Here is a 72,089-nt window from a genome sequence, read left to right on the forward strand (position 1 = left end):
GCTCACAACGCTGAGTAACACATGGCTATAGAACATAACACATGTTTTCTAGTGCTCACAACGCTGAGTAACACATGGCTATAGAACATAACTCATGTTTCCTCGTGCTCAAAATGCTGAGTAACACAGGGCTATAGAACACAACTCATGTTTCCTCGTGCTCACAACACTGAATAACACATGGCTATAGATGAAAATTCATGATTCCTAGTGCTCACAATGCTGAGTAACACATGGCTTTAGAACACAACTCATGTTTCCTCGTGCTCACAACACGGAGTAAAACATGGCGAGAGAACACAACTCATGTTTCCTCGTGCTCACAACACTGAGTAACACATGGCTATAGATCAAAACTCATGATTCCTAGTGCTCACAATGCTGAGTAACACATGGCTTTAGAACACAACTCATGTTTCCTTGTGCTCACAACACGGAGTAAAACATGGCGAGAGAACACAACTCATGTTTCCTAGTGCTCACAACGCTGAGTAACACATGGCTATAGAACACAACTCACGTTTCCTCGTGCTCATAACGCTGAGTAAAACATGGCTATAGAACACAAATCATGTTTCCTAGTGCTCACAACGCAGAGTAACACATGGCTGTAGAACACAACTCATGTTTCCAAGTGCTCACGACACTGAGTAACACATGGCTATAGAACACAACTCATGTTTTCTCGTGCTCATAACGCTGAGTTACACATGGCGATAGAACACAACTCATGTTTCCTAGTGCTCACAACGCTGAGTAACACATGGCTATAGAAAATAACACATGTTTCCTAGTGCTCACAACGCTGAGTAACACATGGCTATAGAACATAACTCATGTTTCCTCGTGCTCAAAATGCTGAGTAACACAGGGCTATAGAACACAACTCATGTTTCATCGTGCTCACAACACTGAGTAACACATGGCTATAGAACAAAACTCATGATTCCTAGTGCTCACAATGCTGAGTAACACATGGCTATAGAACACAACTCTTGTTTCCTCGTGCTCACAACGCTGAGTAACACATGGCTAAAGATCACAACTCATGTTTCCTCGTGCTCATAACGCTGAGTAACACATGGCTATAGAACACAAGTCTTGTTTCCTAGTGCTCACAACGCAGACTAACACATGGCTATAGAACACAACTCATGTTTCCTCGTGCTCACAACGCTGAGTAACACATGGCTATAGAACACAACTCATGTTTCCTCGTGCTCATAACGCTGAGTAACACATGGCTATAGAATACAACTCATGTTTCCTCGTGCTCACAACGCTGAGTAACACATGGCTATAGAACACAACGCATGTTTCCTAGTGCTCACAATGCTGAGTAAAACATGGCTATAGAACACAACTCGTGTTTCCACGTGCTCAAAATGCTGAGTAACACAGGGCTATAGAACACAACTCATGTTTCCTCGTGCTCACAACACTGAGTAAAACATGGCTATAGAACACAACTCATGTTTCCTAGTGCTCACAATGCTGAGTAACACATGGCTTTAGAACACAACTCATGTTTCCTAGTGCTCACAATACGGAGTACAACATGGCGAGAGAACACAACTCATGTTTCCTAGTGCTCACAACGCTGAGTAACACATGGCTATCGAACATACCTCATGTTTCCTCGTGCTCATGACGCTGAGTAACACATGGCTATAGAACACAAATCATGTTTCCTAGTGCTCACAACGCAGAGCAACACATGGCTGTAGAATACAACTTATGATTCCTAGTATTCACAATTCTGAGTAACACATGGCAATAGAACACAACTCATGTTTTCAAATGCTCACAACGCTGAGTAACACATGGCTATAGAACATAACACATGTTTTCTAGTGCTCACAACGCTGAGTAACACACGGCTATAGAACATAACTCATTTTTCCTCGTGCTCAAAATGCTGAGTAACACAGGGCTATAGAACACAACTCATGTTTCCTCGTGCACACAGCACTGAGTAACACATGGCTATAGAACAAAACTCCTGTTTCCTGGTGCTCACAACGCTGAGTAACACATGGATATAGAACACATCTCATGTTTCCTCGTGCTCACAACGCTGAGTAACACATGGCTATAGAACACAACTCATGTTTCCTCATGATCACAACACTGAGTAACACATGGCTAAATAACACAACTCATGTTTCCTACTGCTCAAAACGCTGAGTAAATCATGGCTATCGAACACAAATCATGTTTCCTAGTGCTCACAGCACTGAGTAACACATGGCTATAGAACACATATCATGTTTCCTCGTGCTCACAACGCTGAGTAACACATGGCTATCGAACACAACTGATGTTTCCTAGTGTTCATAACACTGAGTAACACATGGCTATAGAACACAAATCATGTTTCCTCGTGCTCACAACACTCACACATGGCTATAGAACACAACTCATGTTTCCTCGTGCTCACAACGCTGAGTAACACATGGCTAAAGAACACAAATCATGTTTCCTAGTGCTCACAACACTGAGTAACACATGGCTATAGAACACAACTCATGTTTCCTCGTGCTCATAACGCTGAGTAACACATGTCGATAGAACACAACTCATGTTTCCTAGTGCTCACAACGCTGAGTAACGCATGGCTATAGAACATAACTCATGTTTCCTCGTGCTCAAAATGCTGAGTTACACAGGGCTATAGAACACGACTCATGTTTCCTCATGCTCACATCACTAAGTAACACTTGGCTGTAGAATACAACTCATGATTCCTAGTACTCACAACACTGAATAACACATGGTATCGAACACAATTCATGTTTTCTCGTGCTCATAACGCTGAGTTACACATGGCAATAGAACACAACTCATGTTTTCAAGTGCTCCAACGCTGAGTAACACATGGCTATAGAACATAACTCATGTTTTCTAGTGCTCACATCGCTGAGTAACACATGGCTATAGATCAAAACTCATGATTCCTAGTGCTCACAATGCTGAGTAACACATGGCTTTAGAACACAACTCATGTTTCCGCGTGCTCAAAACACGGAGTAAAACATGACGAGAGAACACAACTCATGTTTCCTAGTGCTCACAACGCTGAGTAACACATGGCTAAAGATCACAACTCATGTTTCCTCGTGCTCATGACGCTGATTCACACATGGCTATAGAACACAAGTCTTGTTTCCTCGTGCTCACAACGCAGACTACCACATGGCTATAGAACACAACTCATGTTTCCTCGTGCTCACAACGCTGAGTAACACATGGCTATAGAACACAACTCATGTTTCCTCGTGCTCATAACGCTGAGTAATACATGGCTATAGAATACAACTCATGTTTCCTAGTGCTCACAACGCTGAGTAACACATGGCTATAGAACACAACGCATGTTTCCTAGTGCTCACAACACTGAGTAAAACATGGCTATAGAACACAACTCGTGTTTCCACGTGCTCAAAATGCTGAGTAACACAGGGCTATAAAACACAACTCGTGTTTCCTCGTGCTCATAACACTGAGTAACACATGGCTATAGAACAAAACTCATGTTTCCTAGTGCTCACAATGCTGAGTAACACATGGCTTTAGAACACAACTCATGTTTCCTCGTGCTCACAACACTGAGGAAAACATGGCTATAGAACACAACTCATGTTTCCTAGTGCTCACAATGCTGAGTAAGACATGGGTATAGAACACAACCCATGTTTCCTAGTGCTCACAATACTGAGTACCACATGGCAATAGAACACAACTCATGGTTCCTAGTGCTCACAATGCTAAGTAACACATGGCTTTAGAACACAACTCATATTTCCTAGTGCTCACAATACGGAGTATAACATGGCGAGAGAACACAACTCATGTTTCCTAGTGCTCACAACGCTGAGTAACACATGGCTATCGTACACACCTCATGTTTCCTCGTGCTCATAACGCTGAGTAACACATGGCTGTAGAACACAAATCATGTTTCCTAGTGCTCACAAAGCTGAGTAACACATGGCTATAGAACACAACTCATGTTTCCTCGTGCTCATAACGCTGAGTAACACATGGCGATAGAACACAACTCATGTTTCCTAGTGTTCACAACGCTGAGTAACACATGGCTATAGAACATAACTCATGTTTCCTCGTGCTCAAAATGCTGAGTAACACAGGGCTATAGAACACAACTCATGTTTCCTTGTGCTCACAACACTGAATAACACGGCTATAGATGAAAATTCATGATTCCTAGTGCTCACAATGCTGAGTAACACATGGCTTTAGAACACAACTCATGTTTCCTCGTGCTCACAACACTGAGTAACACATGGCTATAGAACACAAATCATGTTTCCTAGTGCTCACAACGCAGAGTAACACATGGCTGTAGAACACAACTCATGTTTCCAAGTGCTCACGACACTGAGTAACACATGACTATAGAACACAACTCACGTTTCTTCGTGCTCATAACGCTGAGTTACACATGGCGATAGAACACAACTCATGTTTCCTAGTGCTCACAACGCTGAGTAACACATGGCTATAGAACATAACTCATGTTTCCTCGTGCTCAAAATGCTGAGTAACACATGGCTATAGAACACAACCCATGTTTCCTAGTGCTCACAACACTGAGTAACACATGGCTACAGAACACAACTCATGTTTCCTCGTGCTCAAAACGCTGAGTAACACATGGCGATAGAACACAACTCATGTTTCCTAGTGCTCACAACGCTGAGTAACACATGGCTATAGAACATAACTCATGTTTCCTCGTGCTCAAAATGCTGAGTAACACAGGGCTATAGAACACAACTCATGTTTCCTCGTGCTCACAACACTGAATAACACACGGCTATAGATGAAAATTCATGATTCCTAGTGCTCACAATGCTGAGTAACACATGGCTTTAGAACACAACTCATGTTTCCTCGTGCTCACAACACGGAGTAAAACATGGCGAGAGAACACAACTCATGTTTCCTCGTGCTCACAACACTGAGTAACACATGGCTATAGATCAAAACTCATGATTCCTAGTGCTCACAATGCTGAGTAACACATGGCTTTCGAACACAACTCATGTTTCCTAGTGCTCACAACGCTGAGTAACACATGGCTATAGAACACAACTCATGTTTCCTCATGCTCATAACGCTGAGTAACACATGGCTATAGAACACAAATCATGTTTCCTAGTGCTCACAACGCAGAGTAACACATGGCTGTAGAACACAACTCATGTTTCCAAGTGCTCACGACATTGAGTAACACATGGCTATAGAACACAACTCATGTTTTCTCGTGCTCATAACGCTGAGTTACACATGGCGATAGAACACAACTCATGTTTCCTAGTGCTCACAATGCTGAGTAACACATGGCTATAGAAAATAACACATGTTTCCTAGTGCTCACAACGCTGAGTAACACATGGCTATAGAACATAACTCATGTTTCCTCGTGCTCAAAATGCTGAGTAACACAGGGCAATAGAACACAACTCATGTTTCATCGTGCTCACAACACTGAGTAACACATGGCTATAGAACAAAACTCATGATTCCTAGTGCTCACAATGCTGAGTAACACATGGCTAAAGATCACAACTCATGTTTCCTCGTGCTCATAACGCTGAGTAACACATGGCTAAAGATCACAACTCATGTTTCCTCGTGCTCATAACGCTGAGTAACACATGGCTATAGAACACAAGTCTTGTTTCCTAGTGCTCACAACGCAGACTAACACATAGCTATAGAACACAACTCATGTTTCCTCGTGCTCACAATGCTGAGTAACACATGGCTTTAGAACACAACTCATGTTTCCTCGTGCTCACAACACGGAGTAAAACATGGCGAGAGAACACAACACATGTTTCCTCGTGCTCACAACACTGAGTAACACAAGGCTATAGAACACAACTCATGTTTCCTCGTGCTCACAACGCTGAGTAACACATGGCTATAGAACACAAATCATGTTTCCTAGTGCTCACAACGCAGAGTAACACATTGCTGTAGAACACAACTCATGTTTCCAAGTGCTCACGACACTGAGTAACACATGGCTATAGAACACAACTCATGTTTCCTCGTGCTCATAACGCTGAGTTACACATGGCGATAGAACACAACTCATGTTTCCTAGTGCTCACAACGCTGAGTAACACATGGCTATAGAAAATAACACATGTTTCGTAGTGCTCACAACGCTGAGTAACACATGGCTATAGAACATAACTCATGTTTCCTCGGGCTCAAAATGCTGAGTAACACAGGGCTATAGAACTCAACTCATGTTTCATCGTGCTCACAACACTGAGTAACACATGGCTATAGAACAAAACTCATGATTCCTCGTGCTCACAACGCTGAGTAACACATGGCTATCGAACACAACTGATGTTTTCTAGTGTTCATAACACTGAGTAACACATAGCTATAGAACACAACTCATGTTTCCTCGTGCTCTCAACACTAACACATGGCTATAGAACACAACTCATGTTTTCAAATGCTCACAACGCTGAGTAACACATGGCTATAGAACATAACACATGTTTTCTAGTGCTCACAACGCTGAGTAACACATGGCTATCGTACACACCTCATGTTTCCTCGTGCGCATAACGCTGAGTAACACATGGCTGTAGAACACAAATCATGTTTCCTAGTGCTCACAAAGCTGAGTAACACATGGCTATAGAACACAACTCATGTTTCCTAGTGCTCACAACACTGAGTAACACATGGCTATAGAACACAAGTCATGTTTCCTCGTGCTCATAACGCTGAGTAACACATGGCGATAGAACACAACTCATGTTTCCTAGTGCTCACAACGCTGAGTAACACATGGCTATAGAACATAACTCATGTTTCCTCGTGCTCAAAATGCTGAGTAACACAGGGCTATAGAACACAACTCATGTTTCCTTGTGCTCACAACACTGAATAACACGGCTATAGATGAAAATTCATGATTCCTAGTGCTCACAATGCTGAGTAACACATGGCTTTAGAACACAACTCATGTTTCCTCGTGCTCACAACACTGAGTAACACATGGCTATAGATCAAAACTCATGATTTCTAGTGCTCACAATGCTGAGTAACACATGGCTTTAGAACACAACTCATGTTTCCTTGTGCTCACAACACGGAGTAAAACATGGCGAGAGAACACAACTCATGTTTCCTAGTGCTCACAACGCTGAGTAACACATGGCTATAGAACACACCTCATGTTTCCTCGTGCTCATAACGCTGAGTAACACATGGCTATAGAACACAAATCATGTTTCCTAGTGCTCACAACGCAGAGTAACACATGGCTGTAGAACACAACTCATGTTTCCAAGTGCTCACGACACTGAGTAACACATGACTATAGAACACAACTCACGTTTCTTCGTGCTCATAACGCTGAGTTACACATGGCGATAGAACACAACTCATGTTTCCTAGTGCTCACAACGCTGAGTAACACATGGCTATAGAACATAACTCATGTTTCCTCGTGCTCAAAATGCTGAGTAACACAGGGCTATAGAACACAACTCATGTTTCATCGTGCTCACAACACCGAGTAACACATGGCTATAGAACAAAACTCATGATTCCTAGTGCTCACAATGCTGAGTAACACATGGCTTTAGAACACAACTCTTGTTCCCTCGTGCTCACAACGCTGAGTAACACATGGCTTTAGAACACAACTCATGTTTCCTAGTGTTCACAACACTGAGTAAAACATGGCTATAGAACACAACTCGTGTTTCCACGTGCTCAAAATGCTGAGTAACACAGGGCTATAGAACACAACTCATGTTTCCACGTGCTCACAACACTGAGTAACACATGGCTATAGAACAAAACTCATGTTTCCTAGTGCTCACAACGCTGAGTAACACACGGCTATAGAACATAACTCATTTTTCCTCGTGCTCAAAATGCTGAATAACACAGGGCTATAGAACACAACTCATGTTTCCTCGTGCACACAGCACTGAGTAACACATGGCTATAGAACAAAACTCATGATTCCTCGTGCTCACAATGCTGAGAAACACATGGCTTTAGAACACAACTCCTGTTTCCTGGTGCTCACAACGCTGAGTAACACATGGATATAGAACACATCTCATGTTTCCTCGTGCTCACAACGCTGAGTTACACATGGCAATAGAACACAACTCTTGTTTTCTAATGCTCACAACGCTGAGTAACACATGGCTATAGAACATAACACATGTTTTCTAGTGCTCACAACGCTGAGTAACACACGGCTATAGAACATAACTCATTTTTCCTCGTGCTCAAAATGCTGAATAACACAGGGCTATAGAACACAACTCATGTTTCCTCGTGCACACAGCACTGAGTAACACATGGCTATAGAACAAAACTCATGATTCCTCGTGCTCACAATGCTGAGAAACACATGGCTTTAGAACACAACTCCTGTTTCCTGGTGCTCACAACGCTGAGTAACACATGGATATAGAACACATCTCATGTTTCCTCGTGCTCACAACGCTGAGTAACACATGGCTATAGAACACAACTCATGTTTCCTCATGCTCACAACACTGAGTAACACATGGCTAAAGAACACAACTCATGTTTCCTACTGCTCAAAACGCTGAGTAAATCATGGCTATAGAACACAAATCATGTTTCCTAGTGCTCACAGCACTGAGTAACACATGGCTATAGAACAAAACTCATGATTCCTAGTGCTCACAATGCTGAGTAACACATGGCTTTAGAACACAACTCTTGTTCCCTCGTGCTCACAACGCTGAGTAACACATGGCTTTAGAACACAACTCATGTTTCCTAGTGTTCACAACACTGAGTAAAACATGGCTATAGAACACAACTCGTGTTTCCACGTGCTCAAAATGCTGAGTAACACAGGGCTATAGAACACAACTCATGTTTCCACGTGCTCACAACACTGAGTAACACATGGCTATAGAACAAAACTCATGTTTCCTAGTGCTCACAATGCTGAGTAACACATGGCTTTAGAACACAACTCATGTTTCCTCGTGCTCACAACACTGAGTAAAACATGGCTATAGAACACAACTCATGTTTCCTAGTGCTCACAATGCTGAGTAACACATGGCTATAGAACACAACTCATGTTTCCTAGTGCTCACAATACTGAGTACCACATGGCAATAGAACACAACTCATGTTTCCTAGTGCTCACAATGCTGAGTAACACATGGCTATAGAACACAACTCATGTTTCCTAGTGCTCACAATACTGAGTACCACATGGCAATAGAACACAACTCATATTTCCTAGTGCTCACAATACGGAGTACAACATGGCGAGAGAATACAACTCATGTTTCCTAGTGCTCACAACGCTGAGTAACACATGGCTATCAAACACACCTCATGTTTCCTCGTGCTCATGACGCTGAGTAACACATGGCTATGGAACACAAATCATGTTTCCTAGTGCTCACAACGCAGAGTAACACATGGCTGTAGAATACAACTCATGATTCCTAGTACTCACAACTCTGAGTAACACATGGCTATAGAACACAACTCATGTTTCCTCGTGCTCATAACGCTGAGTTACACATGGCAATAGAACACAACTCTTGTTTTCTAATGCTCACAACGCTGAGTAACACATGGCTATAGAACATAACACATGTTTTCTAGTGCTCACAACGCTGAGTAACACACGGCTATAGAACATAACTCATTTTTCCTCGTGCTCAAAATGCTGAATAACACAGGGCTATAGAACACAACTCATGTTTCCTCGTGCACACAGCACTGAGTAACACATGGCTACAGAACAAAACTCATGATTCCTCGTGCTCACAATGCTGAGAAACACATGGCTTTAGAACACAACTCCTGTTTCCTGGTGCTCACAACGCTGAGTAACACATGGATATAGAACACATCTCATGTTTCCTCGTGCTCACAACGCTGAGTAACACATGGCTATCGAACACAACTCATGTTTCCTCATGCTCACAACACTGAGTAACACATGGCTAAAGAACACAACTCATGTTTCCTACTGCTCAAAACGCTGAGTAAATCATGGCTATAGAACACAAATCATGTTTCCTAGTGCTCACAGCACTGAGTAACACATGGCTATAGAACAAAACTCATGATTCCTAGTGCTCACAATGCTGAGTAACACATGGCTTTAGAACACAACTCTTGTTCCCTCGTGCTCACAACGCTGAGTAACACATGGCTTTAGAACACAACTCATGTTTCCTAGTGTTCACAACACTGAGTAAAACATGGCTATAGAACACAACTCGTGTTTCCACGTGCTCAAAATGCTGAGTAACACAGGGCTATAGAACACAACTCATGTTTCCACGTGCTCACAACACTGAGTAACACATGGCTATAGAACAAAACTCATGTTTCCTAGTGCTCACAATGCTGAGCAACACATGGCTTTAGAACACAACTCATGTTTCCTCGTGCTCACAACACTGAGTAAAACATGGCAATAGAACACAACTCATGTTTCCTAGTGCTCACAATGCTGAGTAACACATGGCTTTAGAACAAAACTCATATTTCCTAGTGCTCACAATACGGAGTACAACATGGCGAGAGAACACAACTCATGTTTCCTAGTGCTCACAACGCTGAGTAACACATGGCTATCAAACACACCTCATGTTTCCTCGTGCTCATGACGCTGAGTAACACATGGCTATAGAACACAAATCATGTTTCCTAGTGCTCACAACGCAGAGTAACACATGGCTGTAGAATACAACTCATGATTCCTAGTACTCACAACTCTGAGTAACACATGGCTATAGAACACAACTCATGTTTCCTCGTGCTCATAACGCTGAGTTACACATGGCAATAGAACACAACTCTTGTTTTCTAATGCTCACAACGCTGAGTAACACATGGCTATAGAACATAACACATGTTTTCTAGTGCTCACAACGCTGAGTAACACACGGCTATAGAACATAACTCATTTTTCCTCATGCTCAAAATGCTGAGTAACACAGGGCTATAGAACACAACTCATGTTTCCTCGTGCACACAGCACTGAGTAACACAAGGCAATAGAACAAAACTCATGATTCCTCGTGCTCACAATGCTGAGAAACACATGGCTTTAGAACACAACTCCTGTTTCCTGGTGCTCACAACGCTGAGTAACACATGGATATAGAACACATCTCATGTTTCCTCGTGCTCACAACGCTGAGTAACACATGGCTATAGAACACAACTCATGTTTCCTCATGCTCACAACACTGAGTAACACATGGCTAAAGAACACAACTCATGTTTCCTACTGCTCAAAACGCTGAGTAAATCATGGCTATAGAACACAAATCATGTTTCCTAGTGCTCACAGCACTGAGTAACACATGGCTATAGAACACAACTCATGTTTCCTCGTGCTCACAACGCTGAGTAACACATGGCTATCGAACACAACTGATGTTTCCTAGTGTTCATAACACTGAGTAACACCTGGCTATAGAACACAAATCATGTTTCCTCGTGCTCACAACACTAACACATGGCTCTAGAACACAACTCATGTTTCCTCGTGCTCACAACGCTGAGTAACACATGGCTAAAGAACACAAATCATGTTTCCTAGTGTTCACAACACTCAGTAAAACATGGCTATAGAACACAACTCGTGTTTCCACGTGCTCAAAATGCTGAGTAACACAGGGCTATAGAACACAACTCATGTTTCCACGTGCTCACAACACTGAGTAACACATGGCTATAGAACAAAACTCATGTTTCCTAGTGTTCACAATGCTGAGTCACACATGGCTTTAGAACACAACTCATGTTTCCTCGTGCTCACAACACTGAGTAAAACATGGCGAGAGAACACAACTCATGTTTCCTAGTGCTCACAATGCTGAGTAACACATGGCTATAGAACACCACTCATGTTTCCTGGTGCTCACAATACTGAGTACCACATGGCAATAGAACACAACTTCTGTTTCCTAGTGCTCACAATGCTGAGTAACACATGGCTTTAGAACACAACTCAGATTTCCTAGTGCTCACAAAACGGAGTACAACATGGCGAGAGAACACAACTCATGTTTCCTAGTGCTCACAACGCTGAGTAACACATGGCTATCAAACACACCTCATGTTTCCTCGTGCTCATGACGCTGAGTAACACATGGCTATAGAACACAAATCATGTTTCCTAGTGCTCACAACGCAGAGTAACACATGGCTGTAGAATACAACTCATGATTCCTAGTACTCACAACTCTGAGTAACACATGGCTATAGAACACAACTCATGTGTCCTCGTGCTCATAACGCTGAGTTACACATGGCAATAGAACACAACTCTTGTTTTCTAATGCTCACAACGCTGAGTAACACATGGCTATAGAACATAACACATGTTTTCTAGTGCTCACAACGCTGAGTAACACACGGCTATAGAACATAACTCATTTTTCCTCGTGCTCAAAATGCTGAATAACACAGGGCTATAGAACACAACTCATGTTTCCTCGTGCACACAGCACTGAGTAACACATGGCTATAGAACAAAACTCATGATTCCTCGTGCTCACAATGCTGAGAAACACATGGCTTTAGAACACAACTCCTGTTTCCTGGTGCTCACAATGCTGAGTAACACATGGATATAGAACACATCTCATGTTTCCTCGTGCTCACAACGCTGAGTAACACATGGCTATAGAACACAACTCATGTTTCCTCATGCTCACAACACTGAGTAACACATGGCTAAAGAACACAACTCATGTTTCCTACTGCTCAAAACGCTGAGTAAATCATGGCTATAGAACACAAATCATGTTTCCTAGTGCTCACAGCACTGAGTAACACATGGCTATAGAACAAAACTCATGATTCCTAGTGCTCACAATGCTGAGTAACACATGGCTTTAGAACACAACTCTTGTTCCCTCGTGCTCACAACGCTGAGTAACACATGGCTTTAGAACACAACTCATGTTTCCTAGTGTTCACAACACTGAGTAAAACATGGCTATAGAACACAACTCATGTTTCCACGTGCTCAAAATGCTGAGTAACACAGGGCTATAGAACACAACTCATGTTTCCACGTGCTCACAACACTGAGTAACACATGGCTATAGAACAAAACTCATGTTTCCTAGTGCTCACAATGCTGAGTAACACATGGCTTTAGAACACAACTCATGTTTCCTCGTGCTCACAACACTGAGTAAAACATGGCTATAGAACACAACTCATGTTTCCTAGTGCTCACAATGCTGAGTAACACATGGCTATAGAACAGAACTCATGTTTCCTAGTGCTCACAATACTGAGTACCACATGGCAATAGAACACAACTCATGTTTCCTAGTGCTCACAATGCTGAGTAACACATGGCTATAGAACATAACACATGTTTTCTAGTGCTCACAACGCTGAGTAACACACGGCTATAGAACATAACTTATTTTTCCTCGTGCTCAAAATGCTGAATAACACAGGGCTATAGAACACAACTCATGTTTCCTCGTGCACACAGCACTGAGTAACACATGGCTTTAGAACACAACTCTTGTTCCCTCGTGCTCACAACGCTGAGTAACACATGGCTTTAGAACACAACTCATGTTTCCTAGTGTTCACAACACTGAGTAAAACATGGCTATAGAACACAACTCGTGTTTCCACGTGCTCAAAATGCTGAGTAACACAGGGCTATAGAACACAACTCATGTTTCCACGTGCTCACAACACTGAGTAACACATGGCTATAGAACAAAACTCATGTTTCCTAGTGCTCACAATGCTGAGCAACACATGGCTTTAGAACACAACTCATGTTTCCTCGTGCTCACAACACTGAGTAAAACATGGCAATAGAACACAACTCATGTTTCCTAGTGCTCACAATGCTGAGTAACACATGGCTTTAGAACAAAACTCATATTTCCTAGTGCTCACAATACGGAGTACAACATGGCGAGAGAACACAACTCATGTTTCCTAGTGCTCACAACGCTGAGTAACACATGGCTATCAAACACACCTCATGTTTCCTCGTGCTCATGACGCTGAGTAACACATGGCTATAGAACACAAATCATGTTTCCTAGTGCTCACAACGCAGAGTAACACATGGCTGTAGAATACAACTCATGATTCCTAGTACTCACAACTCTGAGTAACACATGGCTATAGAACACAACTCATGTTTCCTCGTGCTCATAACGCTGAGTTACACATGGCAATAGAACACAACTCTTGTTTTCTAATGCTCACAACGCTGAGTAACACATGGCTATAGAACATAACACATGTTTTCTAGTGCTCACAACGCTGAGTAACACACGGCTATAGAACATAACTCATTTTTCCTCATGCTCAAAATGCTGAGTAACACAGGGCTATAGAACACAACTCATGTTTCCTCGTGCACACAGCACTGAGTAACACAAGGCAATAGAACAAAACTCATGATTCCTCGTGCTCACAATGCTGAGAAACACATGGCTTTAGAACACAACTCCTGTTTCCTGGTGCTCACAACGCTGAGTAACACATGGATATAGAACACATCTCATGTTTCCTCGTGCTCACAACGCTGAGTAACACATGGCTATAGAACACAACTCATGTTTCCTCATGCTCACAACACTGAGTAACACATGGCTAAAGAACACAACTCATGTTTCCTACTGCTCAAAACGCTGAGTAAATCATGGCTATAGAACACAAATCATGTTTCCTAGTGCTCACAGCACTGAGTAACACATGGCTATAGAACACAACTCATGTTTCCTCGTGCTCACAACGCTGAGTAACACATGGCTATCGAACACAACTGATGTTTCCTAGTGTTCATAACACTGAGTAACACCTGGCTATAGAACACAAATCATGTTTCCTCGTGCTCACAACACTAACACATGGCTCTAGAACACAACTCATGTTTCCTCGTGCTCACAACGCTGAGTAACACATGGCTAAAGAACACAAATCATGTTTCCTAGTGCTCACAACACTGAGTAACACATGGCTATAGAACACAACTCATGTTTCCTAGTGCTCACAATGCTGAGTAACACATGGCTATAGAACACAACTCATGTTTCCTAGTGCTCACAATACTGAGTACCACATGGCAATAGAACACAACTTATGTTTCCTAGTGCTCACAATGCTGAGTAACACATGGTTTTAGAACACAACTCATATTTCCTAGTGCTCACAATACGGAGTACAACATGGCGAGAGAACACAACTCATGTTTCCTAGTGCTCACAACGCTGAGTAACACATGGCTATCGAACACACCTCATGTTTCCTCGTGCTCATGACGCTGAGTAACACATGGCTATTGAACACAAATCATGTTTCCTAGTGCTCACAACGCAGAGTAACACATGGCTGTAGAATACAACTCATGATTCCTAGTACTCACAACTCTCAGTAACACATGGCTATAGAACACAACTCATGTTTCCTCGTGCTCATAACGCTGAGTTACACATGGCAATAGAAAACAACTCTTGTTTTCTAATGCTCACAACGCTGAGTAACACATGGCTATAGAACATAACACATGTTTTCTAGTGCTCACAATGCTGAGTAACACACGGCTATAGAACAAAACTCATTTTTCCTCGTGCTCAAAATGCTGAGTAACACAGGGCTATAGAACACAACTCATGTTTCCTCGTGCACACAGCACTGAGTAACACATGGCTATAGAACAAAATTCATGATTCCTCGTGCTCACAATGCTGAGAAACACATGGCTTTAGAACACAACTCCTGTTTCCTGGTGCTCACAACGCTGAGTAACACATGGATATAGAATACATCTCATGTTTCCTCGTGCTCACAATGCTGAGTAACACATGGCTTTAGAACACAACTCATGTTTCCTCGTGCTCATAACGCTGAGTAACACATGGCTATAGAACACAAATCATGTTTCCTAGTGCTCACAACGCAGAGTAACACATGGCTGTAGAACACAACTCATGTTTCCAAGTGCTCACGACACTGAGTAACACATGGCTATAGAACACAACTCATGTTTCCTCGTGCTCATAACGCTGAGTTACACATGGCGATAGAACACAACTCATGTTGCCTAGTGCTCACAACGCTGAGTAACACATGGCTATAGAAAATAACACATGTTTCCTAGTCCTCACAATGCTGAGTAACACATGGCTATAGAACACAACTCATGTTTCCTCGTGGTCTCAACACTAACACATGGCTATAGAACACAACTCATGTTTCCTCGTGCTCACAAAGCTGAGTAACACATGGCTATAGAACACAACTCATGTTTCCTAGTGCTCACAACACTGAGTAACACATGGCTATAGAAAATAACACATGTTTCCTAGTGCTCACAACGCTGAGTAACACATGGCTATAGAACATAACACATGTTTCCTCGGGCTCAAAATGCTGAGTAACACAGGGCTATAGAACTCAACTCATGTTTCATCGTGCTCACAACACTGAGTAACACATGGCTATAGAACAAAACTCATGATTCCTAGTGCTCACAACGCTGAGTAACACATGGCTATCGAACACAACTGATGTTTTCTAGTGTTCATAACACTGAGTAACACATGGCTATAGAACACAACTCATGTTTCCTCGTGCTCTCAACACCAACACATGGCTATAGAACACAACTCATGTTTCCTCGTGCTCACAAAGCTGAGTAACACATGGCTATAGAACACAACTCATGTTTCCTAGTGCTCACAACACTGAGTAACACATGGCTACAGAACACAACTCATGTTTCCTCGTGCTCAAAACGCTGAGTAATACATGGCTTTAGAAAACAACTCATATTTCCTAGTGCTCACAACATGGAGTACAACATGGCGAGAGAACAGAACTCATGTTTCCTAGTGCTCACAACGCTGAGTAACACACGGCTATAGAACATAACTCATTTTTCCTCGTGCTCAAAATGCTGAGTAACACATGGCTTTAGAACACAACTCATGTTTCCTCGTGCTCACAACACTGAGTAAAACATGGCTATAGAACACAACTCATGTTTCCTAGTGCTCACAATGCTGAGTAACACATGGCTATAGAACACAACTCATGTTTCCTAGTGCTCACAATACTGAGTACCACATGGCAATAGAACACAACTTCTGTTTCCTAGTGCTCACAACGCTGAGTAACACATGGCTATCAAACACACCTCATGTTTCCTCGTGCTCATGACGCTGAGTGACACATGGCTATAGAACACAAATCATGTTTCCTAGTGCTCACAACGCAGAGTAACACATGGCTGTAGAATACAACTCATGATTCCTAGTACTCACAACTCTGAGTAACACATGGCTATAGAACACAACTCATGTTTCCTCGTGCTCATAACGCTGAGTTACACATGGCAATAGAACACAACTCTTGTTTTCTAATGCTCACAACGCTGAGTAACACATGGCTATAGAACATAACACATGTTTTCTAGTGCTCACAACGCTGAGTAACACACGGCTATAGAACATAACTCATTTTTCCTCGTGCTCAAAATGCTGAATAACACAGGGCTATAGAACACAACTCATGTTTCCTCGTGCACACAGCACTGAGTAACACATGGCTATAGAACAAAACTCATGATTCCTCGTGCTCACAATGCTGAGAAACACATGGCTTTAGAACACAACTCCTGTTTCCTGGTGCTCACAACGCTGAGTAACACATGGATATAGAACACATCTCATGTTTCCTCGTGCTCACAACGCTGAGTAACACATGGCTATAGAACACAACTCATGTTTCCTCATGCTCACAACACTGAGTAACACATTGCTAAAGAACACAACTCATGTTTCCTACTGCTCAAAACGCTGAGTAAATCATGGCTATAGAACACAAATCATGTTTCCTAGTGCTCACAGCACTGAGTAACACATGGCTATAGAACAAAACTCATGATTCCTAGTGCTCACAATGCTGAGTAACACATGGCTTTAGAACACAACTCTTGTTCCCTCGTGCTCACAACGCTGAGTAACACATGGCTTTAGAACACAACTCATGTTTCCTAGTGTTCACAACACTGAGTAAAACATGGCTATAGAACACAACTCGTGTTTCCACGTGCTCAAAATGCTGAGTAACACAGGGCTATAGAACACAACTCATGTTTCCACGTGCTCACAACACTGAGTAACACATGGCTATAGAACAAAACTCATGTTTCCTAGTGCTCACAATGCTGAGTAACACATGGCTTTAGAACACAACTCATGCTTCCTCGTGCTCACAACACTGAGTAAAACATGGCTATAGAACACAACTCATGTTTCCTAGTGCTCACAATGCTGAGTAACACATGGCTATAGAACACAACTCATGTTTCCTAGTGCTCACAATACTGAGTACCACATGGCAATAGAACACAACTTCTGTTTCCTAGTGCTCACAATGCTGAGTAACACATGGCTTTAGAACACAACTCATATTTCCTAGTGCTCACAATACGGAGTACAACATGGCGAGAGAACACAACTCATGTTTCCTAGTGCTCACAACGCTGAGTAACACAAGGCTATCAAACACACCTCATGTTTCCTCGTGCTCATGACGCTGAGTAACACATGGCTATAGAACACAAATCATGTTTCCTAGTGCTCACAACGCAGAGTAACACATGGCTGTAGAATACAACTCATGATTCCTAGTACTCACAACTCTGAGTAACACATGGCTATAGAACACAACTCATGTTTCCTCGTGCTCATAACGCTGAGTTACACATGGCAATAGAACACAACTCTTGTTTTCTAATGCTCACATCGCTGAGTAACACATGGCTATAGAACATAACTCATTTTTCCTCGTGCTCAAAATGCTGAGTAACACAGGGCTATAGAACACAACTCATGATTCCACGTGCTCACAATGCTGAGAAACACATGGCTTTAGAACACAACTCCTGTTTCCTGGTGCTCACAACGCTGAGTAACACATGGATATAGAACACATCTCATGTTTCCTCGTGCTCACAATGCTGAGTAACACATGGCTTTAGAACACAACTCATGTTTCCTCGTGCTCATAACGCTGAGTAACACATGGCTATAGAACACAAATCATGTTTCCTAGTGCTCACAACGCAGAGTAACACATGGCTGTAGAACACAACTCATGTTTCCAAGTGCTCACGACACTGAGTAACACATGGCTATAGAACACAACTCATGTTTCCTCGTGCTCATAACGCTGAGTAACACATGGCTTTAGAACACAACTCATGTTGCCTAGTGCTCACAACGCTGAGTAACACATGGCTATAGAAAATAACACATGTTTCCTAGTCCTCACAATGCTGAGTAACACATGGCTATATAACACAACTCATGTTTCCTCGTGCTCTCAACTCTAACACATGGCTATAGAACACAACTCATGTTTCCTCGTGCTCACAAAGCTGAGTAACACATGGCTATAGAACACAACTCATGTTTCCTAGTGCTCACAACACTGAGTAACACATGGCTACAGAACACAACTCATGTTTCCTCGTGCTCATAACACTGAGTAACACATGGCTATAGAACACAACTCAAGTTTCCTCGTGCTCTCAACACCAACACATGGCTATAGAACACAACTCATGTTTCCTCGTGCTCACAAAGCTGAGTAACACATGGCTATAGAACACAACTCATGTTTCCTAGTGCTCACAACACTGAGTAACACATGGCTACAGAACACAACTCATGTTTCCTCGTGCTCAAAACGCTGAGTAATACATGGCTTTAGAAAACAACTCATATTTCCTAGTGCTCACAACACGGAGTACAACATGGCGAGAGAACACAACTCATGTTTCCTAGTGCTCACAACGCTGAGTAACACACGGCAATAGAACATAACTCATTTTTCCTCGTGCTCAAAATGCTGAGTAACACATGGCTTTAGAACACAACTCATGTTTCCTCGTGCTCACAACACTGAGTAAAACATGGCTATAGAACACAACTCATGTTTCCTAGTGCTCACAATGCTGAGTAACACATGGCTTTAGAACACAACTCATATTTCCTAGTGCTCACAATACGGAGTACAACATGGCGAGAGAACACAACTCATGTTTCCTAGTGCTCACAACGCTGAGTAACACATGGCTATCAAACACACCTCATGTTTCCTCGTGCTCATGACGCTGAGTAACACATGGCTATAGAACACAAATCATGTTTCCTAGTGCTCACAACGCAGAGTAACACATGGCTGTAGAATACAACTCATGATTCCTAGTCCTCACAACTCTGAGTAACACATGGCTATAGAACACAACTCATGTTTCCTCGTGCTCATAACGCTGAGTTACACATGGCAATAGAACACAACTCTTGTTTTCTAATGCTCACAACGCTGAGTAACACATGGCTATAGAACATAACACATGTTTTCTAGTGCTCACAACGCTGAGTAACACACGGCTATAGAACATAACTCATTTTTCCTCGTGCTCAAAATGCTGAATAACACAGGGCTATAGAACACAACTCATGTTTCCTCGTGCACACAGCACTGAGTAACACATGGCTATAGAACAAAACTCATGATTCCTCGTGCTCACAATGCTGAGAAACACATGGCTTTAGAACACAACTCCTGTTTCCTGGTGCTCACAACGCTGAGTAACACATGGATATAGAACACATCTCATGTTTCCTCGTGCTCACAACGCTGAGTAACACATGGCTATAGAACACAACTCATGTTTCCTCATGCTCACAACACTGAGTAACACATGGCTAAAGAACACAACTCATGTTTCCTACTGCTCAAAACGCTGAGTAAATCATGGCTATAGAACACAAATCATGTTTCCTAGTGCTCACAGCACTGAGTAACACATGGCTATAGAACAAAACTCATGATTCCTAGTGCTCACAATGCTGAGTAACACATGGCTTTAGAACACAACTCTTGTTCCCTCGTGCTCACAACGCTGAGTAACACATGGCTTTAGAACACAACTCATGTTTCCTAGTGTTCACAACACTGAGTAAAACATGGCTATAGAACACAACTCGTGTTTCCACGTGCTCAAAATGCTGAGTAACACAGGGCTATAGAACACAACTCGTGTTTCCACGTGCTCACAACACTGAGTAACACATGGCTATAGAACAAAACTCATGTTTCCTAGTGCTCACAATGCTGAGTAACACATGGCTTTAGAACACAACTCATGTTTCCTCGTGCTCACAACACTGAGTAAAACATGGCTATAGAACACAACTCATGTTTCCAAGTGCTCACAATGCTGAGTAACACATGGCTATAGAACACAACTCATGTTTCCTAGTGCTCACAATACTGAGTACCACATGGCAATAGAACACAACTTCTGTTTCCTAGTGCTCACAATGCTGAGTAACACATGGCGTTAGAACACAACTCATATTTCCTAGTGCTCACAATACGGAGTACAACATGGCGAGAGAACACAACTCATGTTTCCTAGTGCTCACAACGCTGAGTAACACATGGCTATCAAACACACCTCATGTTTCCTCGTGCTCATGACGCTGAGTAACACATGGCTATAGAACACAAATCATGTTTCCTAGTGCTCACAACGCAGAGTAACACATGGCTGTAGAATACAACTCATGATTCCTAGTACTCACAACTCTGAGTAACAGATGGCTATAGAACACAACTCATGTTTCCTCGTGCTCATAACGCTGAGTTACACATGGCAATAGAACACAACTCTTGTTTTCTAATGCTCACATCGCTGAGTAACACATGGCTATAGAACATAACACATGTTTTCTAGTGCTCACAACGCTGAGTAACACACGGCTATAGAACATAACTCATTTTTCCTCGTGCTCAAAATGCTGAGTAACACAGGGCTATAGAACACAACTCATGTTTCCTCGTGCACACAGCACTGAGTAACACATGGCTATAGAACAAAACTCATGATTCCTCGTGCTCACAATGCTGAGAAACACATGGCTTTAGAACACAACTCATGTTTCCTCGTGCTCATAACGCTGAGTTACACATGGCGATAGAACACAACTCCTGTTTCCTGGTGCTCACAACGCTGAGTAACACATGGATATAGAACACATCTCATGTTTCCTCGTGCTCACAACGCTGAGTAACACATGGCTATAGAACACAACTCATGTTTCCTCATGCTCACAACACTGAGTAACACATGGCTAAACAACACAACTCATGTTTCCTACTGCTCAAAACGCTGAGTAAATCATGGCTATAGAACACAAATCATGTTTCCTAGTGCTCACAGCACTGAGTAACACATGGCTATAGAACACAACTCATGTTTCCTCGTGCTCACAACGCTGAGTAACACATGGCTATCGAACACAACTGATGTTTCCTAGTGTTCATAACACTGAGTAACACATGGCTATAGAACACAAATCATGTTTCCTCGTGCTCACAACACTAGCACATGGCTCTAGAACACAACTCATGTTTCCTCGTGCTCACAACGCTGAGTAACACATGGCTAAAGAACACAAATCATGTTTCCTAGTGCTCACAACACTGAGTAACACATGGCTATAGAACACAACTCATGTTTCCTAGTGCTCACAATGCTGAGTAACACATGGCTATAGAACACAACTCATGTTTCCTAGTGCTCACAATACTGAGTACCACATGGCAATAGAACACAACTTATGTTTCCTAGTGCTCACAATGCTGAGTAACACATGGCTTTAGAACACAACTCATATTTCCTAGTGCTCACAATACGGAGTACAACATGGCGAGAGAACACAACTCATGTTTCCTAGTGCTCACAACGCTGAGTAACACATGGCTATAGAACACAACTCATGTTTCCTAGTGCTCACGACACTGAGTAACACATGGCTATAGAACACAACTCATGTTTCCTCGTGCTCATAACGCTGAGTTACACATGGCGATAGAACACAACTCATGTTGCCTAGTGCTCACAACGCTGAGTAACACATGGCTATAGAAAATAACACATGTTTCCTAGTCCTCACAATGCTGAGTAACACATGGCTATAGAACACAACTCATGTTTCCTCGTGCTCTCAACACTAACACATGGCTATAGAACACAACTCATGTTTCCTCGTGCTCACAAAGCTGAGTAACACATGGCGATAGAACACAACTCATGTTTCCTAGTGCTCACAACACTGAGTAGCACATGGCTATGGAACACAACTCATGTTTCCTCGTGCTCATAAAACTGAGTAACACATGGCTATAGAACACAACTCATGTTTCCTCGTGCTCACAACGCTGAGTAACACATGGCTATCGAACACAACTGATGTTTCCTAGTGTTCATAACACTGAGTAACACATGTCTATAGAACACAACTCATGTTTCCTCGTGCTCACAACACTAACACATGGCTATAGAACACAACTCATGTTTCCTCGTGCTCACAACGCTGAGTATCACATGGCTATAGAACACAAATCATGTTTCCTAGTGCTCACAACACTGAGTAACACATGGCTATGGAACACAACTCATGTTTCCTCGTGCTCATAACGCTGAGTAACACATGGCGATAGAAAACAACTCATGTTTCCTAGTGCTCACAACGCTGAGTAACACATGGCTAGAGAACATAACTCATGTTTCCTCGTGCTCCAAATGCTGAGTAACACAGGGCTATAGAACACAACTCATGTTTCCTCATGCTCACAACACTGAGTAACACATGGCTGTAGAATACAACTCATGATTCCTAGTACTCACAACACTGAGTAACACATGGCTATAGAACACAATTCATGTATTCTCGTGCTCATAACGCTGAGTTACACATGGCAATAGAACACAACTCATGTTTTCAAGTGCTCACAACGCTGAGTAACACATGGCTATAGAACATAACTCATGTTTTCTAGTGCTCACACCGCTGAGTAACACATGGCTATAGAACATAACTCATGTTTTCTAGTGCTCACAACGCTGAGTAACTCACGGCTATAGAACATAACTCATTTTTCCTCGTGCTCAAAATGCTGAGTAACACAGGGCTATAGAACACAACTCATGTTTCCTCGTGCTCACAGCACTGAGTAACACATGGCTATAGAACAAAACTCATGATTCCTCGTGCTCACAATGCTGAGAAGCACATGGCTTTAGAACACAACTCTTGTTTCCGACTGCTCACAACGCTGAGTAACACATGGCTATAGAACACAACTCATGTTTCCTCGTGCTCACAACGCTGAGTAACACATGGCTATCGAACACAACTGATGTTTCCTAGTGTTCATAACACTGAGTAACACATGGCTATAGAACACAAATCATGTTTCCTCGTGATCACAACACTAACACATGGCTCTAGAACACAACTCATGTTTCCTCGTGCTCACAACGCTGAGTAACACATGGCTAAAGAACACAAATCATGTTTCCTAGTGCTCACAACACTGAGTAACACATGGCTATAGAACACAACTCATGTTTCCTAGTGCTCACAATGCTGAGTAACACATGGCTATAGAACACAACTCGTGTTTCCACGTGCTCAAAATGCTGAGTAACACAGGGCTATAGAACACAACTCATGTTGCCACGTGCTCACAACACTGAGTAACACATGGCTATAGAACAAAACTCATGTTTCCTAGTGCTCACAATGCTGAGTAACACATGGCTTTAGAACACAACTTATGTTTCCTCGTGCTCACAACACTGAGTAAAACATGGCTATAGAACACAACTCATGTTTCCTAGTGCTCACAATGCTGAGTAACACATGGCTATAGAACACAACTCATGTTTCCTAGTGCTCACAATACTGAGTACCACATGGCAATAGAACACAACTTCTGTTTCCTAGTGCTCACAATGCTGAGTAACACATGGCTTTAGAACACAACTCATATTTCCTAGTGCTCACAATACGGAGTACAACATGGCGAGAGAACACAACTCATGTTTCCTAGTGCTCACAACGCTGAGTAACACATGGCTATCAAACACACCTCATGTTTCCTCGTGCTCATGACGCTGAGTAACACATGGCTATAGAACACAAATCATGTTTCCTAGTGCTCACAACGCAGAGTAACACATGGCTGTAGAATACAACTCATGATTCCTAGTACTCACAACTCTGAGTAACACATGGCTATAGAACACAACTCATGTTTCCTCGTGCTCATAACGCTGAGTTACACATGGCAATAGAACACAACTCTTGTTTTCTAATGCTCACATCGCTGAGTAACACATGGCTATAGAACATAACACATGTTTTCTAGTGCTCACAACGCTGAGTAACACACGGCTATAGAACATAACTCATTTTTCCTCGTGCTCAAAATGCTGAGTAACACAGGGCTATAGAACACAACTCATGTTTCCTCGTGCACACAGCACTGAGTAACACATGGCTATAGAACAAAACTCATGATTCCTCGTGCTCACAATGCTGAGAAACACATGGCTTTAGAACACAACTCCTGTTTCCTGGTGCTCACAACGCTGAGTAACACATGGATATAGAACACATCTCATATTTCCTCGTGCTCACAACGCTGAGTAACACATGGCTATAGAACACAACTCATGTTTCCTCATGCTCACAACACTGAGTAACACATGGCTAAAGAACACAACTCATGTTTCCTACTGCTCAAAACGCTGAGTAAATCATGGCGAGAGAACACAAATCATGTTTCCTAGTGCTCACAGCACTGAGTAACACATGGCTATAGAACACAACTCATGTTTCCTCGTGCTCACAACGCTGAGTAACACATGGCTATCGAACACAACTGATGTTTCCTAGTGTTCATAACACTGAGTAACACATGGCTATAGAACACAAATCATGTTTCCTCGTGCTCACAACACTAACACATGGCTCTAGAACACAACTCATGTTTCCTCGTGCTCACAACGCTGAGTAACACATGGCTAAAGAACACAAATCATGTTTCCTAGTGCTCACAACACTGAGTAACACATGGCTATAGAACACAACTCATGTTTCCTAGTGCTCACAATGCTGAGTAACACATGGCTATAGAACACAACTCATGTTTCCTAGTGCTCACAATACTGAGTACCACATGGCAATAGAACACAACTTATGTTTCCTAGTGCTCACAATGCTGAGTAACACATGGCTTTAGAACACAACTCATATTTCCTAGTGCTCACAATACGGAGTACAACATGGCGAGAGAACACAACTCATGTTTCCAAGTGCTCACGACACTGAGTAACACATGGCTATAGAACACAACTCATGTTTCCTCGTGCTCATAACGCTGAGTTACACATGGCGATAGAACACAACTCATGTTGCCTAGTGCTCACAACGCTGAGTAACACATGGCTATAGAAAATAACACATGTTTCCTAGTCCTCACAATGCTGAGTAACACATGGCTATAGAACACAACTCATGTTTCCTCGTGCTCTCAACACTAACACATGGCTATAGAACACAACTCATGTTTCCTCGTGCTCACAAAGCTGAGTAACACATGGCTATAGAACACAACTCATGTTTCCTAGTGCTCACAACACTGAGTAACACATGGCTACAGAACACAACTCATGTTTCCTCGTGCTCATAACACTGAGTAACACATGGCGATAGAACACAACTCATGTTTCCTAGTGCTCACAACGCTGAGTAACACATGGCTATAGAACATAACTCATGTTTCCTCGTGCTCAAAATGCTGAGTAACACAGGGCTATAGAACACAACTCATGTTTCCTCGTGCTCACAACACTGAATAACACACGGCTATAGATGAAAATTCATGATTCCTAGTGCTCACAATGCTGAGTAACACATGGCTTTAGAACACAACTCATGTTTCCTCGTGCTCATAACGCTGAGTTACACATGGCGATAGAACACAACTCATGTTTCCTAGTGCTCACAACGCTGAGTAACACATGGCTATAGAAAATAACACATGTTTCCTAGTGCTCACAACGCTGAGTAACACATGGCTATAGAACATAACACATGTTTCCTCGGGCTCAAAATGCTGAGTAACACAGGGCTATAGAACTCAACTCATGTTTCATCGTGCTCACAACACTGAGTAACACATGGCTATAGAACAAAACTCATGATTCCTAGTGCTCACAACGCTGAGTAACACATGGCTATCGAACACAACTGATGTTTTCTAGTGTTCATAACACTGAGTAACACATGGCTATAGAACACAACTCATGTTTCCTCGTGCTCACAAAGCTGAGTAACACATGGCTATAGAACACAACTCATGTTTCCTAGTGCTCACAACACTGAGTAACACATGGCTACAGAACACAACTCATGTTTCCTCGTGCTCAAAACGCTGAGTAATACATGGCTTTAGAAAACAACTCATATTTCCTAGTGCTCACAACACGGAGTACAACATGGCGAGAGAACACAACTCATGTTTCCTAGTGCTCACAACGCTGAGTAACACACGGCTATAGAACATAACTCATTTTTCCTCGTGCTCAAAATGCTGAGTAACACAGGGCTATAGAACACAACTCATGTTTCCTCGTGCTCACAACGCTGAGTAAATCATGGCTATAGAACACAAATCATGTTTCCTAGTGTTCATAACACTGAGTAACACATGGCTATAGAACACAACTCATGTTTCTTCGTGCTCACAACACTAACACATGGCTATAGAACACAACTCATGTTTCCTCGTGCTCACAACGCTGAGTAACACATGGCTATAGAACACAAATCATGTTTCCTAGTGCTCACAACTCTGAGTAGCACATGGCTATGGAACACAACTCATGTTTCCTCGTGCTCATAACACTGAGTAACACATGGCTATAGAACACAACTCATGTTTCCTCGTGCTCACAACGCTGAGTAACACATGGCTATCGAACACAACTGATGTTTCCTAGTGTTCATAACACTGAGTAACACATGTCTATAGAACACAACTCATGTTTCCTCGTGCTCACAACACTAACACATGGCTATAGAACACAACTCATGTTTCCTCGTGCTCACAACGCTGAGTAACACATGGCTATAGAACACAAATCATGTTTCCTAGTGCTCACAACACTGAGTAACACATGGCTATGGAACACAACTCATGTTTCCTCGTGCTCATAACGCTGAGTAACAAATGGCGATAGAACACAACTCATGTTTCCTAGTGCTCACAACGCTGAGTAACACATGGCTAGAGAACATAACTCATGTTTCCTCGTGCTCCAAATGCTGAGTAACACAGGGCTATAGAACACAACTCATGTTTCCTCATGCTCACAACACTGAGTAACACATGGCTGTAGAATACAACTCATGATTCCTAGTACTCACAACACTGAGTCACACATGGCTATAGAACACAATTCATGTATTCTCGTGCTCATAACGCTGAGTTACACATGGCAATAGAACACAACTCATGTTTTCAAGTGCTCACAACGCTGAGTAACACATGGCTATAGAACATAACTCATGTTTTCTAGTGCTCACAACGCTGAGTAACACATGGCTATAGAACATAACTCATGTTTTCTAGTGCTCACAACGCTGAGTAACTCACGGCTATAGAACTTAACTCATTTTTCCTCGTGCTCAAAATGCTGAGTAACACAGGGCGATAGAACACAACTCATGTTTCCTCGTGCTCACAGCACTGAGTAACACATGGCTATAGAACAAAACTCATGATTCCTCGTGCTCACAATGCTGAGAAACACATGGCTTTAGAACACAACTCTTGTTTCCTACTGTTCACAACGCTGAGTAACACATGGCTATAGAACACATCTCATGTTTCCTCGTGCTCACAACGCTGAGTAGCACATGGCTATAGAACACAACTCATGTTTCCTCATGCTCACAACACTGAGTAACACATGGCTAAAGAACACAACCCATGTTTCCTACTGCTCAAAACGCTGAGTAAATCATGGCTATAGAACACAAATCATGTTTCCTACTGCTCACAACACTGAGTAACACATGGCTATAGAACACAACTCATGTTTCCTCGTGCTCACAACGCTGAGTAACACATGGCTATCGAACACAACTGATGTTTCCTAGTGTTTATAACACTGAGTAACACATGGCTATAGAACACAACTCATGTTTCCTCGTGTTCACAACACTAACACATGGCTATAGAACACAACTCATGTTTCCTAGTGCTCACAACGCTGAGTAACACATGGCTATAGAACACAAATCATGTTTTCTAGTGCTCACAACACTGAGTAACACATGGCTATAGAACACAACTCATGTTTCCTCGTGCTCACAACACTGAGTAACACATGGCTATAGAACAAAACACATGTTTCCTAGTGCTCACAATGCTGATTAACACATGGCTTTAGAACACAACTCATGTTTCCTAGTGCTCACAATGCTGAGTAACACATGGCAATAGAACACAACTCATGTTTACTAGTGCTCACAATGCTGAGTAACACATGGCTTTAGAACACAACTCATATTTCCTAGTGCTCACAACACGGAGTACAACATGGCGAGAGAACACAACTCATATTTCCTAGTGCTCACAACGCTGAGTAACACATGGCTATAGAACACAAATCATGTTTCCTAGTGCTCACAACGCAGAGTAACACATGGCTGTAGAATACAACTCATGATTCCTAGTACTCACAACACCGAGTAACACATCTCTATAGAACACAACTCATGTTTCCTTGTGCTCATAACGCTGAGTTACACATGGCTATAGAACATAACTCATGTTTTCTAGTGCTCACAACGCTGAGTAACATATGGCTATTGAACATAACTCATGTTTTCTAGTGCTCACAACGCTGAGTAACACACGGCTATAGAACATAACTCATTTTTCCTCGTGCTCAAAATGCTGAGTAACACAGGGCTATAGAACACAACTCATGTTTCCTCGTGCTCACAGCACTGAGTAACACATGTCTATAGAACAAAACACATGATTCCTCGTGCTCTCAATGCTGAGAAACAAATGGCTTTAGAACACAACTCTTGTGTCCTAGTGTTCATAACACTGAGTAACACATGGCTATAGAACACAACTCATGTTTCCTCGTGCTCACAACACTAACACATGGCTATCGAACACAACTGATGTTTCCTAGTGTTCATAACACTGAGTAACACATGGCTATAGAACACAAATCATGTTTCCTCGTGCTCACAACACTAACACATGGCTCTAGAACACAACTCATGTTTCCTCGTGCTCACAACGCTGAGTAACACATGGCTAAAGAACACAAATCATGTTTCCTAGTGCTCACAACACTGAGTAACACATGGCTATAGAACACAACTCATGTTTCCTAGTGCTCACAATGCTGAGTAACACATGGCTATAGAACACAACTCATGTTTCCTAGTGCTCACAATACTGAGTACCACATGGCAATAGAACACAACTTATGTTTCCTAGTGCTCACAATGCTGAGTAACACATGGCTTTAGAACACAACTCATATTTCCTAGTGCTCACAATACGGAGTACAACATGGCGAGAGAACACAACTCATGTTTCCAAGTGCTCACGACACTGAGTAACACATGGCTATAGAACACAACTCATGTTTCCTCGTGCTCATAACGCTGAGTTACACATGGCGATAGAACACAACTCATGTTGCCTAGTGCTCACAACGCTGAGTAACACATGGCTATAGAAAATAACACATGTTTCCTAGTCCTCACAATGCTGAGTAACACATGGCTATAGAACACAACTCATGTTTCCTCGTGCTCTCAACACTAACACATGGCAATAGAACACAACTCATGTTTCCTCGTGCTCACAAAGCTGAGTAACACATGGCTATAGAACACAACTCATGTTTCCTAGTGCTCACAACACTGAGTAACACATGGCTACAGAACACAACTCATGTTTCCTCGTGCTCATAACACTGAGTAACACATGGCGATAGAACACAACTCATGTTTCCTAGTGCTCACAACGCTGAGTAACACATGGCTATAGAACATAACTCATGTTTCCTCGTGCTCAAAATGCTGAGTAACACAGGGCTATAGAACACAACTCATGTTTCCTCGTGCTCACAACACTGAATAACACACGGCTATAGATGAAAATTCATGATTCCTAGTGCTCACAATGCTGAGTAACACATGGCTTTAGAACACAACTCATGTTTCCTCGTGCTCATAACGCTGAGTTACACATGGCGATAGAACACAACTCATGTTTCCTAGTGCTCACAACGCTGAGTAACACATGGCTATAGAAAATAACACATGTTTCCTAGTGCTCACAACGCTGAGTAACACATGGCTATAGAACATAACACATGTTTCCTCGGGCTCAAAATGCTGAGTAACACAGGGCTATAGAACTCAACTCATGTTTCATCGTGCTCACAACACTGAGTAACACATGGCTATAGAACAAAACTCATGATTCCTAGTGCTCACAACGCTGAGTAACACATGGCTATCGAACACAACTGATGTTTTCTAGTGTTCATAACACTGAGTAACACATGGCTATAGAACACAACTCATGTTTCCTCGTGCTCTCAACACCAACACATGGCTATAGAACACAACTCATGTTTCCTCGTGCTCACAAAGCTGAGTAACACATGGCTATAGAACACAACTCATGTTTCCTAGTGCTCACAACACTGAGTAACACATGGCTACAGAACACAACTCATGTTTCCTCGTGCTCAAAACGCTGAGTAATACATGGCTTTAGAAAACAACTCATATTTCCTAGTGCTCACAACACAGAGTACAACATGGCGAGAGAACACAACTCATGTTTCCTTGTGCTCACAACGCTGAGTAACACACGGCTATAGAACATAACTCATTTTTCCTCGTGCTCAAAATGCTGAGTAACACAGGGCTATAGAACACAACTCATGTTTCCTCGTGCTCACAACGCTGAGTAAATCATGGCTATAGAACACAAATCATGTTTCCTAGTGTTCATAACACTGAGTAACACATGGCTATAGAACACAACTCATGTTTCTTCGTGCTCACAACACTAACACATGGCTATAGAACACAACTCATGTTTCCTCGTGCTCACAACGCTGAGTAACACATGGCTATAGAACACAAATCATGTTTCCTAGTGCTCACAACACTGAGTAGCACATGGCTATGGAACACAACTCATGTTTCCTCGTGCTCATAACACTGAGTAACACATGGCTATAGAACACAACTCATGTTTCCTCGTGCTCACAACGCTGAGTAACACATGGCTATCGAACACAACTGATGTTTCCTAGTGTTCATAACACTGAGTAACACATGTCTATAGAACACAACTCATGTTTCCTCGTGCTCACAACACTAACACATGGCTATAGAACACAACTCATGTTTCCTCGTGCTCACAACGCTGAGTAACACATGGCTATAGAACACAAATCATGTTTCCTAGTGCTCACAACACTGAGTAACACATGGCTATGGAACACAACTCATGTTTCCTCGTGCTCATAACGCTGAGTAACAAATGGCGATAGAACACAACTCATGTTTCCTAGTGCTCACAACGCTGAGTAACACATGGCTAGAGAACATAACTCATGTTTCCTCGTGCTCCAAATGCTGAGTAACACAGGGCTATAGAACACAACTCATGTTTCCTCATGCTCACAACACTGAGTAACACATGGCTGTAGAATACAACTCATGATTCCTAGTACTCACAACACTGAGTCACACATGGCTATAGAACACAATTCATGTATTCTCGTGCTCATAACGCTGAGTTACACATGGCAATAGAACACAACTCATGTTTTCAAGTGCTCACAACGCTGAGTAACACATGGCTATAGAACATAACTCATGTTTTCTAGTGCTCACAACGCTGAGTAACACATGGCTATAGAACATAACTCATGTTTTCTAGTGCTCACAACGCTGAGTAACTCACGGCTATAGAACATAACTCATTTTTCCTCGTGCTCAAAATGCTGAGTAACACAGGGCGATAGAACACAACTCATGTTTCCTCGTGCTCACAGCACTGAGTAACACATGGCTATAGAACAAAACTCATGATTCCTCGTGCTCACAATGCTGAGAAACACATGGCTTTAGAACACAACTCTTGTTTCCTACTGTTCACAACGCTGAGTAACACATGGCTATAGAACACATCTCATGTTTCCTCGTGCTCACAACGCTGAGTAGCACATGGCTATAGAACACAACTCATGTTTCCTCATGCTCACAACACTGAGTAACACATGGCTAAAGAACACAACCCATGTTTCCTACTGCTCAAAACGCTGAGTAAATCATGGCTATAGAACACAAATCATGTTTCCTACTGCTCACAACACTGAGTAACACATGGCTATAGAACACAACTCATGTTTCCTCGTGCTCACAACGCTGAGTAACACATGGCTATCGAACACAACTGATGTTTCCTAGTGTTCATAACACTGAGTAACACATGGCTATAGAACACAACTCATGTTTCCTCGTGCTCACAACACTAACACATGGCTATAGAACACAACTCATGTTTCCTAGTGCTCACAACGCTGAGTAACACATGGCTATAGAACAAAACACATGTTTCCTAGTGCTCACAATGTTGATTAACACATGGCTTTAGAACACAACTCATGTTTCCTAGTGCTCACAATGCTGAGTAACACATGGCAATAGAACACAACTCATGTTTACTAGTGCTCACAATGCTGAGTAACACATGGCTTTAGAACACAACTCATATTTCCTAGTGCTCACAACACGGAGTACAACATGGCGAGAGAACACAACTCATATATCCTAGTGCTCACAACGCTGAGTAACACATGGCTATAGAACACAAATCATGTTTCCTAGTGCTCACAACGCAGAGTAACACATGGCTGTAGAATACAACTCATGATTCCTAGTCCTCACAACACCGAGTAACACATCTCTATAGAACACAACTCATGTTTCCTTGTGCTCATAACGCTGAGTTACACATGGCTATAGAACATAACTCATGTTTTCTAGTGCTCACAACGCTGAGTAACATATGGCTATTGAACATAACTCATGTTTTCTAGTGCTCACAACGCTGAGTAACACACGGCTATAGAACATAACTCATTTTTCCTCGTGCTCAAAATGCTGAGTAACACAGGGCTATAGAACACAACTCATGTTTCCTCGTGCTCACAGCACTGAGTAACACATGTCTATAGAACAAAACACATGATTCCTCGTGCTCTCAATGCTGAGAAACAAATGGCTTTAGAACACAACTCTTGTGTCCTAGTGTTCATAACACTGAGTAACACATGGCTATAGAACACAACTCATGTTTCCTAGTGTTCATAACACTGAGTAACACATGGCGATAGAACACAACTCATATTTCCTAGTGCTCACAACACGGAGTACAACATGGCGAGAGAACACAGCTCATGTTTCCTAGTGCTCACAACGCTGATTAACACATGGCTATAGAACACAACTCATGTTTCCTCGTGCTCACAGCACTGAGTAACACATGGCTATAGAACAAAACTCATGATTCCTCGTGCTCACAATGCTGAGTAACACATGGCTAAAGAACACAACCCATGTTTCCTACTGCTCAAAACGCTGAGTAAATCATGGCTATAGAACACAAATCATGTTTCCTACTGCTCACAACACTGAGTAACACATGGCTATAGAACACAACTCATGTTTCCTCGTGCTCACAACACTAACACATGGCTATAGAACACAACTCATGTTTCCTAGTGCTCACAACGCTGAGTAACACATGGCTATAGAACACAAATCATGTTTTCTAGTGCTCACAACACTGAGTAACACATGGCTATAGAACACATCTCATGTTTCCTCGTGCTCACAACGCTGAGTAACACATGGCTATCGAACACAACTCATGTTTCCTCGTGCTCACAGCACTGAGTAACACATGGCTATAGAACAAAACTCATGATTCCTCGTGCTCACAACGCTGAGTAACACATGGCTATCGAACACAACTGATGTTTCCTAGTGTTCATAACACTGAGTAACACATGGCGATAGAACACAACTCATATTTCCTAGTGCTCACAACACGGAGTACAACATGGCGAGAGAACACAGCTCATGTTTCCTAGTGCTCACAACGCTGAGTAATACATGGTTATAGAACACAACTCATGTTTCCTCGTGCTCACAGCACTGAGTAACACATGGCTATAGAACAAAACTCATGATTCCTCGTCCTCACAATGCTGAGAAACACATGGCTTTAGAACACAACTCTTGTTTCCTACTGCTCACAACGCTGAGTAACACATGGCTATAGAACACATCTCATGTTTCCTCGTGCTCACAACGCTGAGTAGCACATGGCTATAGAACACAACTCATGTTTCCTCATGCTCACAACACTGAGTAACACATGGCTAAAGAACACAACCCATGTTTCCTACTGCTCAAAACGCTGAGTAAATCATGGCTATAGAACACAAATCATGTTTCCTACTGCTCACAACACTGAGTAACACATGGCTATAGAACACTACTCATGTTTCCTCGTGCTCACAACGCTGAGTAACACATGGCTATTGAACACAACTGATGTTTCCTAGTGTTCATAACACTGAGTAACACATGGCGATCGAACACAACTCATATTTCCTAGTGCTCACAACACGGAGTACAACATGGCGAGAGAACACAGCTCATGTTTCCTAGTGCTCACAACGCTGAGTAACACATGGCTATAGAACACAACTCATGTTTCCTCGTGCTCACAGCACTGAGTAACACATGGCTATAGAACAAAACTCATGATTCCTCGTGCTCACAATGCTGAGAAACACATGGCTTTAGAACACAACTCTTGTTTCCTACTGCTCACAACGCTGAGTAACACATGGCTATAGAACACATCTCATGTTTCCTCGTGCTCACAACGCTGAGTAGCACATGGCTATAGAACACAACTCATGTTTCCTCATGCTCACAACACTGAGTAACACATGGCTAAAGAACACAACCCATGTTTCCTACTGCTCAAAACGCTGAATAAATCATGGCTATAGAACACAAATCATGTTTCCTACTGCTCACAACACTGAGTAACACATGGCTATAGAACACTACTCATGTTTCCTCGTGCTCACAACGCTGAGTAACACATGGCTATCGAACACAACTCATGTTTCCTCGTGCTCACAGCACTGAGTAACACATGGCTATAGAACAAAACTCATGATTCCTCGTGCTCACAATGCTGAGAAACACATGGCTTTAGAACACAACACTTGTTTCCTACTGCTCACAACGCTGAGTAACACATGGCTATAGAACACATCTCATGTTTCCTCGTGCTCACAACGCTGAGTAGCACATGGCTATAGAACACAACTCATGTTTCCTCATGCTCACAACACTGAGTAACACATGGCTAAAGAACACAACCCATGTTTCCTACTGCTCAAAATGCTGAGTAAATCATGGCTATAGAACACAAATCATGTTTCCTACTGCTCACAACACTGAGTAACACATGGCTATAGAACACTACTCATGTTTCCTCGTGCTCACAACGCTGAGTAACACATGGCTATCGAACACAACTGATGTTTCCTAGTGTTCATAACACTGAGTAACACATGGCTATAGAACACACCTCATGTTTCCTCGTGCTCACAACACTAACACATGGCTATAGAACACAACTCATGTTTCCTCGTGCTCACAACGCTGAGTAACACATGGCTATAGAACACAAATCATGTTTCCTAGTGCTCACAACACTGAGTAACACATGGCTATAGAACACAACTCATGTTTCCTCGTGCTCACAACACTGAGTAACACATGGCTATAGAACAAAACTCATGTTTCCTCGTGCTCACAATGCTGAGTAACACATGGCTATCGAACACAACTGATGTTTCCTAGTGTTCATAACACTGAGTAACACATGGCGATAGAACACAACTCATATTTCCTAGTGCTCACAACACGGAGTACAACATGGCGAGAGAACACAGCTCATGTTTCCTAGTGCTCACAACGCTGAGTAACACATGGCTATAGAACACAACTCATGTTTCCTCGTGCTCACAGCACTGAGTAACACATGGCTATAGAACACAACTCATGTTTCCTCGTGCTCACAACGCTGAGTAACACATGGCTATCGAACACAACTGATGTTTCCTAGTGTTCATAACACTGAGTAACACATGGCTATAGAACACAAATCATGTTTCCTACTGCTCACAACACTGAGTAACACATGGCTATAGAACACAACTCATGTTTCCTCGTGCTCACAACGCTGAGTAACACATGGCTATCGAACACAGCTGATGTTTCCTAGTGTTCATAACACTGAGTAACACATGGCTATAGAACACAACTCATGTTTCCTCGTGCTCACAACACTAACACATGGCTATAGAACACAACTCATGTTTCCTCGTGCTCACAACGCTGAGTAACACATGGCTATAGAACACAAATCATGTTTCCTAGTGCTCACAACACTGAGTAACACATGGCTATAGAACACAACTCATGTTTCCTCGTGCTCACAACACTGAGTAACACATGGCTAGAGAACAAAACTCATGTTTCCTAGTGCTCACAATGCTGAGTAACACATGGCTTTAGAACACAACTCATGTTTCCTAGTGCTCACAATGCTGAGTAACACATGGCAATAGAACACAACTCATGTTTCCTAGTGCTCACAATGCTGAGTAATACATGGCTTTAGAAAACAACTCATATTTCCTAGTGCTCACAACACGGAGTACAACATGGCGAGAGAACACAACTCATGTTTCCTAGTGCTCACAACGCTGAGTAACACATGGCTATAGAACACAACTCATGTTTCCTCGTCCTCATAACGCTGAGTAACACATGGCTATAGTACACAAATCATGTTTCCTAGTGCTCACAACGCAGAGTAACACATGGCTGTAGAATACAACTCATGATTCCTAGTACTCACAACACCGAGTAACACATGGCTATAGAACACAACTCATGTTTCCTTGTGCTCATAACGCTGAGTTACACATGGCAATAGAACACAACTCATGTTTTCAAATGCTCACAACGCTGAGTAACACATGGCTATAGAACATAACTCATGTTTTCTCGTGCTCACAACGCTGAGTAACACACGGCTATAGAACATAACTAATTTTTCCTCGTGCTCAAAATGCTGAGTAACACAGGGCTATAGAACACAACTCATGTTTCCTCGTGCTCACAGCACTGAGTAACACATGGCTATAGAACACAACTCATGTTTCCTCATGCTCACAACACTGAGTAACACATGGCTAATGAACAAAACCCATGTTTCCTACTGCTCAAAACGCTGAGTAAATCATGGCTATAGAACACAAATCATGTTTCCTAGTGCTCACAACACTGAGTAACACATGGCTATAGAACACAACTCATGTTTCCTCGTGCTCACAACGCTGAGTAACACATGGTTATCGAACACAACTGATGTTTCCTAGTGTTCATAACACTGAGTAACACATAGCTATAGAACACAACTCATGTTTCATCGTGCTCACAACACTAACACATGGCTATAGAACACAACTCATGTTTCCTCGTGCTCACAACGCTGAGTAACACATGGCTATAGAACACAAATCATGTTTCCTAGTGCTCACAACACTGAGTGACACATGGCTATAGAACACAACTCATGTTTCCTCGTGCTCATAACGCTGAGTAACACATGGCGATAGAACACAACTAATGTTTCCTAGTGCTCACAACGCTGAATAACAAATGGCTATAGAACATAACTCATGTTTCCTCGTGCTCAAAATGCTGAGTAACACAGGGCTATAGAACACAATTCATGTTTCCTCATGCTCACAACACTGAGTAACACATGGCTGTAGAATACAACTCATGATTCCTAGTACTCACAACACTGAGTAACACATGGGTATAGAACACAATTCATGTTTTCTCGTGCTCATAACGCTGAGTTACACATGGCAATAGAACACAACTCATGTTTCGTCGTGCTCAGAACACTGAGTAACACATGGCTATAGAACAAAACTCATGTTTCCTAGTGCTCACAATGCTGAGTAACACATGGCTTTAGAACACAACTCATGTTTCCTCGTGCTCATAACGCTGAGTAACACATGGCGATAGAACACAACTCATGTTTCCTACTGCTCAAAACGCTGAGTAAATCATGGCTATAGAACACAACTCATGTTTCCTAGTGCTCACAACGCTCAGTAACACATGGCTATAGAACACAACTCATGTTTGCTCGTGCTCACAACGCTGAGTAACACATGGCTATAGAACATAACTCATTTTTCCTCGTGCTCTCAATGCTGAGAAACACATGGCTTTAGAACACAACTCTTGTTTCCTAGTGCTCACAACGCTGAGTAACACATGGCTATAGTACACATCTCATGTTTCCTTGTACTCACAACGCTGAGTAACACATGGCTATAGAACACAACTCATGTTTCCTCATGCTCACAACACTGAGTAACACATGGCTAATGAACAAAACCCATGTTTCCTACTGCTCAAAACGCTGAGTAAATCATGGCTATAGAACACAAATCATGTTTCCTAGTGCTCACAACACTGAGTAACACATGGCTATAGAACACAACTCATGTTTCCTCGTGCTCACAACGCTGAGTAACACATGGCTATCGAACACAACTGATGTTTCCTAGTGTTCATAACACTGAGTAACACATAGCTATAGAACACAACTCATGTGTCCTCGTGCTCACAACACTAACACATGGCTATAGAACACACCTCATGTTTCCTCGTGCTCACAACGCTGAGTAACACATGGCTATAGAACACAAATCATGTTTCCTAGTGCTCACAACACTTAGTAACACATGGCTATAGAACACAACTCATGTTTCCTCGTGCTCATAATGCTGAGTAACACATGGCGATAGAACACAACTAATGTTTCCTAGTGCTCACAACGCTGAGTAACAAATGGCTATAGAACATAAATCATGTTTCCTCGTGCTCAAAATGCTGAGTAACACAGGGCTATAGAACACAACTCATGTTTCCTCATGCTCACAACACTGAGTAACACATGGCTGTAGAATACAACTCATGATTCCTAGTACTCACAACACTGAGTAACACATGGGTATAGAACACAATTCATGTTTTCTCGTGCTCATAACGCTGAGTTACACATGGCAATAGAACACAACTCATGTTTCCTCGTGCTCACAACACTGAGTAACACATGGCTATAGAACACAACTCATGTTTCCTCGTGCTCATAACGCTGAGTAACACATGGCGATAGAACACAACTCATGTTTCCTACTGCTCAAAACGCTGAGTAAATCATGGCTATAGAACACAACTCATGTTTCCTAGTGCTCACAACGCTCAGTAACACATGGCTATAGAACACAACTCATGTTTGCTCGTGCTCACAACGCTGAGTAACACATTGCTATCGAACACAACTGATGTTTCCTAGTATTCATAACACTGAGTAACACATGGCTATAGAACACAACTCATGTTTCCTCGTGCTCACAACACTAACACATGGCTATAGAACACAACTCATGTTTCCTCGTTCTCACAACGCTGAGTAACACATGGCTATAGTACACAACTCATGTTTCCTAGTGCTCACAACACTGAGTAACACATGGCTATAGAACACAACTCATGTTTCCTCCTGCTCATAATGCTGAGTAACACATGGCTATAGAACACAACTCATGTTTGCTCGTGCTCACAACGCTGAGTAACACATTGCTATCGAACACAACTGATGTTTCCTAGTGTTCATAACACTGAGTAACACATGGCTATAGAACACAACTCATGTTTCCTCGTGCTCACAACACTAACACATGGCTATAGAACACAACTCATGTTTCCTCATGCTCACAACACTGAGTAACACATGGCTAAAGAACACAACCCATGTTTCCTACTGCTCAAAACGCTGAGTAACACATTGCTATCGAACACAACTGATGTTTCCTAGTGTTCATAACACTGAGTAACACATGGCTATAGAACACAACTCATGTTTCCTCGTGCTCACAACACTAACACATGGCTATAGAACACAACTCATGTTTCCTAGTGCTCACAATGCTGATTAACACATGGCTTTAGAACACAACTCATGTTTCCTAGTGCTCACAATGCTGAGTAACACATGGCAATAGAACACAACTCATGTTTACTAGTGCTCACAATGCTGAGTAACACATGGCTTTAGAACACAACTCATATTTCCTAGTGCTCACAACACGGAGTACAACATGGCGAGAGAACACAACTCATATTTCCTAGTGCTCACAACGCTGAGTAACACATGGCTATAGAACACAAATCATGTTTCCTAGTGCTCACAACGCAGAGTAACACATGGCTGTAGAATACAACTCATGATTCCTAGTACTCACAACACCGAGTAACACATCTCTATAGAACACAACTCATGTTTCCTTGTGCTCATAACGCTGAGTTACACATGGCTATAGAACATAACTCATGTTTTCTAGTGCTCACAACGCTGAGTAACATATGGCTATTGAACATAACTCATGTTTTCTAGTGCTCACAACGCTGAGTAACACACGGCTATAGAACATAACTCATTTTTCCTCGTGCTCAAAATGCTGAGTAACACAGGGCTATAGAACACAACTCATGTTTCCTCGTGCTCACAGCACTGAGTAACACATGTCTATAGAACAAAACACATGATTCCTCGTGCTCTCAATGCTGAGAAACAAATGGCTTTAGAACACAACTCTTGTTTCCTAGTGTTCATAACACTGAGTAACACATGGCTATAGAACACAACTCATGTTTCCTCGTGCTCACAACACTAACACATGGCTATAGAACACAACTCATGTTTCCTCGTGCTCACAACGCTGAGTAACACATGTCTATAGAACACAAATCATGTTTCCTAGTGCTCACAACACTGAGTAACACATGGCTATGGAACACAACTCATGTTTCCTCGTGCTCATAACACTGAGTAACACATGGCTATAGAACACAACTCATGTTTCCTCGTGCTCACAACGCTGAGTAACACATGGCTATCGAACACAACTGATGTTTCCTAGTGTTCATAACACTGAGTAACACATGGCGATAGAACACAACTCATATTTCCTAGTGCTCACAACACGGAGTTCAACATGGCGAGAGAACACAGCTCATGTTTCCTAGTGCTCACAACGCTGAGTAACACATGGCTATAGAACACAACTCATGTTTCCTCGTGCTCACAGCACTGAGTAACACATGGCTATAGAACAAAACTCATGATTCCTCGTGCTCACAATGCTGAGAAACACATGGCTTTAGAACACAACTCTTGTTTCCTACTGCTCACAACGCTGAGTAACACATGGCTATAGAACACATCTCATGTTTCCTCGTGCTCACAACGCTGAGTAGCACATGGCTATAGAAGACAACTCATGTTTCCTCATGCTCACAACACTGAGTAACACATGGCTAAAGAACACAACCCATGTTTCCTACTGCTCAAAACGCTGAGTAAACCATGGCTATAGAACACAAATCATGTTTCCTACTGCTCACAACACTGAGTAACACATGGCTATAGAACACAACTCATGTTTCCTCGTGCTCACAACACTAACACATGGCTATAGAACACAACTCATGTTTCCTAGTGCTCACAACGCTGAGTAACACATGGCTATATAACACAAATCATGTTTTCTAGTGCTCACAGCACTGAGTAACACATGGCTATAGAACAGATCTCATGTTTCCTACTGCTCACAACACTGAGTAACACATGGCTATAGAACACTACTCATGTTTCCTCGTGCTCACAACGCTGAGTAACACATGGCTATCGAACACAACTCATGTTTCCTCGTGCTCACAGCACTGAGTAACACATGGCTATAGAACAAAACTCATGATTCCTCGTGCTCACAACGCTGAGTAACACATGGCTATCGAACACAACTGATGTTTCCTAGTGTTCATAACACTGAGTAACACATGGCGATAGAACACAACTCATATTTCCTAGTGCTCACAACACGGAGTACAACATGGCGAGAGAACACAGCTCATGTTTCCTAGTGCTCACAACGCTGAGTAATACATGGCTATAGAACACAACTCATGTTTCCTCGTGCTCACAGCACTGAGTAACACATGGCTATAGAACAAAACTCATGATTCCTCGTGCTCACAATGCTGAGAAACACATGGCTTTAGAACACAACTTTTGTTTCCTACTGCTCACAACGCTGAGTAACACATGGCTATAGAACACATCTCATGTTTCCTCGTGCTCACAACGCTGAGTAGCACATGGCTATAGAACACAACTCATGTTTCCTCATGCTCACAACACTGAGTAACACATGGCTAAAGAACACAACCCATGTTTCCTACTGCTCAAAACGCTGAGTAAATCATGGCTATAGAACACAAATCATGTTTCCTACTGCTCACAACACTGAGTAACACATGGCTATAGAACACTACTCATGTTTCCTCGTGCTCACAACGCTGAGTAACACATGGCTATCGAACACAACTCATGTTTCCTCGTGCTCACAGCACTGAGTAACACATGGCTATAGAACAAAACTCATGATTCCTCGTGCTCACAATGCTGAGAAACACATGGCTTTAGAACACAACACTTGTTTCCTACTGCTCACAACGCTGAGTAACACATGGCTATAGAACACATCACATGTTTCCTCGTGCTCACAACGCTGAGTAGCACATGGCTATAGAACATAACTCATTTTTCCTCGTGCTCAAAATGCTGAGTAACACAGGGCTATAGAACACAACTCATGTTTCCTCGTGCTCACAGCACTGAGTAACACATGTCTATAGAACAAAACACATGATTCCTCGTGCTCTCAATGCTGAGAAACAAATGGCTTTAGAACACAACTCTTGTTTCCTAGTGTTCATAACACTGAGTAACACATGGCTATAGAACACAACTCATGTTTCCTCGTGCTCACAACACTAACACATGGCTATAGAACACAACTCATGTTTCCTCGTGCTCACAACGCTGAGTAACACATGTCTATAGAACACAAATCATGTTTCCTAGTGCTCACAACGCTGAGTAACACATGGCTATGGAACACAACTCATGTTTCCTCGTGCTCATAACACTGAGTAACACATGGCTATAGAACACAACTCATGTTTCCTCGTGCTCACAACGCTGAGTAACACATGGCTATCGAACACAACTGATGTTTCCTAGTGTTCATAACACTGAGTAACACATGGCGATAGAACACAACTCATATTTCCTAGTGCTCACAACACGGAGTACAACATGGCGAGAGAACACAGCTCATGTTTCCTAGTGCTCACAACGCTGAGTAACACATGGCTATAGAACACAACTCATGTTTCCTCGTGCTCACAGCACTGAGTAACACATGGCTATAGAACAAAACTCATGATTCCTCGTGCTCACAATGCTGAGAAACACATGGCTTTAGAACACAACTCTTGTTTCCTACTGCTCACAACGCTGAGTAACACATGGCTATAGAACACATCTCATGTTTCCTCGTGCTCACAACGCTGAGTAGCACATGGCTATAGAAGACAACTCATGTTTCCTCATGCTCACAACACTGAGTAACACATGGCTAAAGAACACATCCCATGTTTCCTACTGCTCAAAACGCTGAGTAAATCATGGCTATAGAACACAAATCATGTTTCCTACTGCTCACAACACTGAGTAACACATGGCTATAGAACACAACTCATGTTTCCTCGTGCTCACAACACTAACACATGGCTATAGAACACAACTCATGTTTCCTAGTGCTCACAACGCTGAGTAACACATGGCTATATAACACAAATCATGTTTTCTAGTGCTCACAACACTGAGTAACACATGGCTATAGAACACATCTCATGTTTCCTACTGCTCACAACACTGAGTAACACATGGCTATAGAACACTACTCATGTTTCCTCGTGCTCACAACGCTGAGTAACACATGGCTATCGAACACAACTCATGTTTCCTCGTGCTCACAGCACTGAGTAACACATGGGTATAGAACAAAACTCATGATTCCTCGTGCTCACAACGCTGAGTAACACATGGCTATCGAACACAACTGATGTTTCCTAGTGTTCATAACACTGAGTAACACATGGCGATAGAACACAACTCATATTTCCTAGTGCTCACAACACGGAGTACAACATGGCGAGAGAACACAGCTCATGTTTCCTAGTGCTCACAACGCTGAGTAATACATGGCTATAGAACACAACTCATGTTTCCTCGTGCTCACAGCACTGAGTAACACATGGCTATAGAACAAAACTCATGATTCCTCGTGCTCACAATGCTGAGAAACACATGGCTTTAGAACACAACTCTTGTTTCCTACTGCTCACAACGCTGAGTAACACATGGCTATAGAACACATCTCATGTTTCCTCGTGCTCACAACGCTGAGTAGCACATGGCTATAGAACACAACTCATGTTTCCTCATGCTCACAACACTGAGTAACACATGGCTAAAGAACACAACCCATGTTTCCTACTGCTCAAAACGCTGAGTAAATCATGGCTATAGAACACAAATCATGTTTCCTACTGCTCACAACACTGAGTAACACATGGCTATAGAACACTACTCATGTTTCCTCGTGCTCACAACGCTGAGTAACACATGGCTATCGAACACAACTCATGTTTCCTCGTGCTCACAGCACTGAGTAACACATGGCTATAGAACAAAACTCATGATTCCTCGTGCTCACAATGCTGAGAAACACATGGCTTTAGAACACAACACTTGTTTCCTACTGCTCACAACGCTGAGTAACACATGGCTATAGAACACATCACATGTTTCCTCGTGCTCACAACGCTGAGTAGCACATGGCTATAGAACACAACTCATGTTTCCTCATGCTCACAACACTGAGTAACACATGGCTAAAGAACACAACCCATGTTTCCTACTGCTCAAAATGCTGAGTAAATCATGGCTATAGAACACAAATCATGTTTCCTACTGCTCACAACACTGAGTAACACATGGCTATAGAACACTACTCATGTTTCCTCGTGCTCACAACGCTGAGTAACACATGGCTATCGAACACAACTGATGTTTCCTAGTGTTCATAACACTGAGTAACACATGGCTATAGAACACAAATCATGTTTCCTACTGCTCACAACACTGAGTAACACATGGCTATAGAACACAACTCATGTTTCCTCGTGCTCACAACGCTGAGTAACACATGGCTATCGAACACAGCTGATGTTTCCTAGTGTTCATAACACTGAGTAACACATGGCTATAGAACACAACTCATGTTTCCTCGTGCTCACAACACTAACACATGGCTATAGAACACAACTCATGTTTCCTCGTGCTCACAACGCTGAGTAACACATGGCTATAGAACACAAATCATGTTTCCTAGTGCTCACAACACTGAGTAACACATGGCTATAGAACACAACTCATGTTTCCTCGTGCTCACAACACTGAGTAACACATGGCTAGAGAACAAAACTCATGTTTCCTAGTGCTCACAATGCTGAGTAACACATGGCTTTAGAACACAACTCATGTTTCCTAGTGCTCACAATGCTGAGTAACACATGGCAATAGAACACAACTCATGTTTCCTAGTGCTCACAATGCTGAGTAATACATGGCTTTAGAAAACAACTCATATTTCCTAGTGCTCACAACACGGAGTACAACATGGCGAGAGAACACAACTCATGTTTCCTAGTGCTCACAACGCTGAGTAACACATGGCTATAGAACACAACTCATGTTTCCTCGTCCTCATAACGCTGAGTAACACATGGCTATAGTACACAAATCATGTTTCCTAGTGCTCACAACGCAGAGTAACACATGGCTGTAGAATACAACTCATGATTCCTAGTACTCACAACACCGAGTAACACATGGCTATAGAACACAACTCATGTTTCCTTGTGCTCATAACGCTGAGTTACACATGGCAATAGAACACAACTCATGTTTTCAAATGCTCACAACGCTGAGTAACACATGGCTATAGAACATAACTCATGTTTTCTCGTGCTCACAACGCTGAGTAACACACGGCTATAGAACATAACTAATTTTTCCTCGTGCTCAAAATGCTGAGTAACACAGGGCTATAGAACACAACTCATGTTTCCTCGTGCTCACAGCACTGAGTAACACATGGCTATAGAACACAACTCATGTTTCCTCATGCTCACAACACTGAGTAACACATGGCTAATGAACAAAACCCATGTTTCCTACTGCTCAAAACGCTGAGTAAATCATGGCTATAGAACACAAATCATGTTTCCTAGTGCTCACAACACTGAGTAACACATGGCTATAGAACACAACTCATGTTTCCTCGTGCTCACAACGCTGAGTAACACATGGTTATCGAACACAACTGATGTTTCCTAGTGTTCATAACACTGAGTAACACATAGCTATAGAACACAACTCATGTTTCATCGTGCTCACAACACTAACACATGGCTATAGAACACAACTCATGTTTCCTCGTGCTCACAACGCTGAGTAACACATGGCTATAGAACACAAATCATGTTTCCTAGTGCTCACAACACTGAGTGACACATGGCTATAGAACACAACTCATGTTTCCTCGTGCTCATAACGCTGAGTAACACATGGCGATAGAACACAACTAATGTTTCCTAGTGCTCACAACGATGAATAACAAATGGCTATAGAACATAACTCATGTTTCCTCGTGCTCAAAATGCTGAGTAACACAGGGCTATAGAACACAATTCATGTTTCCTCATGCTCACAACACTGAGTAACACATGGCTGTAGAATACAACTCATGATTCCTAGTACTCACAACACTGAGTAACACATGGGTATAGAACACAATTCATGTTTTCTCGTGCTCATAACGCTGAGTTACACATGGCAATAGAACACAACTCATGTTTCCTCGTGCTCAGAACACTGAGTAACACATGGCTATAGAACAAAACTCATGATTCCTAGTGCTCACAATGCTGAGTAACACATGGCTTTAGAACACAACTCATGTTTCCTCGTGCTCATAACGCTGAGTAACACATGGCGATAGAACACAACTCATGTTTCCTACTGCTCAAAACGCTGAGTAAATCATGGCTATAGAACACAACTCATGTTTCCTAGTGCTCACAACGCTCAGTAACACATGGCTATAGAACACAACTCATGTTTGCTCGTGCTCACAACGCTGAGTAACACATGGCTATAGAACATAACTCATTTTTCCTCGTGCTCAAAATGCTGAGTAACACAGGGCTATAGAACACAACTCATGTTTCCTCGTGCTCACAGCACAGAGTAACACATGGCTATAGAAAAAAACTCATGATTCCTCGTGCTCTCAATGCTGAGAAACACATGGCTTTAGAACACAACTCTTGTTTCCTAGTGCTCACAACGCTGAGTAACACATGGCTATAGTACACATCTCATGTTTCCTTGTACTCACAACGCTGAGTAACACATGGCTATAGAACACAACTCATGTTTCCTCATGCTCACAACACTGAGTAACACATGGCTAATGAACAAAACCCATGTTTCCTACTGCTCAAAACGCTGAGTAAATCATGGCTATAGAACACAAATCATGTTTCCTAGTGCTCACAACACTGAGTAACACATGGCTATAGAACACAACTCATGTTTCCTCGTGCTCACAACGCTGAGTAACACATGGCTATCGAACACAACTGATGTTTCCTAGTGTTCATAACACTGAGTAACACATAGCTATAGAACACAACTCATGTGTCCTCGTGCTCACAACACTAACACATGGCTATAGAACACATCTCATGTTTCCTCGTGCTCACAACGCTGAGTAACACATGGCTATAGAACACAAATCATGTTTCCTAGTGCTCACAACACTGAGTAACACATGGCTATAGAACACAACTCATGTTTCCTCGTGCTCATAACGCTGAGTAACACATGGCGATAGAACACAACTAATGTTTCCTAGTGCTCACAACGCTGAGTAACAAATGGCTATAGAACATAAATCATGTTTCCTCGTGCTCAAAATGCTGAGTAACACAGGGCTATAGAACACAACTCATGTTTCCTCATGCTCACAACACTGAGTAACACATGGCTGTAGAATACAACTCATGATTCCTAGTACTCACAACACTGAGTAACACATGGGTATAGAACACAATTCATGTTTTCTCGTGCTCATAACGCTGAGTTACACATGGCAATAGAACACAACTCATGTTTCCTCGTGCTCACAACACTGAGTAACACATGGCTATAGAACACAACTCATGTTTCCTACTGCTCAAAACGCTGAGTAACACATGGCGATAGAACACAACTCATGTTTCCTACTGCTCAAAACGCTGAGTAAATCATGGCTATAGAACACAACTCATGTTTCCTCGTGCTCACAACGCTGAGTAACACATGGTTATCGAACACAACTGATGTTTCCTAGTGTTCATAACACTGAGTAACACATAGCTATAGAACACAACTCATGTTTCATCGTGCTCACAACACTAACACATGGCTATAGAACACAACTCATGTTTCCTCGTGCTCACAACGCTGAGTAACACATGGCTATAGAACACAAATCATGTTTCCTACTGCTCACAACACTGAGTAACACATGGCTATAGAACACAACTCATGTTTCCTCGTGCTCACAACGCTGAGTAACACATGGCTATCGAACACAGCTGATGTTTCCTAGTGTTCATAACACTGAGTAACACATGGCTATAGAACACAACTCATGTTTCCTCGTGCTCACAACACTAACACATGGCTATAGAACACAACTCATGTTTCCTCGTGCTCACAACGCTGAGTAACACATGGCTATAGAACACAAATCATGTTTCCTAGTGCTCACAACACTGAGTAACACATGGCTATAGAACACAACTCATGTTTCCTCGTGCTCACAACACTGAGTAACAAATGGCTAGAGAACAAAACTCATGTTTCCTAGTGCTCACAATGCTGAGTAACACATGGCTTTAGAACACAACTCATGTTTCCTAGTGCTCACAATGCTGAGTAACACATGGCAATAGAACACAACTCATGTTTCCTAGTGCTCACAATGCTGAGTAATACATGGCTTTAGAAAACAACTCATATTTCCTAGTGCTCACAACACGGAGTACAACATGGCGAGAGAACACAACTCATGTTTCCTAGTGCTCACAACGCTGAGTAACACATGGCTATAGAACACAACTCATGTTTCCTCGTCCTCATAACGCTGAGTAACACATGGCTATAGTACACAAATCATGTTTCCTAGTGCTCACAACGCAGAGTAACACATGGCTGTAGAATACAACTCATGATTCCTAGTACTCACAACACCGAGTAACACATGGCTATAGAACACAACTCATGTTTCCTTGTGCTCATAACGCTGAGTTACACATGGTAATAGAACACAACTCATGTTTTCAAATGCTCACAACGCTGAGTAACACATGGCTATAGAACATAACTCATGTTTTCTCGTGCTCCCAACGCTGAGTAACACACGGCTATAGAACATAACTAATTTTTCCTCGTGCTCAAAATGCTGAGTAACACAGGGCTATAGAACACAACTCATGTTTCCTCGTGCTCACAGCACTGAGTAACACATGGCTATAGAACACAACTCATGTTTCCTCATGCTCACAACACTGAGTAACACATGGCTAATGAACAAAACCCATGTTTCCTACTGCTCAAAACGCTGAGTAAATCATGGCTATAGAACACAAATCATGTTTCCTAGTGCTCACAACACTGAGTAACACATGGCTATAGAACACAACTCATGTTTCCTCGTGCTCACAACGCTGAGTAACACATGGTTATCGAACACAACTGATGTTTCCTAGTGTTCATAACACTGAGTAACACATAGCTATAGAACACAACTCATGTTTCATCGTGCTCACAACACTAACACATGGCTATAGAACACAACTCATGTTTCCTCGTGCTCACAACGCTGAGTAACACATGGCTATAGAACACAAATCATGTTTCCTAGTGCTCACAACACTGAGTGACACATGGCTATAGAACACAACTCATGTTTCCTCGTGCTCATAACGCTGAGTAACACATGGCGATAGAACACAACTAATGTTTCCTAGTGCTCACAACGCTGAATAACAAATGGCTATAGAACATAACTCATGTTTCCTCGTGCTCAAAATGCTGAGTAACACAGGGCTATAGAACACAATTCATGTTTCCTCATGCTCACAACACTGAGTAACACATGGCTGTAGAATACAACTCATGATTCCTAGTACTCACAACACTGAGTAACACATGGGTATAGAACACAATTCATGTTTTCTCGAGCTCATAACGCTGAGTTACACATGGCAATAGAACACAACTCATGTTTCGTCGTGCTCAGAACACTGAGTAACACATGGCTATAGAACAAAACTCATGTTTCCTAGTGCTCACAATGCTGAGTAACACATGGCTTTAGAACACAACTCATGTTTCCTCGTGCTCATAACGCTGAGTAACACATGGCGATAGAACACAACTCATGTTTCCTACTGCTCAAAACGCTGAGTAAATCATGGCTATAGAACACAACTCATGTTTCCTAGTGCTCACAACGCTCAGTAACACATGGCTATAGAACACAACTCATGTTTGCTCGTGCTCACAACGCTGAGTAACACATGGCTATAGAACATAACTCATTTTTCCTCGTGCTCAAAATGCTGAGTAACACAGGGCTATAGAACACAACTCATGTTTCCTCGTGCTCACAGCACTGAGTAACACATGGCTATAGAACAAAACTCATGATTCCTCGTGCTCTCAATGCTGAGAAACACATGGCTTTAGAACACAACTCTTGTTTCCTAGTGCTCACAACGCTGAGTAACACATGGCTATAGTACACATCTCATGTTTCCTTGTACTCACAACGCTGAGTAACACATGGCTATAGAACACAACTCATGTTTCCTCATGCTCACAACACTGAGTAACACATGGCTAATGAACAAAACCCATGTTTCCTACTGCTCAAAACGCTGAGTAAATCATGGCTATAGAACACAAATCATGTTTCCTAGTGCTCACAACACTGAGTAACACATGGCTATAGAACACAACTCATGTTTCCTCGTGCTCACAACGCTGAGTAACACATGGCTATCGAACACAACTGATGTTTCCTAGTGTTCATAACACTGAGTAACACATAGCTATAGAACACAACTCATGTGTCCTCGTGCTCACAACACTAACACATGGCTATAGAACACACCTCATGTTTCCTCGTGCTCACAACGCTGAGTAACACATGGCTATAGAACACAAATCATGTTTCCTAGTGCTCACAACACTTAGTAACACATGGCTATAGAACACAACTCATGTTTCCTCGTGCTCATAACGCTGAGTAACACATGGCGATAGAACACAACTAATGTTTCCTAGTGCTCACAACGCTGAGGAACAAATGGCTATAGAACATAAATCATGTTTCCTCGTGCTCAAAATGCTGAGTAACACAGGGCTATAGAACACAACTCATGTTTCCTCATGCTCACAACACTGAGTAACACATGGCTGTAGAATACAACTCATGATTCCTAGTACTCACAACACTGAGTAACACATGGGTATAGAACACAATTCATGTTTTCTCGTGCTCATAACGCTGAGTTACACATGGCAATAGAACACAACTCATGTTTCCTCGTGCTCACAACACTGAGTAACACATGGCTATAGAACACAACTCATGTTTCCTCGTGCTCATAACGCTGAGTAACACATGGCGATAGAACACAACTCATGTTTCCTACTGCTCAAAACGCTGAGTAAATCATGGCTATAGAACACAACTCATGTTTCCTAGTGCTCACAACGCTCAGTAACACATGGCTATAGAACACAACTCATGTTTGCTCGTGCTCACAACGCTGAGTAACACATTGCTATCGAACACAACTGATGTTTCCTAGTATTCATAACACTGAGTAACACATGGCTATAGAACACAACTCATGTTTCCTCGTGCTCACAACACTAACACATGGCTATAGAACACAACTCATGTTTCCTCGTTCTCACAACGCTGAGTAACACATGGCTATAGTACACAACTCATGTTTCCTAGTGCTCACAACACTGAGTAACACATGGCTATAGAACACAACTCATGTTTCCTCCTGCTCATAATGCTGAGTAACACATGGCTATAGAACACAACTCATGTTTGCTCGTGCTCACAACGCTGAGTAACACATTGCTATCGAACACAACTGATGTTTCCTAGTGTTCATAACACTGAGTAACACATGGCTATAGAACACAACTCATGTTTCCTCGTGCTCACAACACTAACACATGGCTATAGAACACAACTCATGTTTCCTCATGCTCACAACACTGAGTAACACATGGCTAAAGAACACAACCCATGTTTCCTACTGCTCAAAACGCTGAGTAACACATTGCTATCGAACACAACTGATGTTTCCTAGTGTTCATAACACTGAGTAACACATGGCTATAGAACACAACTCATGTTTCCTCGTGCTCACAACACTAACACATGGCTATAGAACACAACTCATGTTTCCTAGTGCTCACAATGCTGATTAACACATGGCTTTAGAACACAACTCATGTTTCCTAGTGCTCACAATGCTGAGTAACACATGGCAATAGAACACAACTCATGTTTACTAGTGCTCACAATGCTGAGTAACACATGGCTTTAGAACACAATTCATATTTCCTAGTGCTCACAACACGGAGTACAACATGGCGAGAGAACACAACTCATATTTCCTAGTGCTCACAACGCTGAGTAACACATGGCTATAGAACACAAATCATGTTTCCTAGTGCTCACAACGCAGAGTAACACATGGCTGTAGAATACAACTCATGATTCCTAGTACTCACAACACCGAGTAACACATCTCTATAGAACACAACTCATGTTTCCTTGTGCTCATAACGCTGAGTTACACATGGCTATAGAACATAACTCATGTTTTCTAGTGCTCACAACGCTGAGTAACATATGGCTATTGAACATAACTCATGTTTTCTAGTGCTCACAACGCTGAGTAACACACGGCTATAGAACATAACTCATTTTTCCTCGTGCTCAAAATGCTGAGTAACACAGGGCTATAGAACACAACTCATGTTTCCTCGTGCTCACAGCACTGAGTAACACATGTCTATAGAACAAAACACATGATTCCTCGTGCTCTCAATGCTGAGAAACAAATGGCTTTAGAACACAACTCTTGTTTCCTAGTGTTCATAACACTGAGTAACACATGGCTATAGAACACAACTCATGTTTCCTCGTGCTCACAACACTAACACATGGCTATAGAACACAACTCATGTTTCCTCGTGCTCACAACGCTGAGTAACACATGTCTATAGAACACAAATCATGTTTCCTAGTGCTCACAACACTGAGTAACACATGGCTATGGAACACAACTCATGTTTCCTCGTGCTCATAACACTGAGTAACACATGGCTATAGAACACAACTCATGTTTCCTCGTGCTCACAACGCTGAGTAACACATGGCTATCGAACACAACTGATGTTTCCTAGTGTTCATAACACTGAGTAACACATGGCGATAGAACACAACTCATATTTCCTAGTGCTCACAACACGGAGTTCAACATGGCGAGAGAACACAGCTCATGTTTCCTAGTGCTCACAACGCTGAGTAACACATGGCTATAGAACACAACTCATGTTTCCTCGTGCTCACAGCACTGAGTAACACATGGCTATAGAACAAAACTCATGATTCCTCGTGCTCACAATGCTGAGAAACACATGGCTTTAGAACACAACTCTTGTTTCCTACTGCTCACAACGCTGAGTAACACATGGCTATAGAACACATCTCATGTTTCCTCGTGCTCACAACGCTGAGTAGCACATGGCTATAGAAGACAACTCATGTTTCCTCATGCTCACAACACTGAGTAACACATGGCTAAAGAACACAACCCATGTTTCCTACTGCTCAAAACGCTGAGTAAATCATGGCTATAGAACACAAATCATGTTTCCTACTGCTCACAACACTGAGTAACACATGGCTATAGAACACAACTCATGTTTCCTCGTGCTCACAACACTAACACATGGCTATAGAACACAACTCATGTTTCCTAGTGCTCACAACGCTGAGTAACACATGGCTATATAACACAAATCATGTTTTCTAGTGCTCACAGCACTGAGTAACACATGGCTATAGAACACATCTCATGTTTCCTACTGCTCACAACACTGAGTAACACATGGCTATAGAACACTACTCATGTTTCCTCGTGCTCACAACGCTGAGTAACACATGGCTATCGAACACAACTCATGTTTCCTCGTGCTCACAGCACTGAGTAACACATGGCTATAGAACAAAACTCATGATTCCTCGTGCTCACAACGCTGAGTAACACATGGCTATCGAACACAACTGATGTTTCCTAGTGTTCATAACACTGAGTAACACATGGCGATAGAACACAACTCATATTTCCTAGTGCTCACAACACGGAGTACAACATGGCGAGAGAACACAGCTCATGTTTCCTAGTGCTCACAACGCTGAGTAATACATGGCTATAGAACACAACTCATGTTTCCTCGTGCTCACAGCACTGAGTAACACATGGCTATAGAACAAAACTCATGATTCCTCGTGCTCACAATGCTGAGAAACACATGGCTTTAGAACACAACTTTTGTTTCCTACTGCTCACAACGCTGAGTAACACATGGCTATAGAACACATCTCATGTTTCCTCGTGCTCACAACGCTGAGTAGCACATGGCTATAGAACACAACTCATGTTTCCTCATGCTCACAACACTGAGTAACACATGGCTAAAGAACACAACCCATGTTTCCTACTGCTCAAAACGCTGAGTAAATCATGGCTATAGAACACAAATCATGTTTCCTACTGCTCACAACACTGAGTAACACATGGCTATAGAACACTACTCATGTTTCCTCGTGCTCACAACGCTGAGTAACACATGGCTATCGAACACAACTCATGTTTCCTCGTGCTCACAGCACTGAGTAACACATGGCTATAGAACAAAACTCATGATTCCTCGTGCTCACAATGCTGAGAAACACATGGCTTTAGAACACAACACTTGTTTCCTACTGCTCACAACGCTGAGTAACACATGGCTATAGAACACATCACATGTTTCCTCGTGCTCACAACGCTGAGTAGCACATGGCTATAGAACATAACTCATTTTTCCTCGTGCTCAAAATGCTGAGTAACACAGGGCTATAGAACACAACTCATGTTTCCTCGTGCTCACAGCACTGAGTAACACATGTCTATAGAACAAAACACATGATTCCTCGTGCTCTCAATGCTGAGAAACAAATGGCTTTAGAACACAACTCTTGTTTCCTAGTGTTCATAACACTGAGTAACACATGGCTATAGAACACAACTCATGTTTCCTCGTGCTCACAACACTAACACATGGCTATAGAACACAACTCATGTTTCCTCGTGCTCACAACGCTGAGTAACACATGTCTATAGAACACAAATCATGTTTCCTAGTGCTCACAACGCTGAGTAACACATGGCTATGGAACACAACTCATGTTTCCTCGTGCTCATAACACTGAGTAACACATGGCTATAGAACACAACTCATGTTTCCTCGTGCTCACAACGCTGAGTAACACATGGCTATCGAACACAACTGATGTTTCCTAGTGTTCATAACACTGAGTAACACATGGCGATAGAACACAACTCATATTTCCTAGTGCTCACAACACGGAGTACAACATGGCGAGAGAACACAGCTCATGTTTCCTAGTGCTCACAACGCTGAGTAACACATGGCTATAGAACACAACTCATGTTTCCTCGTGCTCACAGCACTGAGTAACACATGGCTATAGAACAAAACTCATGATTCCTCGTGCTCACAATGCTGAGAAACACATGGCTTTAGAACACAACTCTTGTTTCCTACTGCTCACAACGCTGAGTAACACATGGCTATAGAACACATCTCATGTTTCCTCGTGCTCACAACGCTGAGTAGCACATGGCTATAGAAGACAACTCATGTTTCCTCATGCTCACAACACTGAGTAACACATGGCTAAAGAACACAACCCATGTTTCCTACTGCTCAAAACGCTGAGTAAATCATGGCTATAGAACACAAATCATGTTTCCTCCTGCTCACAACACTGAGTAACACATGGCTATAGAACACAACTCATGTTTCCTCGTGCTCACAACACTAACACATGGCTATAGAACACAACTCATGTTTCCTAGTGCTCACAACGCTGAGTAACACATGGCTATATAACACAAATCATGTTTTCTAGTGCTCACAACACTGAGTAACACATGGCTATAGAACACATCTCATGTTTCCTACTGCTCACAACACTGAGTAACACATGGCTATAGAACACTACTCATGTTTCCTCGTGCTCACAACGCTGAGTAACACATGGCTATCGAACACAACTCATGTTTCCTCGTGCTCACAGCACTGAGTAACACATGGCTATAGAACAAAACTCATGATTCCTCGTGCTCACAACGCTGAGTAACACATGGCTATCGAACACAACTGATGTTTCCTAGTGTTCATAACACTGAGTAACACATGGCGATAGAACACAACTCATATTTCCTAGTGCTCACAACACGGAGTACAACATGGCGAGAGAACACAGCTCATGTTTCCTAGTGCTCACAACGCTGAGTAATACATGGCTATAGAACACAACTCATGTTTCCTCGTGCTCACAGCACTGAGTAACACATGGCTATAGAACAAAACTCATGATTCCTCGTGCTCACAATGCTGAGAAACACATGGCTTTAGAACACAACTCTTGTTTCCTACTGCTCACAACGCTGAGTAACACATGGCTATAGAACACATCTCATGTTTCCTCGTGCTCACAACGCTGAGTAGCACATGGCTATAGAACACAACTCATGTTTCCTCATGCTCACAACACTGAGTAACACATGGCTAAAGAACACAACCCATGTTTCCTACTGCTCAAAACGCTGAGTAAATCATGGCTATAGAACACAAATCATGTTTCCTACTGCTCACAACACTGAGTAACACATGGCTATAGAACACTACTCATGTTTCCTCGTGCTCACAACGCTGAGTAACACATGGCTATCGAACACAACTCATGTTTCCTCGTGCTCACAGCACTGAGTAACACATGGCTATAGAACAAAACTCATGATTCCTCGTGCTCACAATGCTGAGAAACACATGGCTTTAGAACACAACACTTGTTTCCTACTGCTCACAACGCTGAGTAACACATGGCTATAGAACACATCACATGTTTCCTCGTGCTCACAACGCTGAGTAGCACATGGCTATAGAACACAACTCATGTTTCCTCATGCTCACAACACTGAGTAACACATGGCTAAAGAACACAACCCATGTTTCCTACTGCTCAAAATGCTGAGTAAATCATGGCTATAGAACACAAATCATGTTTCCGACTGCTCACAACACGGAGTAACACATGGCTATAGAACACTACTCATGTTTCCTCGTGCTCACAACGCTGAGTAACACATGGCTATCGAACACAACTGATGTTTCCTAGTGTTCATAACACTGAGTAACACATGGCTATAGAACACAAATCATGTTTCCTACTGCTCACAACACTGAGTAACACATGGCTATAGAACACAACTCATGTTTCCTCGTGCTCACAACGCTGAGTAACACATGGCTATCGAACACAGCTGATGTTTCCTAGTGTTCATAACACTGAGTAACACATGGCTATAGAACACAACTCATGTTTCCTCGTGCTCACAACACTAACACATGGCTATAGAACACAACTCATGTTTCCTCGTGCTCACAACGCTGAGTAACACATGGCTATAGAACACAAATCATGTTTCCTAGTGCTCACAACACTGAGTAACACATGGCTATAGAACACAACTCATGTTTCCTCGTGCTCACAACACTGAGTAACACATGGCTAGAGAACAAAACTCATGTTTCCTAGTGCTCACAATGCTGAGTAACACATGGCTTTAGAACACAACTCATGTTTCCTAGTGCTCACAATGCTGAGTAACACATGGCAATAGAACACAACTCATGTTTCCTAGTGCTCACAATGCTGAGTAATACATGGCTTTAGAAAACAACTCATATTTCCTAGTGCTCACAACACGGAGTACAACATGGCGAGAGAACACAACTCATGTTTCCTAGTGCTCACAACGCTGAGTAACACATGGCTATAGAACACAACTCATGTTTCCTCGTCCTCATAACGCTGAGTAACACATGGCTATAGGACACAAATCATGTTTCCTAGTGCTCACAACGCAGAGTAACACATGGCTGTAGAATACAACTCATGATTCCTAGTACTCACAACACCGAGTAACACATGGCTATAGAACACAACTCATGTTTCCTTGTGCTCATAACGCTGAGTTACACATGGCAATAGAACACAACTCATGTTTTCAAATGCTCACAACGCTGAGTAACACATGGCTATAGAACATAACTCATGTTTTCTCGTGCTCACAACGCTGAGTAACACACGGCTATAGAACATAACTAATTTTTCCTCGTGCTCAAAATGCTGAGTAACACAGGGCTATAGAACACAACTCATGTTTCCTCGTGCTCACAGCACTGAGTAACACATGGCTATAGAACACAACTCATGTTTCCTCATGCTCACAACACTGAGTAACACATGGCTAATGAACAAAACCCATGTTTCCTACTGCTCAAAACGCTGAGTAAATCATGGCTATAGAACACAAATCATGTTTCCTAGTGCTCACAACACTGAGTAACACATGGCTATAGAACACAACTCATGTTTCCTCGTGCTCACAACGCTGAGTAACACATGGTTATCGAACACAACTGATGTTTCCTAGTGTTCATAACACTGAGTAACACATAGCTATAGAACACAACTCATGTTTCATCGTGCTCACAACACTAACACATGGCTATAGAACACAACTCATGTTTCCTCGTGCTCACAACGCTGAGTAACACATGGCTATAGAACACAAATCATGTTTCCTAGTGCTCACAACACTGAGTGACACATGGCTATAGAACACAACTCATGTTTCCTCGTGCTCATAACGCTGAGTAACACATGGCGATAGAACACAACTAATGTTTCCTAGTGCTCACAACGATGAATAACAAATGGCTATAGAACATAACTCATGTTTCCTCGTGCTCAAAATGCTGAGTAACACAGGGCTATAGAACACAATTCATGTTTCCTCATGCTCACAACACTGAGTAACACATGGCTGTAGAATACAACTCATGATTCCTAGTACTCACAACACTGAGTAACACATGGGTATAGAACACAATTCATGTTTTCTCGTGCTCATAACGCTGAGTTACACATGGCAATAGAACACAACTCATGTTTCCTCGTGCTCAGAACACTGAGTAACACATGGCTATAGAACAAAACTCATGTTTCCTAGTGCTCACAATGCTGAGTAACACATGGCTTTAGAACACAACTCATGTTTCCTCGTGCTCATAACGCTGAGTAACACATGGCGATAGAACACAACTCATGTTTCCTACTGCTCAAAACGCTGAGTAAATCATGGCTATAGAACACAACTCATGTTTCCTAGTGCTCACAACGCTCAGTAACACATGGCTATAGAACACAACTCATGTTTGCTCGTGCTCACAACGCTGAGTAACACATGGCTATAGAACATAACTCATTTTTCCTCGTGCTCAAAATGCTGAGTAACACAGGGCTATAGAACACAACTCATGTTTCCTCGTGCTCACAGCACAGAGTAACACATGGCTATAGAACAAAACTCATGATTCCTCGTGCTCTCAATGCTGAGAAACACATGGCTTTAGAACACAACTCTTGTTTCCTAGTGCTCACAACGCTGAGTAACACATGGCTATAGTACACATCTCATGTTTCCTTGTACTCACAACGCTGAGTAACACATGGCTATAGAACACAACTCATGTTTCCTCATGCTCACAACACTGAGTAACACATGGCTAATGAACAAAACCCATGTTTCCTACTGCTCAAAACGCTGAGTAAATCATGGCTATAGAACACAAATCATGTTTCCTAGTGCTCACAACACTGAGTAACACATGGCTATAGAACACAACTCATGTTTCCTCGTGCTCACAACGCTGAGTAACACATGGCTATCGAACACAACTGATGTTTCCTAGTGTTCATAACACTGAGTAACACATAGCTATAGAACACAACTCATGTGTCCTCGTGCTCACAACACTAACACATGGCTATAGAACACATCTCATGTTTCCTCGTGCTCACAACGCTGAGTAACACATGGCTATAGAACACAAATCATGTTTCCTAGTGCTCACAACACTGAGTAACACATGGCTATAGAACACAACTCATGTTTCCTCGTGCTCATAACGCTGAGTAACACATGGCGATAGAACACAACTAATGTTTCCTAGTGCTCACAACGCTGAGTAACAAATGGCTATAGAACATAAATCATGTTTCCTCGTGCTCAAAATGCTGAGTAACACAGGGCTATAGAACACAACTCATGTTTCCTCATGCTCACAACACTGAGTAACACATGGCTGTAGAATACAACTCATGATTCCTAGTACTCACAACACTGAGTAACACATGGGTACAGAACACAATTCATGTTTTCTCGTGCTCATAACGCTGAGTTACACATGGCAATAGAACACAACTCATGTTTCCTCGTGCTCACAACACTGAGTAACACATGGCTATAGAACACAACTCATGTTTCCTACTGCTCAAAACGCTGAGTAACACATGGCGATAGAACACAACTCATGTTTCCTACTGCTCAAAACGCTGAGTAAATCATGGCTATAGAACACAACTCATGTTTCCTCGTGCTCACAACGCTGAGTAACACATGGTTATCGAACACAACTGATGTTTCCTAGTGTTCATAACACTGAGTAACACATAGCTATAGAACACAACTCATGTTTCATCGTGCTCACAACACTAACACATGGCTATAGAACACAACTCATGTTTCCTCGTGCTCACAACGCTGAGTAACACATGGCTATAGAACACAAATCATGTTTCCTACTGCTCACAACACTGAGTAACACATGGCTATAGAACACAACTCATGTTTCCTCGTGCTCACAACGCTGAGTAACACATGGCTATCGAACACAGCTGATGTTTCCAAGTGTTCATAACACTGAGTAACACATGGCTATAGAACACAACTCATGTTTCCTCGTGCTCACAACACTAACACATGGCTATAGAACACAACTCATGTTTCCTCGTGCTCACAACGCTGAGTAACACATGGCTATAGAACACAAATCATGTTTCCTAGTGCTCACAACACTGAGTAACACATGGCTATAGAACACAACTCATGTTTCCTCGTGCTCACAACACTGAGTAACACATGGCTAGAGAACAAAACTCATGTTTCCTAGTGCTCACAATGCTGAGTAACACATGGCTTTAGAACACAACTCATGTTTCCTAGTGCTCACAATGCTGAGTAACACATGGCAATAGAACACAACTCATGTTTCCTAGTGCTCACAATGCTGAGTAATACATGGCTTTAGAAAACAACTCATATTTCCTAGTGCTCACAACACGGAGTACAACATGGCGAGAGAACACAACTCATGTTTCCTAGTGCTCACAACGCTGAGTAACACATGGCTATAGAACACAACTCATGTTTCCTCGTCCTCATAACGCTGAGTAACACATGGCTATAGTACACAAATCATGTTTCCTAGTGCTCACAACGCAGAGTAACACATGGCTGTAGAATACAACTCATGATTCCTAGTACTCACAACACCGAGTAACACATGGCTATAGAACACAACTCATGTTTCCTTGTGCTCATAACGCTGAGTTACACATGGCAATAGAACACAACTCATGTTTTCAAATGCTCACAACGCTGAGTAACACATGGCTATAGAACATAACTCATGTTTTCTCGTGCTCACAACGCTGAGTAACACACGGCTATAGAACATAACTAATTTTTCCTCGTGCTCAAAATGCTGAGTAACACAGGGCTATAGAACACACCTCATGTTTCCTCGTGCTCACAGCACTGAGTAACACATGGCTATAGAACACAACTCATGTTTCCTCATGCTCACAACACTGAGTAACACATGGCTAATGAACAAAACCCATGTTTCCTACTGCTCAAAACGCTGAGTAAATCATGGCTATAGAACACAAATCATGTTTCCTAGTGCTCACAACACTGAGTAACACATGGCTATAGAACACAACTCATGTTTCCTCGTGCTCACAACGCTGAGTAACACATGGCTATAGAACACAAATCATGTTTCCTAGTGCTCACAACACTGAGTGACACATGGCTATAGAACACAACTCATGTTTCCTCGTGCTCATAACGCTGAGTAACACATGGCGATAGAACACAACTAATGTTTCCTAGTGCTCACAACGCTGAATAACAAATGGCTATAGAACATAACTCATGTTTCCTCGTGCTCAAAATGCTGAGTAACACAAGGCTATAGAACACAATTCATGTTTCCTCATGCTCACAACACTGAGTAACACATGGCTGTAGAATACAACTCATGATTCCTAGTACTCACAACACTGAGTAACACATGGGTATAGAACACAATTCATGTTTTCTCGTGCTCATAACGCTGAGTTACACATGGCAATAGAACACAACTCATGTTTCCTCGTGCTCAGAACACTGAGTAACACATGGCTATAGAACAAAACTCATGTTTCCTAGTGCTCACAATGCTGAGTAACACATGGCTTTAGAACACAACTCATGTTTCCTCGTGCTCATAACGCTGAGTAACACATGGCGATAGAACACAACTCATGTTTCCTACTGCTGAAAACGCTGAGTAAATCATGGCTATAGAACACAACTCATGTTTCCTAGTGCTCACAACGCTCAGTAACACATGGCTATAGAACACAACTCATGTTTGCTCGTGCTCACAACGCTGAGTAACACATGGCTATAGAACATAACTCATTTTTCCTCGTGCTCAAAATGCTGAGTAACACAGGGCTATAGAACACAACTCATGTTTCCTCGTGCTCACAGCACTGAGTAACACATGGCTATAGAACAAAACTCATGATTCCTCGTGCTCTCAATGCTGAGAAACACATGGCTTTAGAACACAACTCTTGTTTCCTAGTGCTCACAACGCTGAGTAACACATGGCTATAGTACACATCTCATGTTTCCTTGTACTCACAACGCTGAGTAACACATGGCTATAGAACACAACTCATGTTTCCTCATGCTCACAACACTGAGTAACACATGGCTAATGAACAAAACCCATGTTTCCTACTGCTCAAAACGCTGAGTAAATCATGGCTATAGAACACAAATCATGTTTCCTAGTGCTCACAACACTGAGTAACACATGGCTATAGAACACAACTGATGTTTCCTAGTGTTCATAACACTGAGTAACACATAGCTATAGAACACAACTCATGTGTCCTCGTGCTCACAACACTAACACATGGCTATAGAACACATCTCATGTTTCCTCGTGCTCACAACGCTGAGTAACACATGGCTATAGAACACAAATCATGTTTCCTAGTGCTCACAACACTGAGTAACACATGGCTATAGAACACAACTCATGTTTCCTCGTGCTCATAACGCTGAGTAACACATGGCGATAGAACACAACTAATGTTTCCTAGTGCTCACAACGCTGAGTAACAAATGGCTATAGAACATAAATCATGTTTCCTCGTGCTCAAAATGCTGAGTAACACAGGGCTATAGAACACAACTCATGTTTCCTCATGCTCACAACACTGAGTAACACATGGCTGTAGAATACAACTCATGATTCCTAGTACTCACAACACTGAGTTACACATGGCAATAGAACACAACTCATGTTTCCTCGTGCTCACAACACTGAGTAACACATGGCTATAGAACACAACTCATGTTTCCTCGTGCTCATAACGCTGAGTAACACATGGCGATAGAACACAACTCATGTTTCCTACTGCTCAAAACGCTGAGTAAATCATGGCTATAGAACACAACTCATGTTTCCTAGTGCTCACAACGCTCAGTAACACATGGCTATAGAACACAACTCATGTTTGCTCGTGCTCACAACGCTGAGTAACACATTGCTATCGAACACAACTGATGTTTCCTAGTATTCATAACACTGAGTAACACATGGCTATAGAACACAACTCATGTTTCCTCGTGCTCACAACACTAACACATGGCTATAGAACACAACTCATGTTTCCTCGTGCTCACAACGCTGAGTAACACATGGCTATAGTACACAACTCATGTTTCCTAGTGCTCACAACACTGAGTAACACATGGCTATAGAACACAACTCATGTTTCCTCCTGCTCATAATGCTGAGTAACACATGGCTATAGAACACAACTCATGTTTGCTCGTGCTCACAACGCTGAGTAACACATTGCTATCGAACACAACTGATGTGTCCTAGTGTTCATAACACTGAGTAACACATGGCTATAGAACACAACTCATGTTTCCTCGTGCTCACAACACTAACACATGGCTATAGAACACAACTCATGTTTCCTCCTGCTCATAACGCTGAGTAACACATGGCGATAGAACACAACTCATGTTTCCTAGTGCTCACAACGCTGAGTAACACATGGCTATAGAACATAACTCATGTTTCCTCGTGCTCAAAATGCTGAGTAACACAGGGCTATAGAACACAACTCATGTTTCCTCGTGCTCACAACACTGAGTAACACATGGCTATAGATCAAAACTCATGGGCCGTCATTCTCCGACCCCCCGCCGGGTCGGAGAATGGCCGTTGGACGCCGTGAATCCCGCCCCCGCCCCCGCCGAAGTCTCCGAAGGGAGAAAAGTCGGCGGGGCGTTAATGGCGCCGCTGCCGCGGAGAATGTCACGGGTCAGCACAAAGCAGCCGATTTTCGGCCTGCTGATATTCTCCCTTCCGGATGGGCCGAAGTCCCGTCGACGTGATGGCCGTTCACGTCGACGTGAATCAAACCTCCTTTTCATCGGCGTGACCCGGTGCTCCAGGCTCACGCCGACCAGCGAGGAGGTGAGTGACGGCCTGGGGGGTTGGCTCTGGGCAGGAAATGGCGTGGCCGCAGACTGATTGCGTGAGGAGAGGCGTGTCTCGGCTTGTGTGTGTGTGTGTGCGGCGGGGGGGGGGGGGGGGGGGGTGGTTAGAGTAGGCTGGGCTCCGGGGGAGTGCCGGGAGGGGGTCCGTGCTGGGGTGGAGGTTGGGGGTTGGAGGGGGTCCATGCCGGGGTGGAGGTTAGGGGGGGGGGGGGGGTCCGTGCTGGGGTGGAGGTTGTGGAGGGGGTCCGTGCCGGGGTGAAGTTTGTGGAGGTGGTCCGTGCCGGGGTGGAGGTTGGGGGGGGGGTGTCCGTGCTGGGGTGGAGGATGGGGAGGGGGTCCGTGCTGGGGTGGAGGTTGTGGGTTGGAGGGTGTCCGTGCTGGGGTGGATGTTGGGGGTTGGAGGGGGTCCGTGCTGGTGTGGAGGTTGGGGGTTGGAGGGGGTCCGTGCCGGGGTGGAGGTTGGGGGTTGGAGGGGGTCCGTGCCGGGGTGGAGGTTTGGGGGGGGGGGGTCCGTGCTGGGGTGGAGGTTGGAGGGGGTCCGTGCCGGGGTGGAGGTTGGGGGGGGGGGTCCGTGCTGGGGTGGAGGTTGGGGGTTGGAGGGGGTCCGTGCCGGGGTGGAGGTTGGGGGGGGGTCCGTGCTGGGGTGGAGGTTGGGGGTTGGAGGGGGTCCGTGCCGGGGTGGAGGTTGGGGGGGGGGGGTCCGTGCTGGGGTGGAGGTTATGGAGGGGGTCCGTGCCGGGGTGGAGTTTGTGGAGGGGGTCCGTGCCGGGGTGGAGGTTGGGGGGGGTCCGTGCTGGGCTGGAGGTTGGTGAGGGGGTCCGTGCTGGGGTGGAGGTTGGGGGTTGGAGGGGGTCCGTGCTGGGGTGGAGGTTGGGGGTTGGAGGGGGTCCGTGCCGGGGTGGAGGTTGGGGGTTGGAGGGGGTCCGTGCTGGGGTGGAGGTTGGGGGTTGGAGGGGGTCCGTGCCGGGGTGGAGGTTGGGGGGGTGGTCAGTGCTGGGGTGGAGGTTGGGGAGGGGGTCCGTGCCGAGGAGGGTGATGGGAGGGCAAATGAGTTGGTCCACCTGGCCAGGTGCCAGCCTCCAACAGTTGGACCCATGCGGTCCATGCCACCTGGCTGGGGGGAGGAGGGGATATGGGCAATGATGACATGTCGTCGTTGCCCTCCCCCCCACCAGGCCGTCATGTTTTCAGATCATCCAGCGATGTTCGCCGCCGTGGTGGCAGCCGCTCATGTCTATGTTGCCCTGGATGAGGAGGAGGAGGAGGAGGAGGAGCGTGCCAGAGAGGCGGCGCAGGCTGCCGCAGAGGGGCAGGTGGCAGCCGCCCAGGCTGGAGGGACACCTGACTGACAGGACGAGGAGGTGGAGGAGGACGTCGCGGCCTCACGGCAACGGAGGCACCCGAGGGCGCCCCGTGTGTACCGGCCCCGCCAGTCATACCAGGACCTTACGGACCCGGAATGCAGGAGGAGACTCCGGATGAGCCGGGAAACCGTGGCACACATCTGCCACCTGCTGGCACACCTGTCACCGCGTGGCACTGGCGGGGGACACCCTCTCCCCGTGTCTGTCAAGGTTACGGTGGCCCTGAGCTTTTATGCAACGGGGTCATTCCAGGCACCGAGTGGGGACCTGTCCGGCATATCGCAGACATCGGTGCACCGGTGCATCCGGGCAGTGACAGATGCCCTTTATGCCATGGCGCACCGCTACATCCGCTTCCCCGTGGACTGGGCCACCCAAGATGCCCGGGCCGTGGGCTTCTCTGCCGTGGCCGGGTTCCCCATGGTCCAGGGCGCGATCGATGGGATGCACGTCGCCGTGCGGCCACCTGCAGATAACAGGGCCGTGTTCACTAATAGGAAGGGGACCTATTCGATGAACGTACAGGTGGTCTGCGACCACCGCATGATGATCCTGCACGTCTGCGCCTGTCACCCAGGCAGTGTACACGACTCATTCGTGTTGTCGCGGTCATCCATCACCGGCATGTACGAGGGACGCCATCCCCGGCTGAGGGGCTGGTTGCTGGGCGACAGGGGCTACCCATTGCGATCGTGGCTGATGACGCCTATACGGAGGCCACGCAATGAGGCGGAGAACCGCTACAATGATGCCCATGTAGCGACAAGGGGAGTGATCGAGAGGTGCTTTGGCGTGCTGAAGATGCGTTTCAGGTGCCTGGACCTCTCTGGGGGCGCCCTCCAGTATCGGTCAGATAGGGTCGGCCGCATCATTGTGGTGTGCTGCGTCCTGCACAACATAGCCCAGCAGAGGGGCGATGTGCCGCAGGCAGAGGAGGGCGGAGTGGAGGAGCAGCAGGAAGAGGCACAGTCCTCCCCAGATGAGAGGGATGGGGGCAATGGTCAGGGCAGACGGGGTAGACACAGGCGGGTGGCTGTCCACCGTTACCGGCTGGCCCAGCGGGCACGGGACAGACTGATAGCCGCCCGCTTCACTGACTAGATGGGCGTGGGAATCGGGTAGTATGGCCACAGACCGCACACCATGGAAACAGCCGACCACCCACACCCCCCACCCATCCACCCACCCAGCACCCTCACCCCCCTCCCCAATCCCACACACCCCACCCGCATGCACACCACCCCCCCCCCATTGCCGATCCACCTGCGGCACAACGGGCCGGGCTCACCCAGTTGCGGGTGGACGCGTGTCTATCGCAGGCCATGGAGGATGATGACAACCCGCCCTGCGATGAGCTCCTGGCTCTACATCGTTGGACTATGTCTGACCCATGGCCACAGTACCACCATCCACCCGGACCATCCCTGCATGCGGCTGTGACACTGCAGCGCACGGTCCCGTCCTCTGCCCGGGGGATGTTGATGGTGGCCCAGGGGGAAGGGGGCAGACTCACCTGGGGCTGAGGTAAGACCACCCCTCACACACACACTTGCGCTCAACGTACATGACACGCCCGCACACTTTGGACAGAGCACAAAGGCAGCTTCGGTAGGTGTAACATTGACTTTAATAACCAAAGGAGTTCATGCACGTGCCCTAGCCCCTAAAACTCATCTGTGCCCTGCACCCGTGCCAACTTACTCAGTGTCTAATTGTTTGGCCTTACGGGCCCTTTGACTACGTCTACGTGGTCCCCAGACGGTACAGCAGAACTGGAGGTGGACTCCTGTGATTCCTGCCCTCTGACACTGGATCCCTTTGGCGGCCGTTTCCTGGGGCGTCCTGGCCTAGATGGGCCAGGCTGCGGCCCGGGCGACTGGGATGGCGAGCTGCCAGCCTGTCCTGCCCGTTGCCCACCCGATGCACCTGGGACGGAAGGGGGGGAGTCCGAGGTGTCGCGGTGTACCGGGACCTCCCCTACAGAGGGACCCGGGACGGACCACATCACCTCCTCCTCCCTCGGGGTGCCCGATGGCCCCCAGGCCTCTACATGGGTGGGGAATGCGAACGGACTAGCCATCCGACGCCCCCCCGACATCTGGCGCTGCCAGTCCTGGAGGCCCGTGCTGGTATCGACAGGGGTCTGCAGGTTTGCAGCCATGGAGCCCAGGGTGTTGTCAAACCCTGTCTGTGACAGTGCGACGCCGGCTCGCACATGGCCACTGGCGCCGATGCCCTCAGCGATGGCCTGCTGAGACTGGGCCATTGCCTGCTGAGACTGGGCCATGGCCTGCAGAGACTGGGCCATGGCCTGCAGAGACAGGGCTTTGGCCTGCTGAGACTGGGCCATGGCCTGCTGAGACTGGGCTATGGCGTTGAGCGCCTCTGCCATCTGGCGCTGGCACTGGCTCATGGCCTCCTGTGAGAGGGCAGCCATTTCCTGGGCGACAGACGCCGCCTGCACGGAAGGCCCCAGGCCACGCAAACCGTTCCCCATGTCTGACACCGTCGCACCCATTGCCTCCACCGCGGACGCCACCCGTGCGGTGTCAGCCTGGGTGGCACGCATGACCGGGACCACTCCCAGCTCCTGGACGCGGGTGGATATGGGGGAGGGGGGATATGGGGGAGGGGGATATGGGGAGGGGGGGATATGGGGGAGGGGGGATATGGGGGAGGGGGGAAATGGGGGAGGGGGGGGATAAGTGGGATATGGGGGAGGGGGGATATGGGGGAGGAGGGATATGGGGGAGGGGGGGATATGGGGGATATGGGGGAGGGGGATATGGGGGAGGGGGGATATGGGGGATATGGGGGAGGGGGGATATGGGGGAGGGGGGGATATGGGGGATTTGGGGGAGGGGGGATATGGGGAGGGGGGGATATGGGGAGGCTCACCCTGCCTGCTCTGACGAGGTCGTTCACCTTCTTGTGGCACTGGGTGCCTGTCCGTGGTGTCAGGGCCACAGCGGTGACGGCCTCTGCCACTTCCCTCCACAGACGCCGGCTGTGGCGTGGGGCAACTCTGCGGCCGTGCCCGGGATACAGGGCGTCCCTCCTCTGCTCCACCGCGTCCAGGAGCCCCTCCACATCGCGTGACTCGAACCTCGGGGCTGAGCGACGGCCAGCCATCCAGTCGGGTGCTGCGGTCGGGTGTTCCGGTCGGTTGGGGGGAGCAGCGCGGCCTTATGAGCCGTCACGCCGTGCAGCGCGTATGACGCTGCACGGCATGAACCACTGCGCAGGCGCGGATCCCATTACGTCGCTGCTAGCCCATTTCGGGCCAGAGACTATCGTCCCATTTTTATGACGTGACGCAAGTGGGATTTGCGCCATTTTTTGCGCTAATCGACGGACTTTCCGCCGATAACGGAGAATTTCGCCCAGGATTCCTAGTGCTCACAATGCTGAGTAACACATGGCTTTAGAACACAACTCATGTTTCCTCGTGCTCACAACACTGAGTAACGCATGGCTATAGAACAAAACTCATGTTTCCTAGTGCTCACAATGCTGAGTAACACATGGCTATAGAACACAACTCATGTTTCCTAGTGCTCACAATGCTGAGTAACACATGGCAATAGAACACAACTCATGTTTCCTAGTGCTCACAATGCTGAGTAACACATGGCTTTAGAACACAACTCATGTTTCCTCGTGCTCATAACACGGAGTAAAACATGGCGAGAGAACACAACTCATGTTTCCTCGTGCTCACAACACTGAGTAACACATGGCTATAGAACACAACTCATGTTTCCTAGTGCTCACAACGCTGAGTAACACATGGCTATAGAACACAACTCATGTGTCCTCGTGCTCATAACGCTGAGTAACACATGGCGATAGAACACAACCCATGTTTCCTAGTGCTCACAACGCTGAGTAACACATGGCTATAGAACATAACTCATGTTTCCTCGTGCTCAAAATGCTGAGTAACACAGGGCGAGAGAACACAACTCATGTTTCCTCGTGCTCACAACACTGAGTAACACATGGCTATAGAACAAAACTCATGTTTCCTAGTGCTCACAATGCTGAGTAACACATGGCTTTAGAACACAACTCATGTTTCCTCGTGCTCACAACAGGGAGTACAACATGGCGAGAGAACACAACACATGTTTCCTAGTGACCACAACGCTGAGTAACACATGGCTATAGAACACAATTCATGTTTCCTCGTGCTCATAACGCTGAGTAACACATGGCTATAGAACACAAATCATGTTTCCTA

Source organism: Scyliorhinus torazame, chromosome 6 (genome assembly GCF_047496885.1).
Source record: "Scyliorhinus torazame isolate Kashiwa2021f chromosome 6, sScyTor2.1, whole genome shotgun sequence".
Lineage (NCBI taxonomy): Eukaryota > Metazoa > Chordata > Chondrichthyes > Carcharhiniformes > Scyliorhinidae > Scyliorhinus > Scyliorhinus torazame.